Below are 68,962 nucleotides of genomic sequence, written 5' to 3' on the forward strand. Positions count from 1 at the left end.
CTCTGTCCCTGGAACCGCGTGGCACTGAAGAGGCCGCCTCCTCCCCACTTGCAGGTTTGGGACTCACGAGCCACAGCGAGAGATCCCGGCTGGAGGAGGTGGTGACGGCGCTCCCGGGCCAGGCTGCTGGCGATGTGACCATGTCCTGGAGGCTGGAGGAGGCCGAGGCCCGGCCGGGGGTGCCCCGGGGGCGGGCAGCGGGGGCGCGGCGGGGGCGGCCACCCACGCACCGGCGGCAGTTCCGGGACCTGGCGGCCGAGAAGCCGCACAGCTGCGGCCAGTGTGGCAAGCGCTTCCGCTGGGGCTCCGACCTGGCGCGCCACCAGCGCACGCACACGGGCGAGAAGCCGCACAAGTGCCAGGAGTGCGACAAGAGCTTCCGCAGCTCCTCAGACCTGGTGCGCCACCAGGGCGTGCACACGGGCCAGAAGCCCTTCTCCTGCTCCGAGTGCGGCAAGAGCTTCAGCCGCAGTGCCTACCTGGCCGACCACCAGCGCATCCACACGGGCGAGAAGCCTTTCGGCTGCAGTGACTGCGGCAAAAGCTTCTCACTGCGCTCCTACCTGCTGGACCACCGGCGTGTGCACACGGGCGAGCGGCCCTTCGGCTGCGGCGAGTGCGACAAGAGCTTCAAGCAGCGCGCCCACCTCATCGCCCACCAGAGCCTGCACGCCAAGATGGCCCAGCCTGTGGGGTGAGGGCCGGAAGGGCAGCCCAGGCAGGGTCCCCACCTGGCCCAGTCCACCATCTCCACTGCCGGCAGGACTGCAGGGTCCCCCACGTGTAGAACCCATCAGCCCTGCCCTCCTGGGGACCTGGCCAACGCCCACCAGGCATGGAATCCCTTGTGACCTCGTGGCCATGCCCCTAACTGCTCTGGGGTTTTTCTTGCCCCCTGGTTTCCTGGAGCCCCGGCACATTCCAGGCTGGTGGCGTGAGCACAGGGGAGAAGCTGGGGCACAGGGACGTATGAGGACTCGGGCAGGCCTGGGGTCTCCATCCCAGAACCCCCTAAGCCTTGCTTGGCCCCGTCGCTCTCTGTTCCCAGCCTTCTCGGCTGGGTCTATGAGCTAGGCCTCCTGTCCTGCCATCCTGTGCCTTCCCACGGGGGTGAAGGCTAAGCCTTAGGGTACTGCTGGGCTCTGGGAGGGTCAGTCAGCCCACACCCATGAGGACCTGGGTCCTGGGTGCAGCCACAGGGGCTTTCTGGCCTCCACCCCTTCCCATTTCCAGACCTTGACCGCTCTGCGCTGTCCCAGCAGCATGCAAGCTGCCTGCCTCTGCCCTCAGCCAGCTTGCCCCCAGCTGAGTTCCCAAGAGTCACCCTCTACCAGTCTGGGGAGGGTGGTGGTGGCTCCAGGGACAGAGGCCAACTGTGCAGACCAAGAACAGGGCCAGCGGAGGCCTGCTGCCCCCGCTGCTCCCCAGTCTCCTGGAGTCTCGGGGTTTATGGTACTTAACACTAGCACTCCATCAGCACCTTGTCACTAACTCCTGAGGCGCTGTATTCCCTGCAGAAGGGCATTCACAGGGACAGACCACAGGCCCTCCCAAGGAGCTGGCCCAGCTGGCCTCAAAGGGCAGCAGAAAGGTTGAATAAACATGAAAACTTTCTCCAGGCTATTCTTGTTCTTTAGGTGGCTGCTGGGGGTTGGGGGGACCTGGAATTCGTACCCCTGGGCCTCCTGGCCTGGTGGTCATAGTGGCACGTGATGCTGGATGGTCATCAGGTGGAGCCACATTCTTGGCTTCCAGGTCACCTGGGCCCCAAGGGCTGCCATGAGCCTTGGGTCCTTCCTCCTGTCAGCTAGTGCCTGTCCTAGTCTGAGGACAGCTCAGGATGGGACAGCTGGTGGCACGCCTCCCTACTCAGCAAGAGAGTGAGGGAGCTGACTGGGAGTGGGGTCTTTATGAGGCCACTCCCTCTCTCCCTTTGATGAAATGAGGAACCAGGCTCAGAGTCCGTGACTGGTCAGGGTGGTGGCTCATGCTGCCCGTAGAGGATCTGGAGCACTAAGCTGGACCCTGTGCTCAAATCCCTTAGGGAGAGAGTGCTGCTGAGTCAAAATGGGCCATGCCCCATCCCCACCCAGCCCTTCACATCTGACCCCCCTGCCCCCGCCATCCCCAGGCTGGGCCCTGTGGAGCTGGTAGGCACGTGCTGAGAGCACCTTCTACCCCACCGAGTCCTTTCTGATTCACCAGGTGGTGGCTTCAGGGGCCACCTGAGAGGCAGTGGGGGCGGGCTGAGACAAGATGTTTTGTCCCGCAGTGTGTGTGTGCCAGCCTCTCTGCGCCCCCATTTAACCTGGGCTTCATCCTGAGGTCACTGGACAGACCCCATTTCCCAGATGAAGCTGCCGGGGTCTCACTGGACAGCTGAGTCCAGCCCGGGGTTTCTACCTCTGGGATGATGCCCTTCACTGCTCCCCATGCCCTCAGGCTGGCAGTTGCTCTGTGTTTGTGTGTGTGTGTGTGCGTGTGTGTGTGTGTGTGTGTGTGTGTGTGTGTGCGTGCGTGCACGCGTGTGGGTGCCCTGAATGAGTGAGTAGGGGTGATGGGTGGCGGGAGCAGTGCACAGATTTTTTTGGTGCTGGTGGCTGGCTCAGAAGGGAGACACTGGGGTGTAACGAGATCAGGTAGCAGGTGGGCCAGGAGCTAAGAATAGGATTGGATACAGGCTCCTGGTGCAGGTGGGGGCGTGTTAGTGCCAGCCAGGAAGCAGCCCGCTGGAGCCAGGGAACAGAGCAGGGCCTGGGGTCGTAGGGCCCAGAACGCAGGGTTCCAGGGCAGGGGACAGGGTCCAGCTCAGCTCATAAACAGAGCTGATAGGATGGGACTCAGGGAGAGGCCAAGGGTTGGGACCAAGAGCATTGGCACTGGGCCCGGGAGGTGAACTCTGTGCTCGGAGGAAACCCCCACATAGCCCCATGGCTTTCCTGGTGTCTGGGACCCTGCAGGTGGCCTCGCAGATGGCAGATGCTCGGGACAGCCTGGGAAGAAAGGTAGTCGGAGGCACGCCCTGACCCAGCCCAGCTGGCTCCCAGCTGAGCCCTACCCTGGCCCGACTCTGGCCTTGCCTCCCCAAGGTAAGTACAGTGGGCAGGGTCCAAGGGTGACCCTGTCACTCAGCAGTCCTGAGGTGTCAGCCTCTACACTCGCTGTCCTGGAGGGTGTGTTCTGGACGCTGGGCTTTGAGAGCTGCAAGAGGTGGGAGGCCTTGGTCCAGGTGAGCCCTCGCCTGCCTCTTCCCACCTCCGCCCCCAGTCCCACCTGGGGCCTCCCTGGACTCAGGCCCAGCACTTGCTCTTGCCCTAGGGTTTCCATGGGGAACTGGTTAGGTTCCGGGAGCAGCTGGATGCCCACGGGGGCCCTGTGGGCTGTGCTCTACTGGCCTTGGTGGCCCCCAGTGAGCAGCTGAGGCAGCCGCAGCAGCTGTCCAGGAGCTGAGCCGCTGTGAGGCTGGTGGGGCTGCCCCAAGTCTTCCTGCTGCTCTCCACTTCCCCGCGGGGGTGAGTGGGCTGGCCAGGGACCCCCAGTTGCGGGGCAGGGCAAAGCGGGTCTGGGGGGTGGGCAGGAGGGCTGAGACCCTCCCTCCAGGCCTGTGTGCTGCTTCCCCACCCAGCTACCCCCAAGCCTGGAGCGTTCCTCACTGGCCTGGGCGAGCTCTGTGGCCGTCGTCTTCACTGGTCGCTGCTGCAGCTGCTGACCAGGTGAAGGCCCAGAAGGGGCGTCCAGGAGGGGGGCTGTGGCTCTGCTGTGTTGTCCTGAACCCATTACCTCCACCCATTCATTCATTCCACAACATAAGGCCGTGTTGCCTGCAATGGGTGTCAGCTTCAAAGCCTCGCCTCCCACCCCCACCCACGCCCGTCTTCACAACCCACTCAGGGTCCCCCACACGTTGCAGTATCTTCTCAGCTCCGTGCCTTTGCCCAAGCTGCTCCCTCTGCTTGGCATCCCTCCCTCTCGACCTAGCCTCACACAGACCCTTCCAGGCGTCAACCATGCCCCTTACAATCCCTGGGTTGACACTTGTATTCCCATCCACCCCTGTTCACACTTACCTGGCAGTGACTGTCTCGTCAGACTGTGGGTCCCTGGGGTCCAGGGTTGGGGATGATTCAGGTCTGGTCCCGAGGCCCAAAGGTCTCAGTGGGCAGTTGGGTGGTCACTGGAGGTGAGAATGGGCCCCAGCTCTGCTCCACAGTTCTCCCCGGCCTCCCCAGGCAGTGCCCACCCTGCGAGCCTTCCCAGACAGGCCCTGACCCGCTCTGGGAGCGCCCCATCTCTGTGCACGCTGATCCCTGGACCCCGGGGAACAGCATGGCTAATGGTGCAGCCAGTGTCTACCTGAGGCCATCCATGTCCTGGGAATCCTGTGATTCAGCCTGAACTAAGACCCCCCTTGGGCCCTCCCTTTCTTTTGTCTGTCTCCTCCTCCCTCCATTCTGGCAGGGTTAGTGTCTGGCAGGGTTAGGGTCTGGTTAGGGTCTCTAACACGCCGCCACCTGCACCAAACTAGTCCTTACCAAAGAGACTGTGGTAGCCAGGAGCCTGGCCAAGCTGTTCCCTGGAGCCAGGGTCCTGCTCCCCCATAACTGCACCCGCACGGAGCGGCTGCCTGAGGAGTCCTCCGGCCCTAACCCCCACCAGGTCTTCTGCTGGACAGCTGAAGAGTCCTCAGAGGCTACCTACTGCCCAGTCTTTGGGAGCTCCTTGAGGGGGGGCACTGTGCCTAGGGGACGTGGAGCTCTGGGGGCTCGAGATGAGCGGGACAGGGCTGGGGTCCAACCATGTGGCAGCAGTTTCTTTTTTTTTGACATTTATCTTGGTTTATTTTATTTTTTAATACATGTTTGCTTTTCTGTGGCAACAGTTTCGACTGGGAGAGAGGCTCGGGAAACCTGAGGCAGGGAGGCGAGGAGCTGGGAGGTCCTCAGACCACTTTGAATCCACCTTAATCCTGTCTGTAGCCAAAACCCAGCCCCAGCGCTCAGTGTGACCTGTCTGGGGCCAGGGCCGCCCTCCTCCTGGCCATGACCCAGGACCGGCCTGGGGCCCAGCCCGATGTGGAGGCACTGGGGACCTGTGCCAGGCCCTGGGCTTCGAGACCACCCTGAAGACAGACCCTACAGCCCAGGTGAGGGGAAGCCCAGAACTTCTGGTGGTGCTCTGAGGAAGGCACCCCCCACCAGGACCCTGGGCACTCTCTCCTTAGCCTCTTACCAATCGTGGGCAGGAAGTGCACCCCCAAGTTTAGCCTCCAACCTCCCTGCTGCACGCATCCAGAACCCACTTCCCTGACTCTGGAAGCACAGTCTCCAGGGACCCTGAAGCCCCCCACACTGGCCATTTCTCCTCTCCCCTGCTCAAGGCCCTGGCTGGACCCTCAGGCTTTTCCTGGGAGGGTCTCAGGTTCCTTCCCAGACACCTGTCAGCTCACTGCCCTCCCCTCACAGCTCTTAACTTTTTGGTGCAGCTTCTCCAGGGGGGCCAGAGAACCAGCTGCAGGAGGCTGGACCCACGTCACTTCAATGAGGCCATGCAACCAGAGGGTTAGAAAAAGAACTTGTGGGACTTCCCTGGTGGTCCAGTGGTTAAGAATCTGCCTGCTAATACAGGTGGCACAGGTTTGATACCTGGTCGGGGAACTACGATCCTACATGCCACACGGCACCGCCAGAAAATTTTTTTTTTAATTTTTAAAAAAAGAAAGTAAAAGGACTTGCTCCCTGGGCCTGAGGCTGGAAGGAGGTGGGAGGTAGTGTGGCAGCGGGTTAGAGAAACCACCCAGAGAGAGGGCCACCAGATGCTAGGGAGGCCGTGACTGTGGCCCAGGCCTGATCTCATCCCCACCCCCAGACTTTCCAGGAGGAGATGGTCCATTTCTGGGAGTGGCTGGATGCCTGCAGGGGCCCTGTGAGCTGTGCCCTTGTGGCCCTGATGGCCCACGGGGGGCCTCAGGGGCAGCTACTGGGTACTGATAGGTAAGAGGTGCAGCCAGAGGCGCTGGTGCAGGAGCTGAGTTGCTGTAGGGCCCTGTGGGGCTGCCCCAAGATCTTCCTGCTTCAGGCTTGCCGTGGGGTGAGCAGGGCCTGGAGCCCGCCCTGGAGGCTTGGCCGGGTCCTTCCCTCCAGCCAGCCTCCTGCAGCCCTGGCTCTCCTCACCCAGCCCTCAGCCTCCCAGGACTTGCTGTCCACCTCCTCCAAGAAGCCTGAGTGAGCCCTGACCTTTCCCCACCCCCTCTCCCAGCCTCTCCTAGGGGTCATGTCCATGAACTTGAGCACTTCACCCTCAGCATCTGTCATTCGGTGCTCTGAATGTTTCCAGCCTGGCAGCCTGCCCAGGAGCTCTGGGGGCTAGAGCCCTGGAAGCACCCCCAGGTGTCTCCTGAGTGAAAGGACGTGACTGTTCCCTCCTTCCCCAGGGCACAGGGACGCACACTGGTGTGGGACGCACACTCTCCCCTGGTTGTGGTGCTGGCTGCAGGCACCACCAGCCACCCCCTCCCCGGCCGGCCGATGTCCTCCACATCTATGCTGATGTGCAAGGTGGGTCTACCTACCTCAGGGAGCCTGGGCTTGGGCGAGGCTGATGGGGGGAGCTGTCTGGAGAGCACTTCCAGGGCTCTGAGCTGGGATCCTGCTGCCACCTCCTTCCTCTCTTCGCCAAGAAGATGGGAAGGAAAACCTTAAATGGCAAAGGCCTTTGAAAATGGAGAGTTTCTTCCCCTACTTGAGCCTGAAACAAGTGAAGGTGAAATAGCTTTTCCGAGGTCACACAGCTGGTAAGAAGCAGCAGGGCTGAGATTTGAAACTTGATCTGGCTTTCCTGCTCTGCACTCTTTCTACTGCCCTGTGTGCCCTTGAGCAAGACTGGAGGAGACCCTTGGGGCTGGTGGAGTCCCAGGACGCTGGGTAAAAGGCATTGGTCCCTCTTGCAGGCAGCTTCTCCAGGGGCCCCACTCCAGGGAGCCCTAACCAAGCAGACATCTTGATGGTCTATGCAGCCACTGAAGGTAAGGGGATGGGTCTCCACAAAGCCCATTACACAGGGCCTAGCCTCCTGGCCAGAGATCTGAAGTGGCTTTAGGGGCATCTGGCGCTTGGCTGTTGGGGTGCAGGGGTACCAGCCTCGTCGCAGTTAAGCTGTCTTCCTTCCATGTATATTATTTATGATAATAGTAACGATGGTGAGCACATATTGAAGGCTGGCTCTGCTAAGCACTATACCTACATCCTTTCCTCTAGGCTGTAAGTTCCATGAGGGCAGGACAGTTCTGTCTGCCTCAGGGCCCTGGCCAGTGCCTGGCACATAGTAGGTTCACAGTAAATGTTTCTTCGATATTGAATCCATTGTATATTCACTGCACAAACATTGAGCAACAACTTGATCCGGAAGCGAGAAGTTCCTGCTCCCTGCCCCATTGTCTTGCCTGACTGCTGGGGTCCTGTGTGCTTGCCCCCACTTCCACCAACAATAGGCCCCTGGGGATTGGAAGGCAGCTGGCAGGGGCCTGAGTCTGACACTCTGGCCCTGGTCCCCTGGCCTGGGCTGTGCAGCCTTTCAGGATGAGAAGGGCTGAGACTTTATCCAGATGCTGGTGGAGGTCCTCAGAGCTGACCCCAGGGAAGACCTCCTGGAGCTGATGACTGAGGTGAGTTGGGGGTGGGGGGGTCTCCTGGGGAAAGGAGCTGGATTCATCCTTCTTCTCAGCCCTGGTGTTCTGGTCACCTCCTATTCACCCCATTGCAGAGGGAGGGATACCCCGCCCTCAATAGTATGAGATGGTTGAACACACAACACCCGGCCCTGGACAGTGAGACGGACAGCAGTTATTAACCACATATACTCACAGCTGGGGGAGGAGGACACCTCAGGCCATTCCGGCCACTCAGTGTTTCCCTGGGGAGCACAGGGAACCAGCAGGGGTTGTAGATGCAGACTTTGTAGTAACGGGGTGGGGTACTAGTTTGAATAATTTCACAGGCTGGCAGGGAACTGGGGTGGAGTGTGGCTGATCTGGCTGGTGGGGGAACTAGCGGGATGGGGGGGCCTTCCCTGCTGGGTCGGGGGGTACAGCTGACAAGAGCAGGGGAAACCAACGGGGCCTGTGAGACCCAAAGATGTGAAGGCAACACTTGAAACTTTAGGCCTTACAATACACTGGATGCCAGGCTGGGCGCTGGGGGACCTGGCAGTCCTGGGCACAGGCTGGGTGTGGTCGGCACAGGTCAATTAGCAGGTGTGCAAGCTAGACGTGCTGGGTCCCGACTGTGATGAGCACCGCAAGGCCTGTCTGGAGATCCGCAGCTCGTTGAGGTGCTGGCTCTGCCTGCAGGCCTGACTGAGCCCGCGGCTACCAAGGGGATGCTGACTGTGGGTGGCCACACACCAACGCCATCCCTGACCCCATCCGCTCCTCGGTTTCCTCATCTAAAAGCAGCGCGATAGCACGGGAGGCTCAGCCGCCATGGAATAAACATGATGATCGCTGTACACGTGAATAGCGCCTGCACGCAGGGAGCTGTGACACTAAGTGAGATAATGTATGCAGAGTGCCTGGCACTTCAGAGGCTGGGCCCACCGGGTGAGGAGGGGGAGCAGGGGAGGCGCCAGGGCAGCCTCCGGCTCTAAGAAACTCAACATGGGCTAGGCTGAGCTGGATGTCCTGGGAAAGGGCAGCGCGGGGTCCACACCATCCTCCCAGCACGCGCACCCCACCTGCACACCACGCTGGGGCCACGGACAGGGCCTCTGCCTATACAGCAGTCAGAGTCCATTCTGGGGCCATAAGACTGGAACAGAGCATGGCAGGTTTAGCAGTGCTGTGATAGGGGAAGCAAAGGGGCTGGGGGAGCAGAGGGCAACTCCTGACCCACTGCGGGCCGGGGGCACGTGGGAGAAGAGATCAGGAGCCTCTCGGGACAGGAGGGGCTTGGGCAGCCTCACCCAGGCTCGAACCCTCACTTGGGCTGTGCTCAGTAGCGCTCAGTTGTACAGCTTGGAGCCCCGCTCACACCGAGCCCGAGGGGCGGGGCTCCTTGCCAGTGTGAGCATGCGTATTAGGGCATATTGAACAGGCGCCTGAGAAAGCTTTATGAGAAAAGCTGCAACAGAAATAGCGGCAAGGCCGCGTGGCCTAATGGATAAGGCGTCTGATTCCGGATCAGAAGATTGAGGGTTCGAGTCCCTTCGTGGTCGTTGCGGAGATTGCTTTTTCTACTCCGGGTAAAAAACAAACACACACTTTTCCCTCTCTCCAGACTGCTCCCTACGCGGGCCTAGGATCCTCGGGCTATGTCCACCCCTCGGACGTAGCCCTGCACCTGCAGCTGCGTAGCTCGGGACGCCTGGGAGGCCCCGAGGGCGCTGTGAGGACCTATAGTGCTCAGATCCAGACGGAATGCTGACTCTGAAGTCCACCGGCCGTGAGTGCCGGGAGCCCACACGGGACTGGCTGCATGAATATAGTTCAGACGACGAGAACTGTGACAGATGAGGGGTTGAATTTTTGCATGGATAGGTCATCCCCAAGGGGTCAGTGGACAGGGGCATTTAAAAATATAATAGATTATTGTGATGAAGAAGTTTTGGAAATAGATAGTAATGATGCTTGCACAATATTGTAAATGTAACTGATGCCAGTAAATTGTACAGTTAAAAATGGTTAAAATGGCAAATTTAACCTTAAGCGTATATTTTACCACAATAAAAAATGTGAAAAGAAATTAATAGATTATTTCGATTTCTTGCAGTGAGAGTATACCCTTAAATGATTAGTGTGAATGTTTTTTTAAAAATTTAAATGTAAAGAATATGCCCAGGATTGAGTCATCATTTTACCTGGAAAAAACGACTCTACCTGCGGAACCGAGTTCTTACCAAGGGATTCTGGCTAAGCGGAATGACCAAAGTGATGGGCCCTCCTCCCACCAGGGAAAACGCTGGGGGAATGGCAGCTGAGCGTGTACCCCTACAGTGGGCGCAGGTGACCTTGGAGTCATGAGGAGTGTCACCATCTCCTTTATCGTTTTTGTGATGTCTCAGTGGTTTACTAAGGGCTTATAAATAAAAAGACAAACTTCATTAAGATAAACATTTTTATTATTTTCCCTACTTTTATTGAGATATAATTGACATACAGCACTGTATAAGTTTAAGGTGTACAGCATAATGATTTGACTTACATACATCATGAAATGCTTATCACAGGTTTAGTGACCATTCATCAACCTGTGATGAGAACTCATAGGATTTTCTGTCTTAACTCTTAGGATTAACTCTTCTTATAACGTACAGCAATGTTAATTCTCTTTATCACGTTGAATACTACACCTCTAGTACTTACTTATAACTGGAAGTTTGTACCTTTTGACTACCTTCATCTAATTCCCCCCACGCCTCCCTCCACCCCACCTCTGGTAGCCACAGTAAGACAAATACTTTAGAGATGGCAAAGAATACCCATCTTCTGGTGGGAAAGTAAACGCTGGGTCCTCTGATACTAGTTTCACGCTCTACCAACTGAGCTGGCCGGGCAGACACAGAGCCATTACAGAGCATCCTTAGGACAAAGACCTAAGGCCATTGGGCTCTGCTAAAAACTGCACAGACTTGGAACCAGAAAACACTTTTGGTCTAAGGGGCAATGTAGGGAGGAGGATGAAGATAGGGACCGACACTTTTCCCAAGCTCCCGGCTGTTGCCTCTCTCCCTTCTGCTCCCACATTTTGCATAACGAACACCTTCTTTTTTTTTTTTAAGTACTTAAAGACTTTATTATATTAGACTAACTGAAATCTATGGAAACACAGTTCCATTGAACACATTCTTTATGCACTATACTTAAAAATATAAAATACAAAACGAATTTAAAGTACTTATATTAAACCAAGTTTTCCTTTTGTTTTTTTGTTTAGCTTTCTTTGACACCATAAAAGAAAGAAAAAAAAAGAACAGAAAGTATATTAAAAGAAAACTATTAGGTATAATTTTTTTAAACTTTTACTTTACCTATCATATTTAATATTTCCAAGACTATTTGGCCATGGAGAATCATACACATCGCACTCAAAGTTGTGTGATCACCAGTCCCCTGAGAGCTAGAGGACCAAACAGAGCACGTCAGGGAGAAGGGGCAGCTGGTGGCACAGCCCCGTACGCCCTCCAGGCCCTGCCGTCCCCAGAGGCCAACGACGAGGACAAGGTGGCGGGAGGATGGGCCCAGGAAACAGCGTTGGTGCCGCTCAGTCAAGGCTGCCTGAAGGTCACGGCCACTTGTGCAGGGCTAGGAGGATCTTCAGACAGACGGAGGAGGGAGTTAGGAAGGAGGATGGTCTTCCCCCCGGATGCTCCGGTACTTAGCCATGTCCTCAGGAAATACTTTAGAAAGTTCTTTAATCAACAGGCTTTTAAATTTCTTCATTGTGTCAATCTTGCCTTTAACTTGTTCATTTTTAGCCAGAGCCCTCTCCAGGCACTCTTTGTTATAGAGTTGGGGATTTCGACCTTGATCTATGTATTCAAAAACTTCTAAAGGGACAGTAATACCATGAAGTTGCTGTCTGCACTTATCGATATCCTGTAAGCCAGTAACAATAAAATTCAGCTTCTGGTTGAGCCCGGCCTGGCTGCTGGGCTGGAAGTCGCTGACGATGATGCCGAGCTGCCGGATGTTCTCCACGAACTTCTCCAGGTGCTCCTCCAGGTGGTCGAACTTCTCGGCCATGGCCCGGCCGTCCGCACCTCCGCGGGCGCGCTCCTGCCCCCTCGAACGCCTTCTTGATGTTAATTATCCCAGGACTCGGATTCTCCTAAAAAGATGGGGAAAGGGCTCCTCCGGGACTTGATCCGCAGACTTCCTACATCCTAAGCGAGGATCGTACCTCAGCTCCATCCGCGCGTGCGCGATCTCTCCCGAGCCCCAGGATGCTCGGGAACCGGCGGGCTCTAAGAGGATGCACCCGCCGAATACGGACGTCAAGGGGACCAAGGACCCGCCGAGCTGGAGCCGGGAGGCTGTGCGTAATGTGCAGGAACCACGGGGAGGTGACAGAAAGACTGGTTTAGGACTGTTGTAAAACGTTTCTCATGAGCCCCGGTGGCCTAATGGATAAGGCATTGGCCTCCTAAGCCAGGGATTGTGGGTTCGAGTCCCACCCGGGGTACGGGAGGTAGTATTTTAAACTTTCTGCCAGAGGAAAAATGAAATGAAGCTAGCTGTCTACTTACCCTAGTGGGAAATTAAGTGGCCCTGGGGTTTAGCTAGATGCCACCCTATAGCGAAGTTGGACAAGGTTTACTTTTCTGATAAAGATGTGCACGTTTTCAGATTTTGCCCATAATAAAGTTTTCTCTCTTTTTAATCCATGCCTTCATCCTCAAGGTAAAAATCTCCCAAACTGCAGGACGTGGTGGAGTAAAATCAGAAGCCTCCTTTACCACATGCCCAAAGAGGAGGTGGCCGCTGAGGCTTTGTCATATATACACATAGTTCTCTTTTATTTTTAAAAACCATGGATGGGACTCTTCTGTTCCTCCAGCTCTGGCCTTACTTCTGCTTTCCCAAGCACCTGAGGTCCCATCATCCCTACTCAAACCAGGGACCTCATCTCAATGCAGCATCTCCCACCATCACATGTGGCCTGCAGAGAACAGCGACCACAGAGCTATCCAAGGCTGCTGGTGCTTCCCTCACCAACGTTTCTCAATGCCTTGTTGAAGGGAATGTCCCTGGGGCCCTCTCAGTGGGGTGGTGGGTGTGCTTTTCGTGTATGATAGACCTGTTCCAGCATTTCTGTCTCACAGAGTCTTTGGATTCCTTTCTCTACATGATGCCAGGAACATTCTTGAATCTTAATCTCCTTAAACATAGGCCACCATTGAGTTCCATGCTTAGCCAACCGACTAAGAAAACTGGCAGAGCCACATTCAGCTGCACAAGATAACACATTAGATACAGGCTTGCTGGGAAGTGCACCCAGAGAAATAACGTCACCAGTTGCAAAAATCCCATCCTCCTTATTCTAACATCCTTGGGTCCATTCCCACGCACATTCCCTAGTTCTCTGCTGGCATAAATGAACAAAATTTGCAATTCTTTTGGCATATGAATGATTTCCTCCCAGGCCAGCCTTTGTCCTTCTCCTACAGCGTGCTGATCTGATTGTAGTTTATAGGGCAACCAGTGTTAGGGGGTAACAAGGCTGGCTGGTGTGGGCTTTGAGGAGAACCGTCATCCCGTGTCTCACCTGCCATGCTCCAGGTGAGATTATTATAGGATATTCAAACACAGGAAGGCTACTCTTCTCAGATATCAGAGGACAGGCTGCTTTCACTGGCAAGGGAGGCTCCAAATGACTCAGGGGTTCAAGATTCTCAACTAGGTCTGAGCCTACCTAGATGTCCCCAGGCTTCAGCTCCACTCCTTCATAATCAATGCCGTTTCTTCCACATGGAAGATCTCCCAAGTCTATGAACTCAACTTACATTGTCATTCCACAACATACTTCATTCAGTTATGTGTTTGATTTTCAGCAATGTCAGCCCTGCAGCTATACGATTATTTTACGGCTGCCAGAAAACGTCCCTGGATCTCTGAACATGACTTAGGCTGAAAATTTAAAGGCCTGATCTTGTCATTTTCTTTCTTTAAGCAAACGGATGCACCCAGGAGAATCCTTTCCATGCCACAGTCCTTGTAGTCACCTTTACTGCCATAAGAGTCAAGTGCAGCAGCCAAGTGGTCTCCCAGGGCACTTGTTTCAGTCGGCACTTCATCATAATCAACCAGGTGATAGGCGGCTTGATAACAATGCCCTTGCATGCCACGAGTCACCAGTATCCCATTTCCCACTGGCAAGGAGCTCAAGCCCAAATTCATTACCAAACCAGGGTCCACGCAGCAGTCAAAAAACCCATCCGTTGGCGAGTGGGGGTAATGGGGAGAGGTTGGTACAAGGATACAAGCTTTTAATTATAAGACGAATAAGTTGTGGGGATCTAATGTACAGTATGGTGATTATAGTTAATAATACCGTATTGTTAACTTCAAATTGCCATGAGTAGATCTTAAGTATTCTCAACACACACACGCACACACAGAAGGTAACTTTGTGAAGTGATGAATGTGTTAATTAGCTTGATTGTAGTAATCATTTCACGAGGTATAGATATATCAAATCCTCACGTTATACACCTTCAATATATATCATTTTTATTTGTCAATTATACCTCAATAAAGCTGGGGGAGGGTAAGAAAACCTATTTGTTATTGTAAGACTAATGAAAACTGGTAACTATGTAAAAAGCATTGTTAAGGAGGCAGTTGAGAAGGCAGAAGGGAACCGTGAGAAAGCAGCTACCACCCATGGGGCTGGAGGACCACGGGAAGAGGTTGGGATTATTAAAAGTTAGAAGCTTGGAGAGAAATTGTGGAGCTTAAAAACCAATCTCTGGGGCTTCCCTGGTGGCTCAGTGGTTGAGAGTCCGCCTGCCGTTGCAGGGGACACAGGTTTGTGCCCCGGTCCGGGAAGATCCCACATGCCACGGAGCGGCTGGGCCCGTGAGCCATGGCCGCTGAGCCTGCGCGTCCGGAGCCTGTGCTCTGCAACAGGAGAGGCCACAACGGTGAGGGGCCCGTGTAACGCAAAAATAAAAACAAAAAAAAACACCAATCTCTGGAAAAGAGGAGCAGCTCAGCTGACTGAGCTCAGAGGAGGGTCCCCTGGGACTGGCATCCCCAAACGCCTGAGGGGGGGGGGCCTCCGTCAGCTTGCGCAGGTGTCTCTCATGAGCCATGATGAGGGTGGTTCTGTGAGCGCTGGGAAAACAAACTGGATTCAGCTGCCATTTCTGGAAAGAACTATTGCAGGAATAAAAAAGTGAGGCTGGGTGGGGTGGGTGGCAGTGGGAACGGGAAGCAAACAGGAAGTAGAGTCCCTTCTTCCTCCGCCAGCCTTTCAGCCTCTCGAGTGTCTCCTATCGGCAAAATATGACACAGATCCTCTGGCAAAGCGCAGTACAGTCAGTCCCCCACATACGAACCTTCAAGTTGCGTACTTTCAAAGATGCGAATGTGTGTTCGCATGTCTAATCACGTAAGTTAGTTCACGTGTCTGGCGTATATTGTCACATGCGTGCATCCTATACAAGTGGTTATGCTTTTGTGTACTTTACTGTACAGTACTGTATAGAGGACAGTAGTACAGTGTCTTTATTTCAAGCCCAGGATGTCCGGAAGCAAGCATAAAAACAGCAATGATGTAGCTGGTACTACTGTACTTTTCAAGGTACTGTACTGTAAGATTAAAAATGTTTTCATTTTGTGTTTTTTATGTATTATTTGTGCGAAAAGTATTATAAACCTATTACAGTACAGTACTACATAGCCGATTGTATTAGTTGGGTACCTAGGCTAACTTTGTTGGACTTAGGAACAAATTGGACTTATGAACGTGCTCTCGGAATGGAACTCGTTCGTATGTAGAGGACTTACTGTGTCACTAAGCGGGGTCTACAGGGTGAGTTTGAAGCTGAGGGATAAAAGTTTAAATACTGGCCCACGGGTCTATCCTGCTTCCCCCGCTTCCTTACAGATGCCTCCTCAGAGTGTTCCCTTCATGAACTGATTACACAAAAATCCCTGGAAACTTGTCCTAAAATAGTTGGAAACAGACTCTAAGAATGAGAATGTTACCGAACCAAACTTGGGTCTGCTCAGCTTTGTGCAATAAAGCCAATCTACTGACACCGGGTGGTGGTGAAGGAAAGTGCAGCGTTTATTGCAGGCATCGCGCAAGGAGCCCAGTAAGCTAGCGTTCAAAAGGCCTAAACTCCCCAGATGGCTTTCAGGGAAAGGTTTTTAAAGACAAGGTGAGGAATGGGGGTTGTGGGGGTGTGTGATCAGCTCATGGACATTCTTCTGATTGGTTGGTGGTGAGGTAATTGGGAGTCAACATCATCAACCTTCTGGTTCCAACCGGTCTGGGGTCTACATAGGTGCTTTTGGGCAATCTACAGTTAACTTCTACCACCTGGAGAGGGTTTCAGGCTCTGCAAAACAGCTCAGAATATTATCTACAGCCCTTGAGGAGGAGCTAAAGGTGCTTGACTTTGTTTAATGGCTAAACCACTGTCTTGCTTGACTGTTTTCCTTTCTTTCTGCATTTTCTCACTTCTCTGATTAAATTTATTCTTTGGAACTTGGGGAAGGCCTAGAAGGCTAATGTTTTCTACAGATGAGGGCAGGCGGAGGACATGGGGGGATCTGTCCCTGGAAGGCCCCACAGGGTCCTACTCGGTTACAAGATTCCAAGGTTGAATCACCTGGCTGCCTGGCACCAAGGAGGACATCACTGGTGGTAGGTAGACTTCTGAGAGACCCTGGTATGCTGGAGCCATGCAATTATTAAGCCTTTTGTCCCCGTTGAACTGGGATGGCTGTATGGGAGGGAGCTCACCCCATGTCTCTGGCATTTTGGAGATACAGTGGAAATGTGATCATTGTAAGCATTGTGGAATTATGTGTTGACGCATTGAAACCAAAATGTTTCAATGTCCTTAATGCATTGAAACCCGAGAATGACAGCCTCCTGTGGACTAATCACCAATTCAAAGCAGTGTGAACATCAGAGGCTGCTCTGGCAGCATTGAAAGCAACCTACATCTTCTACAGCTGAAGGGCCGATAAAGCTGAAGGCCAGGCTCAAGAGCAGGCCTTGAGGCAGACTTGAATTCTCAGTCTCAGCAAATTTCCTGGACCAATGTCAGGGTGCTGATAGGGAAGAAATGGGACCCTCAAACTTGCAATGGGGATATCTGAGTAGCTGCATTGAGAACCTTGAACGCTCGGGGCCATCAAACTTGGAATGGATATATCTGGGTAGCTGCATTGAGAGCCTTGAACTCTCGGGGCCTGCTGTGGGGGCCCAGGCCTCCACCCCCTTGCCTGGAGACTAGGAGGAACCTCAAATGAGGCAGGTATTTTACAAAACATTTGGTCACTTCAGACCTGCTCCAACTTCCCCTCCAGGCCACCATACCAAATACTAGGGTCACATCCCAGCATGACTCAACTGGGAAAGTACTGGGACTGCTTCTGTAGGATCTGGATGACGTGTCAGCGGTGACCTGGAGAGTCTGCCCGGAGTGGATCCTGACGGTCCTGGATCTGGGTGAGGAGAATAAAAAGCTGGAAAAAGGAGAGATTATCATATGGGACACTCTTTCATGACACAGAACTTAACGCCTGGCATGGTCCCTCAAGCTGGTTGTGATACTCAGCTGGCATGGCTCTTGGAAGGATGGAAAAAGCAATGGCCTACATTAAATGAAGTAGAATTGCCAGAAATGCCATGGCAAACTGTGAAAGAAGGAATCAGAAGGGACAGAGATACTGGTTCGCCAGCATGGCTCTACAGCATGCTACAATGGAACAGACTAGGGATCTTGGCAGTGCCTGCAGGAAATGCTATTCACGGAGGCAATAAGACTTGCACGGTTGAGGAGACGCACCAGCACCTCTGAGAAGCTTGGGAGGTACTGTTTTCTGGTCTGGTGCCTACTGGGACACATCCAAAGTAGAAGGTAAGCTTTTGTACCTTGTCTCTCCTATTATTAAGAAGGAAGCTCAGCACTTTTTAAAAAATTGAAGTATAGTTGATTTACAATGTTGTGTTAGTTTCTGCTGTACAGCAAAGCAATTCAGTTATACATATATATATTCTTTTAAAAATTCTTTTCCATTATGGTTTATCATAGACTATTGAATATAGTTCCCTGTGCTACACAGTAGGACCTTGTTTATCCAGTCTATATATAATAGTTTGCATTGGCTAACCTCTAACTCCCAATCGATCCCTTCCCTACTCTCCTCCCCCTTGGCAACCACAAGTCTGGAAGGAAGCCCAGCACTTTGACAGGACCCTGTGATGGGTAATTTTGTGTGTGAATTTGGCCAGGCTATGGTGCCCAGATGTTTGGTCAAACACCAGTCTAGATGTTGCTGTGAAGGTATTTTTTAGATGTGACTAACATTTAAATCAGTAGAGTTGAGTAAATCAAATGATCTTCCCATAATGTGGGTGGGCTTCTCCCAATCAATTGAAGGTCTTAAGAGAGAAGACTAAGATTACCCCCAAGAGGATAGAATTTTGCCTTGGACTGCCTTCTGACTCCAGTCTGCAACATGGACTCTTGATGGAATTCCCACCCCGCACATTTCACTTTGGGATTCCCCACAATCATGTGAGCCAATTTTTACAATCAATCACAATCTCTCCCTCACTTTCCCCTTCCTCTCTCTCTCTTTCTCTCTCTCTCTCTCTCTGAGTTCTCCAGAAAAATAGACTACAACAGAACTCTGATGAATATAGTCTCTCTCTCTTTTGGACGAGTAGGGTGCCCCAATCCAGGCACCAAGAGGGACACAACCTGGCAGGCACCTCCCCACTGCCAAGCCCTCTCCTGCCCCCCGTTGGCCCCCACCTTGGAAACCTGGATACCCAAATGAACCTACATCATGAGAGCCTCAGGGCCGGTGTTGCTAACCCTTCTGGTTCCCCTACCCCACCCCAAGAAAGGAACTCACATTTCCCTCACTGCTGCCTCTCGAGGAGAGGGACACCCAACCTCTACTTGGAGTAGCCCACAATTTCCAACTTTCTTTCTACTTTAGAAAGGGGAGAGGGGCTGGGACAGGAATAACGGCCAGATGAGGGGCTCCCTTCCCTGCTGCATCTCTGTCTCAGGAGGGAGGAAAACTGAAGCAAATGCACGTGGGGACACACAGGGTTGGGGGAGGCGAGGGTCCTGGGTGGGGAACACCCCCGGATGGAGCATCACGTAGGTCCCTGCTTAGGGCCAGAGTTAGCTGAAAATCCATTTCCAAGTCTCCTGTTGTAGCTCTCGTTCCGCATGTAGAACTGAGACTGAATGGGTTCAAGTCCTACTTTGGGCGATAATTCTTGGCCTGATAAGCGCTTGCCCCGATCGCGGGAATTTCAAGAAAGTTCTTAGAAAAGGAACCTCTCAGAGGGGCTCCTGACCCACTCTGTGTGCTGTATCTGGAACTGTGGAGTAAGTTTCAACTTTTAAATTCCAAAACGTATATAATAAAATATTAATGAGACAAAAGCAAGTTGCTCCATTGAGATTCGAGGTTGGTGGCCACATGCCGGCCTCCCTGGGCCAGCAACAGATCCTCCTTTGGAAGAGGCTTAGTTTATATGGATCTGGTCACTTCCGTAATATCATCTCTGCTTACCTGTGAAGCCAAGCCCTGAGGGCAAAAGTCATGTCTAACGTGGGGCTCCAACCCACGACCCTGAGATTAAGAGTCTCATGTGCTACCAATTGAGCTAGCCAGGCAAGGTTAGAAAAGGATACTCCTCACAAACTAGTTGTATTTCTTCAGAACTTTACTGTCCTAAAAATGGTAGGGACAAACCCTGGATCCTGTGCACACTGCATCTCGGGCACTGGAGTGCTGAATTCTCGGGTCCTTTCAGCAGAGGACGAGAGCCCCAACAAGTTCCTGTCTGCTGTCCGGCCGTGGGTCTGTGTAGTCCCAGCAGCTCCAGGGAGCTGGAAAGTCGGGGGCAAGGGCACGTGGTTGGGTATCACTAGAGACTAGTAAGGATCGCGGTGTGATCCTCGCTTAGGTTGTGGGAGGTGTCGGGTTCCAATAAGGGACGATTTCTCATCATCAAATTCTCAGCTCTCTTTTGGACGAGTAGCCTGAAGCAAATCAGGAAGGCTCCATGGCCTCGCCTCGGGAACAAGCCAGGGAGGCCTTCCTTTCCAGGTGGATGCTGGACTCCTTGCTAGCGGGGCAGCGCCGTTCAGGAAGAAGCGCGCACCAACCCCAGTTCTGACCCCTACATCAGGGTTCCAGAACTGTGAGGGTTTTCTGGGGCCGAGCTCAGGCCAAGAGGGACCCCGAGATGCTCGAGGCTCACCCGGACTGGCCGGTTGGGAGGTGGCAGAGTCTCATTCTCGAGGTCTTGGATTTGTGTCCCATATTGGGTGAAATTTCTGGCCTGGGAGACTTTCACACTCACCTGGGCCACAGGGACTCCCTCCTCCTCCTGGTCGCCCGTCCCCTCCTCTAGCTGTTGGAGACTGGGTGGCCCTCGTGGCCTGGGGGAGTCTGGCTCTGCGGCTCTAGGGCCCTAGTGTGCCGGAGCTCCCTCTCCGTTAGGTTCCGGCAGCGCTGCAACTCTCCTCCTTCTGGAATCGAAACCGAAACCTCCTCCGGCGCAAGTTCCTGCGGAGCCCGGCCGCCAGAACTCGGCCCAGGATCGGAGGGCAGAGACGCGGTCTCAGGCTTCCAAAGACAGACGTCAGGAGCTATTCAGGCGTCGGCTGGTTGGTCTAGGGGTATGGTTCTCGTTTTGGCATGCGAGAAGTCGCGGGTTCAAATTCTGGTTGAGCCCCACTTTCTTTTATTCAGACATCCCCAGTTTTCGGGCTGAAGACTCCGGAGCTCTACGGAGTCCTAAGCGAGAGGATCTTGGTCCCCGCCTGCCGCGATCCGATCGGGCTGCGCCCAGTTCCGTGCTGCCAAGTGGCCATCGCTCCGCTTGGGGCGGGTGTTTCCAGGCCGGAGGCTTCGTCCTTGGGGCTCCGGGACTGGCCTGGAGGCCTGGCGCTGGGGGAAGGAGCCCGAACGGGGCGGGGGCAAACACTTCTGTCTCCGCTCGCTGGAGACCAGGTCAGTGTGCCAGACGGTGCCTGGACCTGGAGAACGATGTAACTTGGTCTGGGCATGCATTTTTGCTTTGGGTCATAAATTCAAATTCCGGACAAGCCCACGTTTCAACGTCTTTTTCCTACTTGAGGGGCTGCCAAAGGGCCTTCCACGACCAAGGGAAGGAAGGAAACCGCATTGGAGACTGAGCATGGGGACCGCGAAGGACCTGGGGTCTCCACAGGTGTCCAGAGGGCGGTGCTCTAGACACGGGGTCTCTTCTCCAAGTTGGAAGAACGGCAATGTTTACATAGGTTTTATTATTATTCTCTGAGGCCAACAGATCCAGCCATTGAGAAGATGGCTTGTTACTCAGTTTCCAAGAGGAGGGGGCACGCCTCCACGTTGGGGGAGGGGGGCACAGGGGAAGCACCAGAGTCAGTCAGGAGGCGGAAGGAATGAGAAGAAAGTGTGGGCAAAAGAGGCTTTATTGTGGTTTCACGAAAGGTGAAACAGGTGAGGCAGGGAAAACAGGTTTAAATGGGTTAGTTTGAATAATTTCACTGGGCTCTGGGGCATAGGTGCTGTCCCTAGTTGTCTGTTTCCCAGCCTTGAGGTGATTCTGGCAGATGGGTTGTGGCCCAGAGTGTAAGAGTCTGATAAAACAGGTGGTTGTGGACTCTGGATTGGTTGGTTTGTATCTGAAATGCCTGCTGGCAGAGGAATTGTTTACTATCTCCTAGAATTGGCCAACCTTGGGAGGGGCATTCCCTCGAGAGTCAGCAAGGCTCCAGACATCAAAGAATCAGAATACAGAAAAGAAAAGACATGTGTGACACGGGCAGGGACTGAGGCTTTGGTTGAAATTTCAGGTCCCCCAATCTGGGAAGAGCTTCCTGATCCCAGGCCCAGGGGATTATGGCACACAGCCCCTGCCAGGCGAGCTGCCGAAGAGCCAGATCTTCCCAGAACATGCAGAGGGGGCAGGGGGCTGGTGGGCCTCTTCTCTGACCTAAACGCTTGGGTTTCTCCAGTTAAGCCCAGGGTCGTGCATGCTGGGTGCCCCTTTCATGCCTCCTGACTCTCAAGTCCCCGAGCAAGTGGGTTTCCTGCACAGAACCCCGGGCCCCACTTGGATGTCCAGGGAGGCCTCTCCCACCCCTGAGGCCTGGTGGGGGTCAACCGGGGTAACCAGGCTCCCTGGCCAGCACTTTCTTCTCTTATAGCCAGAGCCTTTTAAGACTCCCCTTTTCTTGAGGGGAAAGCACTACTGCCTCCACCAGCAGGTTATTTCCTCTGCAAAGTCCTCTTCTGTGTCAGTGGTGTCCCTCCCTCAGGCCTGCCTTAACCCCCTTTGGCACCCGGTGTCTGCTGCCCTCTACCCATGCCCTCAGTCGAGGGCCTGCCTCCAGTTGGGCATTTGTCCAATGAACAGGAAGTGCGAACTGCAGAGGAAGGTCCCTGGGGAGGAGTTCTTACCCTCACTTTGGCTTCAAATCCCCGAGGAGCCCAGTTTGCTTTTTCTGGTCATTTTATGGCAGAAACGGAATCCCTGGCAGGGCTGGTGTGGGGTCAGGGCCTGTGAGGATGGATCATGTGGCAGGCCCAGGGGGTGGTGGACCCAGATCCCAGTTGGACTTGAGTGGCCAGATCGGGCCTGGACACTGAAGTCTGGTGTCTGGGTGTGCTCAGCGGACATGGAGGGGCCGTGACCCAGGTCACAGCAGTGGCAACGGCAACGGCAACGCGGGGCGGGGAGTGTCCCCTGAGGGCTCCCTGAGTTTCCTCAACTTCCTCCTTCATCCTTTTGCTCCCTACCTAAACCCCCTCGCCGGGGTCCCTTCCCAGCTGCTGTCTGCACTGGGACGCGAGTCTGGGGCTCCGGGAGGCAGTTCTCTGATCTGGACGGGGTGTGAGACTCGGGACCCCGCGGCGGGTCTTTCCAGTGAGTGGCGTGGGGGTGGGGGTGGCGGTCCCGGAGGCGTCCGGGGAGCCCGCCACGCCAGGGGCGGGGGGCCAAACCCGGCTCTCAGCTTCACTCCGCTGCCCAGCCCTTAGCCCGGTGACGGAAGAGGGACCTGGGGACGTTCTCCTGAGCTGATCGTCTCAGTTTTCCACAGGCGGAGAGGAGAGCAGAGGAGCGGGACCCTCCAAAACTCGCATCGGGACTTGCCGACTTGGGAGTCTCAGAGTGTGGCAATGCTGAGCCTTCCCATCCCCCTCCTGTCCATGGAATCAAATCCTTCCCTGACATTCGTGGGGAAAAGGGAAACGATCCATGGATGAGAAAACCGAGACAGTCCAGACCAGTGAGGACAGAACCACGTTGAACTCAAGAGGAGAACAAATGACCCCCAGGAGGTGGCTCGTTGGTCTAGTGGTATGATTCTCGCTTAGGGTGTGAGAGGTCCCGGGTTCAAATCCCGGACGAGCCCCTCTTTTAAAGAGTAGTTGGGGGCTTTCCTGGTGGCACAGTGGTTGAGAGCCTGCCTGCCAATGCAGGGGCGCGGGTTCGTGCCCCGGTGCGGGAAGATCCCACATGTCACGGAGCGGCTAGGCCCGTGAGCCATGGCCGTTGAAACTGCGCGTCCGGAGCCTGTGCTCCGCAACGGGAGAGGCCACAACGGTGAGAGGCCCACATACCGCAAAAAAAAAGAGTAGTTGGGATGTGGGACACACCGCTGTCGCATTCACCAGATATGGACATGCCCACCCTGGTTTTCACCCTCGTCCTTCCTCACAGTGGTCTGGGCTCCTCTGCCCTGTAGGGTCACTCCTGTTTGAGAAACGATTGTGACTTGGAATCCAGTACACCCCTCACTCCCAAAGGAATATCATAGTATAAGTTGAGCTTTTTACACCACGCTGTCTTGCAGATGCACAGATAATAGTAGCAGCTCGCTCCATCGACTAAATAAACCAAAGGAGGAACTGGTGGGTGGCTTTTGTCTGGTAGCCAGGTTCAAATCTTTGATGGACCCATTTCTAAGGTTCCTTTGGTTAAAGAAGTTGAGGAATCAAGTGGGTTCGCGGACCCAATGTAAGGAGGAGACTCCAGGCCTGTGAGAGCTTGGGCGGGGTGACTCATTGCGAACTGACAGGCTGCAGATGTGGCAGCGTCTGGACCCAGTTCATCAGACTAGCCTTTGGTGCATTTTGTACCTAAACCGAATGCCAGGAATTGCTTAGAGATTCTGTCAAAAGAACGCCCAACGTGGGGCTCAAACTAAGGACCCTGAGATTAAGGGTCTCACGCTTTACCGACGAAGCTAGCCGAGCACCCATGCTTGGTAGACTACGACCATGTTTGGAAAGTTGACTGGCTGTGGATAACCCAAAATGACTGGGCTGGGTAGGCCCCGGGGTCAGCGGGGACGTGGAGCACCATCGGGCGACCTGCGTGTTGAGAATGCCCGGAATTTGCCGTGTCCCCAGCCGGAGAGCAGCTGGGGGGGGGGGAGAGGTAAGGCTCCACACTGACCGATGGACGGAAGGACAGACAGCGGCTCTGCTGCCCCCGGGAGCCCTGAGGCACGGATAGAACTCGGGGCGGGCCAGCCCGAGATGATCCCGCAATGCGCGGACACGCGGCCCGAAATGGGGCAATGATAAGGGACCCCCCACTATATTTACGCAAACAAGCCCGTGAACCCAAAATAATTGTTAGACTTAACTGGATTCCACTTGTTCGCATAACTCCATCTATACTTCCTTTGAATTAGCTAAAAGAAATTTATTTTTATTTAAAAACTTATTTTGCCCCAACATTTCTTGGTCCGTCCTTTGGACGATCTTGAGTTGCTGGAACCAGCGACCTGGTGGTGGATTGCTGGAGGGGAATGGAGACCCCGTGGAGCCTGCCGCGACACCTACCCTGCTCACGCCCTCTGCTTTAGGATCCAGTCTCCCGGGATTCAGGGTCAGAAATGAGACGTCACTGGAGGGAGCAAGCGGATCCTTGCATGCCAGGAGTGAGACCCAGGAAGGTCGGGGCTGGGGCAACCCCGCCCCAGCCCCCTCCCGGCTTGGCTCTCCAGAACAGAAAGGAACTTCAGATACATGATGGACTGGGAGTGGGACCTAGGGGTTTCCTGCTCCTTCCCTACCCCAAATTCTGGAGACGGGGCACCTCGGAGAATCTGCTGAGGACTCAATGAGATTTCAGATTCCACCAACCTCGATGTGCGGACCTGGCTTGAATCCTGAATCTAACCAGCCAAATGCGGAGTGGAGGTTAGGAGGCAGCGGAAACCTGCATGCGTACTGAGCACGAGAGAACACTGCAGCATCACCGTTAATGTTGTTGGATGTGCACATGGCATTGCGAGTATTTTAGAACAAAGGACTTTATTTGTAGAGATATTTGGTGAAAAAAAAGGCAAAAAGCTTTTACGGGTGAAGCAATGCTATATGTGCTTTAAAATACGTCAGAAAAAAAGTAGAGGGAGATAGATTTCAAAAATACACGGGAATGGGTCGTGTCTCGCGCGCGCCGCCGTCATGGGAGCGGGCGGCGGGAGCGCGGAGCGGCCGGCGGTCCCTGCTCCTAAGGCGCAGGGTTGCGGCCTCGGGGCCTGCCCGCCGCCTACTCCCCGACGGTGGGGACCTTGAGGCCGCGCCCCCGGGCGCCGGGAAGAGCTCAGTCAGGTTGGCCGCTGTCTTACGGGCGGTTCCAGATGAGACCGCGTCCGCCGCCTTCCCGTCGGGGGGTCCCGCCCTCTGGGCCTCGTAACCCCGCAGGCCTGTCCCCAAGTACCGTCACGGTGGGGTCAGACCTCAACCTAGGGGTTTGGGGCGGACACCAGCGTTCGGCCCGTAACAAGATGGGAGCCGCATTTCCCAGAAATTCCTCTGGAAGTTCGAGTTTGCCGAGGAGAAATCCGGAGGCAGCCAGAAGTGTGGCCTTGAATTTCAGGGCTGCTCTCCAGGGAGCCTTCATGAAGCACCTGCTTCCCTGCTGCAGACGAGAGACAGGCGAGGGTTCTCCAGGGCTGGGGATGGCAGTGGACCCCCGCGAGCTCCAGACCATCCGCCTCGGTGCTTGGGCTGAGGTCGTGGCAACAGTTTCCCTGACTTTCCTCCCCCACCTCATTCGGTGCAAGCCCCTGATTTCCCGTGACCCCAGACACCTATGGTCGCTTTACGTCTTCCTGATGGACCGTTGCTTGATTTGGTTGTGGGTTCTGGAAGGGCGGTAGATTCTATTTTTCCCAGTTATTGGCTTTCTTCCTTGATGTTGAACTTGGCCATGTGACTTCAAAGGTATCTGTAAAGTAATCAGAGCTGACTTTCAGGAAGAAACTTTAAAAGCTGTTGTGAGGGTCACCCCTCCCCTTCCTGCCCACAGTGTGAGAACAGCATGTGCACAATTAGGGCTACTTTTTCACCCTGGACCCTGGAATGAACACACAGCCACAGCCAAGCTACAGCCACTGCAGCTGATAGGTAGCACCAGCATGAAATAAACAGTTGTGATACTGAGAAAAACAACAACAACATGGGAATGGAGGAGGCTGTGGTGTTTGGGGGCAGGGGGTTATGTAATTCTGCTCGATTTTGTTGTTGTTGTTTTTTGAGAACTCTAACAATAAGGATTATTTTGAAAACTTTATTCTTTCATCAAAGAATGGAGAGGTGTGAGTACACCCTCTCCTAAAGTTTATTTTTTTTAAAAACCCACTGGAAATTTTCAGCTACTATTTCTTCTAAAACTATTTAGCCCCATTTTTCTCCTCTCTTGGGTCTTCAGTGACTCCAATATTATATATTTTGTTAAAGCCCTACAGATCCTTGAGGCTCTGTTATTTGGTTTATTTTATTTTTTAAGTTTATTTTCTCAGTTCTTCAGATTGGGCAACTTCTATTGTTCTGTCTTCAAGTTTACTGATTCTTCTGTCTTGTTCATTCTGCTGTTGCCCATCAATTAAGCTTTTTATTTTGGTTATTGTATTTTTCAGTTCTAAGTTTTCCATTTGGCTATTCTTTATATCTTCCATTTATTTGAGACTTTCACTTTTTAAATTTGTTCAAGTAGCTTGTAATTGCTACTTGAAGCATTTTTACCACAGCTGCTTCACCCACCTTTACCCTCCTTGGCAGATGGTTCCAACATTTGAGTCGGTGTCTCTTGTCATTTCTCCTTCAAGTTGAAATTGTCCTGGTTCTTAGTTTGACCAGTGATTTTCAATTGCATCTTGGACATTTTCGGTATTACGTTACGAGATTCTAGATCTCATTTAAATCTTCTGGTTTGCAGCCTTCTCTGACTAGATGCCCCTGTGGTAGGGAAAGTGGGGCTGCCCTGTTGCTGTCTGGTGCGGGCAATTCACACAGGGTGGGACCTCCTCACTGCTGGGCTGGAGTAGGTGTTCGTGGTCTCCACTAGGCCTCGGCTGATGCCCCCTGTCTGGGGGGAGAAGGGGCGCCTCTTACTGCTCCCCATGTGGACAAAGAGAAGGTTGGGGCAACATGGATGTCCATCATTAGAGGCTGGATTAATGCAGCGCGAGGGTGCTGTTACTAGGTTCTGGGCCACCGGCTGAGGTGGCTCTGAGGTTTCTGTTCAGATCCCAGGAAGGGAAAGGGGAAGTGAGAAGAAACTGCGGCCGAAGTTAAGGGGTCCCCTTCGTGAGGTGCACGCTCAGGGCAGTCCTACCCAGCCTCCCAACTCTCCCGTTTCGCCTCGTGGGAGTGGGGGGGGGGTCTCTGGAGGCTCCCCTATCCTCCACTGGTCATTAACAACAGAAGAAGTGCAGCCTGGCGGCCAGAGCCTAGCTCACCTGGAACACAGTTGGGGGCTTTCCCGGACCGGGGCCCAGGTGGAAGTTCCCCAATTCCCAGCCCAGCAGCGTCGGCTCGGCGCTCCCTCTGGCGGCCAGAGGGGAAAACCACCTGGGAGTGTTGAGCCTCAGCGGGATGGGCGGAGGGCGAGGTGTCCCAAGCTGAGGCTGTGGCCTCCGGCTGTGCGTGCAGATCTCTCTCCTTACCTCCCACTCCCTAAACTAATATGGAGCCCAAATTCAGGACTCAGATTCAGGGCTTCTGGCCCTTCCGATCAGGCTGGCGGGCTGGATGTGGGCGGTGGAGGTCGATGGGCCCTCAGAGCCATATTTTGTTCCCGCAGGAGTCCCTGGGCTGGGTACCCTGGGAGTTCTTGGGTTAAAAAGAAAAGAGAATGGGCTCGTCCGGGATTTGAACCCGGGACCTCTCGCACCCTAAGCGAGAATCATACCCCTAGACCAACGAGCCACAGTAGACCTAAACTTCTGACTGCCTATTCCAGCTTATCTTCACACCATTTCCCTGTGCAGCCTCAGGTCCCCGTTTTCCCCATTCCGAGCGGCCCCTGTATTGAGCTCGGATAAGTTCAGCTCTCAGCCCTCGAGAAGAGGATAGCGCAGTGTCGCCGCCCCTGTGAGCACCAGGTCTCGGAGGCTGACGCTCTGCGGGTCCGGGACTCCCTTGTGTCTTTCCTAGTCCTGGGCTCGGCTGGCGTCTCCACGCCCAGAAGACTGATGCCTCCACAGCAGGGAAACTTGAGGGTCCTTTCTTCTCTCTACAGCCCAAGGCTCGGGACAGAGATAGAGTCATGGTGCCTGGATTCCTCCGTCCTGACGAACCCACATGCGACGCAGCTGTCGCTCTCCTCCACTGGAAGCGAATTGGGATTCAGAGAAATGTGCGTCTCGTGAGGCTTAGGGACCAGGCACACCGGTCACCCCAGAGGACCAGTTAGTGTGGCCGGGGCCTTTCCCGGGGCCCTCCCGTAGGAGCCTCCATCCCTGAGCTGGTGGCCTTGTCCACAGCCCCCACCTCTCCCAGCCCCGGAGGATCTGTCCTCTCCAGAGCTCTGCAGAGGGTCCCCAGCCCGCTCTTCCCTGTGCATCCCAGCGCCAGCACTAAAATGTTCAGAAGAGCTCATGCCTAGATCCCGATGGGCTTTCTCACACCTGAGATACTACCCTCGCGTGTCCCTCTTGCTCCTGCGACCTCGGTGACCCTGCTCTCCACCGAGCATTCTGGCTCCATTCTGCATTCATCCCACAAACCCCCTGCGCCGGATCCTTAGCCAGGCCCCGCGCTGAGAACTCTGCAGGGACAAGATTTGTGGGGACCAGCCCCACCTGGAGAGGCCGTGATCTTTGAGCACGGAGAGGCACACACCTGGAAGGGAGGGGTCACGGGCTGGGGCAGGGAGGCTGGTTCAAGTCCTGACACAGGGGCAGAGTGAGGAGGGGGAGATGGGGGAAGGGCAGAGTGGGTGGGGTTGACTGGAGTGCACGTTGGAAGAGGGGCTGCTGCAGGGTCGGAGGGTGGAAGGAGGGGAACCACACAGCCTTGTTGTGGGGGGAAGGCCCATGGCCAAATGGGGTCTCGCAGGCCTTTTAAGCCAGAGATTGTGAGCCCCAGCTCCACCCGGAGCAGGGACTGCGTGTTGGGTCTTGGAGAAGGTTTCTGTTGCCCGGGTTTGGGGCAAATGGAGCTCCAGCTTTGGACATTGGCATAACTTAGCTCCTCCTACAGATCCCCGAGGCTGGGATGAGGGTGTTCTGGTTAATTTGCTAAGGCTGGGCTGTCATCCTTGGCACTGTGGGGGGGCTGGGAGGGGGTAAGAGGCTCCTCATTCAGTCTAGCTCTTCTGACTTTTCAGTAGCGGCAGCTTTTCTAGAGTCTGAGACTTTGTGGGGAAGTAGTGGGAGGTCAGGAAGAGAATCCCACCCAGGATCGGTTTTCCTAGCTGAGCAGGAATGGTAAACGATGGGCCCCTGCCCCAGGGACCTTCTGGACAGATGAACCATTGTGGGTGGGACCCAGGAGAGGTTCGGATTTTTCCATTATATTCCCAAGACATTGGTGGTCTTGGGCAGGCTGTGGCTCCGTGGAGTCACAGAGGCGAGGACTCTACAACGGGGCAAACAGAACTGGCCAACGAGCCCTCCCCTCTGGGACTTCGTGGGCCTCTCTGTGGCCCTGCACATAGATCCGCAGAGGAGTGGGAGGGGGCTGATTCTCTGGGTCATTTTAAAAGAATTGGAGCCATAAATAGGCAGGGGCTCAGTACTGAGTTAGGATCTGGGTTTATGCAAGCAGAGGGAGTGTCAACCCAGGCTCCCCTGATCCTCGAGAGAGGCTGTTCCTTGCCCCCATCCTCACCCCCCAAGGACCACCCTGAATGACCCCGACCCAGGGCTGTGGCTAATGGCCCCACGCCAAAAATTCCACTTTAACACCAGGTGAAAGATTCCCTGTCCGCTGACAGCTGGCTGAGAATGGGGGGCAGGGTGGGGGCGTGGTGCCAGGTTTGGATGTCCAGAGTCCCAGTCAAGGACTGTGTCCAGCCTCCAGAAGGTCGACTCCGGGGGCGGCTGCACCTTTGCCATTTTTTGCAGGACCTGCCTTTGGGACTCTGAGAAGCTGGGCGTCAAAGATTGTTCTTGTCTTTGCTCGGCTAGCTCAGTCGGTAGAGCATGAGACTCTTAATCTTAGGGTTGTAGGTTCAAGCCCCACGCTGGGCCCAACTTTTGCCAAGCTGGAGTGAGGGAGTTCAGATTCTCTCCTGTAAAGCAAGCATTCACGGAATCCTAGCCAGACCAATCACAAGACCCTTGGACAAATTCCAGGACCTCGACACACCATTGCCTGAGCTAGGGTTACAGACCATCGTGGAGCTCCAGAGAAGGCATAGGACCTTTGCTTGGTAAAGGAAGGATAGACAGGGTGAAGTGGGTGAAGACACCTGTGTGGTCTTTTTTTTTTTTTTTTTAAATGATTTGACCTCTTGGAGGGGCCTGCTGGCTAGGAAGAGACTGCCAACCCCAGGGTCAGCTAATTCTAGAGAAAGTAAACAGTTTGCAAACCAACCAATTTCCAGTCCACACCCTGACCCAACTCCTTATCTAACTTTCACACACCAGGCCAATATTTCCCCTTCCCCAAATCACCCAGGGCCAGATATTAGACCCCTAGGGACAGCCCCTACACCCTAAAACCCACTGAATTATTCAAACGAGCCAGCCACTGTTTACCACACTCTGCCTTACTTTTTCCGCGGAAAGGATTTGCCCGAACCGCAGGAGGCTCCCAAGGTGGTCGTCGTCCACCCTGCGGCGCTTTGGGGATCAACAGGGAGAGCCAGAATCCTCTATCATCGGAGCTCTCTTCTCCCAGCCGCAGGCTGGCAGCCCTGGAGCCCGGCGCAAAAAGCGGAACCTTCCCCTCCTTCCCCCCTGTTCCTCCTCCCCTAGAGATTCTAGGGCAGGGGCCCCACCGTAGGACCAGGGCCTACTTGGTGCCGGTCCCCTGCCTCCTGCCTGCTCCCCAGCCACAATCCACAGCTCCACGGCTGTCAGCCTGAGGCTCGGGTTCCCCTGGAGAGTAAGGTGCTCTCCGGTTCACCCAAGCCTCCCGTCCCCGCCCTTCCCCCACCCCCACATTTCTGCTCTTCACTCCCCTGGGGCAAGAATATATCCCCTGTTGTGGTCCAGGAATCAATCTCCTCGGCCCTGTCCGGGCTTAGTGGACCCCTCTTTCTGCCCCTGCCGGTCTGGGTTTCCTGGGTCTCCCCGCTGTGATTCCAGTGCTCCTCCCAGTCCACTTCGGGATTAACCCTAGTCGCGGGGCGATGGGAATAGTTGTGAAGGAAGCACTGGAAGATGATTCACTAGGGAGGCTCGTTGGTCTAGGGGTATGATTCTCGCTTCGGGTGCGAGAGGTCCCGGGTTCAAATCCCGGACGAGCTCAAGTTGTGTGTCCCGGTTTTTCACTGTTTTAAAGCTCGGGGATGAGAGACCGAGCCTAGAGACTCATCCGGCCATGCGTATTGCGCTCTGCTCCAGGCCCACCCCTGCTGACCCGGGCCCCCGCGCCCCCGCGTCCCTCCCCTCCTCCCCAGCCCGGGGAACCTAACCGCAGAGGTCCAGGCAGCCCTTGAACTCCCCAGTCCCCAAAAGCAGCTTCGTTGTGTTCTTCGATCAGGGCAGCTCTTCCCCGGCTGGGCACTGGTTTCCTTGGGCTGGTCCGACTGAGATTGCTGCTTTAAGTGTAAAAATACGCATTGGCTTTTGAAGGCTTTGTTCAAAAAAAGTAAGAAGTCTGAGTATGTGTTGAAATGATACTTTGGATATATTGGGTTAATTAAAATACATTACACTTAATTTTACCTTTTTACTTATATTTTTTAAATCTGTGGGAATTCCCTGGCAGTCCAGTGGTTAGGACTCCGCGCTCTCAATGCCGGAGCCCCTGGTTCGATCCCTGATCCGAGAATTAAGATCCTGCAAGCTGTGTGGTGAGGCCAAAGAAATAAAATTAAATTAAACTTAAAGACTTAAAAAAAGATCTGCTGGTGGTTGGGAGTCCGCCTGTCGATGCAGGGGACACGGGTTCATGCCCCGGTCCGGGAGGATCCCACGTGCCGCAGAGCGGCTGGGCCCGTGGGCCGTGGCCGCTGAGCCTGCGCATCCGGAGCCTGTGCTCCGCAACGGGAGAGGCCGCAACGGTGAGAGGCCCGCGTACTGCAAAAAAAAAAAAAAAAGATCTGCTGCTAGATGAGTTTAAATGACCGATGTGGCTCGTTTTTGTGGCCCTCAACAATGGACTGCGCTGGGCTAGAGACATGACTTTTGTTGTTGGGGACAGAGGTCCCAGGTCCAAATGCTGACCGAATCCGTAGTTGTAAAAACATTCCCTTCTGTTTTAGACCCTGTATCACAAGTGCAAGGAGTTAGTAGGTAGAAACTATTATGTACAAAATAAGCCACAAGGCTATATTGTACATCACAGGGAATATAGCCAATTTTTATAGTAACTATGAATGGAGTATAACCTTTAAAATTTTTTTTAAATTTATTTTTGGGTCTTCGTTGCTGCACATAGGCTTTCTCTAGTTGCAGCTAGTCGGGGGCTACTCTATGTTGTGGTGCGCGGGCTTCTCATTGCGGTGGCTTCTCTTGTTGTGGAGCATGGGCTCTAGGTGTGCTGGCTCAGTAGTTGTGGCTCGTGGGCTCTAGAGCGCAGGCTCAGTAGTTGTGGCCCACGGGCTTAGTTGCTCTGCGGCATTAAAATTGTGAATCACTATATTGTACACCTGTAACTTATATAATATTGTACATCAATTATACTTCAATTTTTTAAAGTTTTGATATATAATAAATTGTATACATTTAAAGTGCACAATTTTATATGTTTTGACATTTGTGTACACCCAAACCGTCACCACAGTCAAGATAATGAACATATTCATCATCCTCAAAAGTTTTCTCATAGCTCCTCACTCTCTCTCCTACCCCTCAACATCAGTTTGCTGAGAGTTTTTTTAAAATCAGGAATGGAGGTTGGAGTTATCAAATGCCTTTACTGCATGTACTGAGGTGATCATATGGTCGTTTCTTAGTCTATAAGATGTACATTGATTTTTAAATGTAAACATTCTAGATAGATAGTTTAAAAATACATATCAGAACTTTAAAGATATTGCACCTCTGTGAGATGCCCCTCACCCCCCAGCTAGCCTCAGTGGGTTCAGCCCCAGGTGGCCCCAGCTCCCTTCTTTCCTCACCTTCAAGGGTATAAAGAAACACCCGTCCCCTAACCTCGGGGGTCCTAGAAGGTGCAGCTCTCAGAGACGTGGCTGACAACAGTTTTTGCCAACAGAAGCCACCCCAGCATAGCAATGCCAAAATTGTGAGTGAGTACCCCGGGTGGGACTTGAACCCACAATCCCTGGCTTAGGAGGCCAGTGCCTTCTCCATTAGGCCACCGGGGCGCACTACCTGGTAGCTGGCTTCCCGTCCAGGACCCGCCCCCTTCCACTCTTCCGGCGCCCGATGTCTGTTCCAGCATTTTGCTGTGCTGGTTGCTTTATTTAGGGCCCATCTTGGACACCCCCGGGCCCGGCCCCTTTGGGTCGTGGGGCCTCCCCAGCTCATCGGCCGCTCAAGTCCCCGCCGCGCCTGGTGGGGATGGAGGAGGGAGCCGGGCCGTTGGTGGAAGCCGCCCTGCGTGTGCATCTCCAGGACTGGACCCCGGACCCCAGAACACCGAGCCTAACTTCACCCTCCCTTTGGAGGTATCAGGACCGAAACTTCCCCCAGGTTCCCTCCCCCGGAGCGGAGAATCCCGCCTCTGCCCCAGATGGGGGAGTCAGGGTGACCGAGTACCGGGAGCCCGCATCTTCGTTCTGGCTTTTTGGTTTAAGGGTATGGTGCTAGCCTTGGGGGAGTTTTCAGACCCTGTCTGTTTCAGGTGGGGCAAACCGGGAAGGCTCCGAAGCCCCCTCCAGGAGGAGGAGCTCCACCAGGTCTCCCCTTTTTAGTGCCCAGCACAGGGGAGGCGGTCGCTTCGGATTTTTCCAGCTGGAGTAAGTGTCCCTCACCCTCCGCTCGTCTCACCTGGAGGCGAGGCAAGGGGGGACCACGGGACCCTGTTGGGAAGGACACTGGGACTTGTGGACAAGGACCGAGGTGGGGGTGCGGGGAGAGCTCGGAACCTCTGCACTCGTCCTCGGACCGGCGTGGCACCTTGTCCCACGACGACGCCCTTGAGGCTCGGACCCAGGACCTGGCTCCGGGATCATGCTCAGGAAGAGAGAGGAGGTTGCAGCTCCTCGGATTCCGGGCATCCAGACTGTGGACTCAGCGACCTCAGACCTCAAACCACTCCACCAGAGCACGCGACAAAGGGGACCCGGTTTGTCTGCGGCGGAGGCTCCGGTGAGTGGGCCACTGTCCGGGGATGGGACCCCGACATTCCTCTGCGGCGCTGGAACTTGGGCCACGAGTGGGAGTCTGAGCTCCAGGATTCGGTGCCTGTACTCGCCTGTGGGACTTAAAGGATGGGAAGAAAAAGGGTAGGAGTAGCCAGTCACCTGGGCCCCACCTGCACTTGCACTGCCCTCTACTGCTCTACTTGCATCTGCTCCTCTACTGCCTGGGGTCTCCCTGCCTCACTCATACCCTTGAGTTGGCTTTGTGTGGGTCGATAAGGCCCCCTACATCTTCACACTAAAGGAGACTCACATTCTACTCCTCTCTATGGGTGGGTGGTAGGGTTGTCTTACCGCAGGGAATGCTCCAAGTGAGGGTGCTGGAGGGGAAAGCATCCAAACCTGGGGATCAGGAGGAAAAGAGGCCAGGTCGACGGGGACACCCATCCAAGAGGCAGGGTCCTAACATCCCATTGCCCTTTGACTGAGGATCTGTGGTCACACTCCTGCTCCTAGCAGAGGAACAGGCTTGGATTTCAAACCACCCTCAGCCTCCTCCACTGCTGCCTCTGTCTCTGCAAGCAAAGGGCCTCAGAGCAGCCCTGACCCCAGAGCCCAAGGAACTCAGCCAGTCTGCTCCTCCCAACCACCCTGGGCCAGAGCCTGAAGCCTGGTAGGGACCCACACCTGTATCCTGGTCTCTGGAGGCTCCCAAGGCATGGGAATTAGGTGGAAGGAGCTGAGGACCCTCCCTGGTCTACCTGCCTCCAGGGCACCAGGCTCTGCCTTCCTCTTAAAACACCCCCTTACCCCCCTAAGGCTGCTGCCACTGTGCATGCAGGGTGGGTTGCTGAACTGAGGCTCTTATCTCAGGGATGTGGTCTGTACCACACCTTGGACCTGCCTTTTACGGCTCTGGACTTTTGGGTTTAACTGAGGCCTGCACCCAGATACTCTTGGGCTCCCAGCATGAGTAAATATTACTATCTCATTGTGGAGACCAGAACAACCTGGAATCCACAAAATAAAATAACCCATAGGACACCCCAAGATGTGGCCTCCTGGCCTTTTCCAGACATGCTCTGTTCAGACCCACAGGAGAGAGCTGGGCCCCCCTGGGGAGCCCTGTGCAACACCCTGGCCCCTGCACGGGTGGACAGAGGAGGCTGGGAGCCCAGGTGACAGAGAGGATAGTATAGGAATAAGGAATAGACATGTTTAAAATTAAACCTGACCCCAGCATCAGGGCCCAGATTCTCTCTTATTTTAGGGGCCAATTTCTACCCTCCCCTCTCAAATGCAGGCAGCCCCACACCTGCTGCACCCACCTTCCCTGCCCCAGCCCTGAGATGCTTCTCTCCAGGGATTCCTCCCAGCATCCAGGAGACCCTGTTGCCATTCACAGTCCTACCGTCACTGGTTCTGTGGGCAAGTTGGTACTCAGTGTATCCCCAGCCTCAGTTCAAGGCCTGGCTCAGCCAATGGTTGTCAGAAGAATGGACAATACAGTCCCCACCTAACAGGGAGCAACACCACTTCCAAGGAAGGAAGAGAGGCAGGGGAAGTAACTGACCTTGATGGATTTCTAGGGGTATATGTCTAGCTTTAGGAGTGAGAAGCCCTGGATTCAAATCCTGGACAAGCCCTTCCCTTGCACTCAGGACACTTTTGTGGTGTGGATGGAATGGTGGGCCCTGATTCTAGGTGCCTTACGTTATGATGGAGAGCAAAGGGGTTGAGACAGGAGAAAGTGAAGAGAGGGGTTTCTGGAGCCGGAGCCCTGCCCTCTCCCCTCGTTGTCCAGGTCTCACTTTGGGATACTGTGGGCTGACCCATGCATCCATACTTCCGTGCACAGACTCCATCCCTGAACCTCAGTTTCAGGAGAATTCTGTGCTTCCTGGAGAGATCCTGAACTGGGAAATCTCCACGGCCAAGTGGCTTGTGGTCTGGGGTCTTGAGCCTCCGCATAAGTGTGGAAGGTCAAGGACACAAATCCTGGGCAGTTCTTTTAGGGTTGAAGGAGGGTTGCAGGACCAAGCTCCTCTATTCCTCATCTGGACTTCACAGATCTGGACCCACCAAGCCTGGGCTCTCAAGGGCCTCAGTTTACCCATCTGTAAAGTGGGGATAGTAGCAGCTCATGTCTCAAAGATTTGGTTGGGATCTTAAGTTACTTAATTTTTTGGTAAAGCATTTAGAACAGTGCCTCAAGACTCCTGCCTGAGTTTCCGGCCTGTCTGCCCACCCCAGGCCACCCCAGGCCACCCCAGCCACCTCCCTGAGCAGGGCAACTCTGGGCTGGCGGAAGCCCAGGTTTTCTCCCTGAGGCCCCTCCCAGTTCCCGGGGCCCCTCTTGCCTCCCCACCTCACACTCCTCCCCACCCCTTTGGGCAGGAACCTGAACAGTCTTGTCTTAGATCGGCAACCCCTAGCTCTGGATCCTAAGGGCTTGCTCCCATCAGGTGATCCAGCTGGACTCAGAGTCAGGGTTCAGCAAAATATTTCAAGGGCAGGAGGAATCCACGGGTCAGGCCTGCTTTCCGTTGCTCTGAGGAAGAGGCCGGGTTCCCACATCCCTGGAGCCACCTCAAGCTGGCGCACCCACCTCCCCTGGCCTCAGGATGGTGCAGGGACCCTGGCCTCAACAGGTGGGCCTCAGGCGGTGTCAAGGCCCAGAGAAAGACCGGATTCAACTCGGCGACCGGCACCATCCAGGATCTCAGACTAACTTTTGGGGTTGGGGTTGAGGGCAATGCGTGCAGCTGAAAACGTCCATGATCTGGAACAGACCCTGACATCTTCCTGAGCCAAGACGCGACTTTAACCTAGATATTCAGCAACAGCATCTATGTGGGCCCCTTGTCATTTTCGGGCCGTGGGGCCACGAGTCCCAGGATCAGCTCGGGCGCGTCAGCCCTGAGTTTTGTCCACGCTGCAGGGCTTCCAGCGGCTGCTGAGCCGCCGGCCGTTCGTCCGTCCGTTGGTCAGTGAGGCGCCTCACCCCCAACCCGGCACAGCTGCTCCTGGCCTGTAGACGCCGAGGATTCCAGGCAGTCTAGACCCACAGAATGCCCTGAGGGGATCCATGTCCCCGCTGACCCCGGGACCTGCCCCATCCAGTCATTTGGGAATGGTCCACAGCCAGTCAAGTTTGAAAACTTGGCCGTAGTCAACTGGTCACAGTTGCCCGGCTAGCTCAGTTGGTAGAGCATGAGACTCTTAATCTCAGGGTCGTGGGTTCGAGCCCCATGTTGGGCGGGCTTTTTGGCGCCTATTGTGGATTCCGGTCCCACGTGGGTTGGTTTTCTGCTCCCAGCTGTCCACTCCTGACTAAAATGTGCCCTGTTAGAGGCACAGTGAGCTGAAACACAGAAATTCCTGCTCACCGGAGGAATCCGGGCTGGGTCCTGCCCTCGGAGTTGTCTGCTCCTTTGTAGAGGGTGGGGCCTCTCATGGCAGCTTCTAGACTCTCAGGACAAGGCAAGAACCAATGCTCTTTAAGGCTGACAAGGGTTTTCCTCCTCGGGAAAAACTGTCCCCAATTAAAATACAAGAAAGTGTGAAAACCTGGGCTTCTCCAGGAATTTGACCCTCTTGTACCTAATCGAGAATCATACCCCTGGACCAATGAACCATTCCACCTAACCTCCTCCTCCTCTCGCTCAGAGACACTGCTCCGTTGAGGGAGAATTTGATCCAGGTGTCTATCAGGTAGGTGTCGATCAAGTAGAGGAATATAGGGCTGTTCAGTAGTTCCAGTGTCTGTTTTGCCTCCCTCCCTGACGAGGCCCAGGAGTAGATACCCGCGATTGGTCCCGTGTGGGGCCGCTTGCGGGCGAGCTGTTCACCCTGGAACAGGGCTACGAGTCTCCTGCCTCCATGTGTAATAGGAAAGCCGTGGTTTCAGGGGCCTCCCGAGAACGGAGAGCCGCAGCTGCGCGGTCTTCCTCTGGCTCCCGCCGCACTTGGAGCAGATAATCTAACCCTTGATCTGAAATCTGACAGCGGCTGCGAACACGCGAACCCACTGAGTCGGATTCACAGGTGCGCAAGCTAACAACTGAGCTATCGGGGCGAGCTTCACATAAGTCACCTGTAGAAGGGCTGAGAGAGAAAAGAAAAAAACCGATGTGGCGGCTCGTTGGTCTAGGGGTATGATTCTCGCTTTGGGTGCGAGAGGTCCTGGGTTCAAATCCCGGACGAGCCCTACTCGTTTCCCGAGTTCAAATCCCAGCAGCGCCGTCTCTTTTTCTTTTTCCTTTCAGCGTTTTCAGCGGAGGACGGAAGATCGACCAGTGGAGGCGTCAGGGAGATGCAGACGGCTTCCTCTGATAGTGGGATCGGAGCGCAAAGGAGATGACTCCGGCAAACAGCGAAGGAAAGTGCATTATTGGTTGCTCTAGAGGTACACGTCTTATGGCTCGGGATGGTCTCTGCTCAAGTCGCAAGTGAGCCCTACTCTTACTTAAAGTTGCGTTTTAGTGGTGGGGAGAGGGAGGGAGAGAGAGAGAGACAGACTCCCGGGCTTCCGTGGGCAGAACTTCAGTGTTGGGTCCTGCGCTCGGCCCCGGGGCTTCCCAGAGAGCGAAGAAATGGCGCCACGTATCCAGAGGGGTGGGGGAATGGTTGAACATCTGGGAAGGACATATCGACTGCAGAGCGTGCCCCAGAGCCCGACCCCCGACTCCTGGACGCGGCTCTCGCTGTTCTGAGGGCAGCGTCCTCTTGCTGCCCAACAGGACCGGAGGAACCTCCTCCTCCTCCCCTTGGTGAGCTGGGAGGGGCATCGTGACCCGCCCAGGTGTGGGGTCTGGTTGGTGAGCTAACCCGCCTCCCTCTAGGGGGCCAAGCCCCCACCCCCCCCACACACCAGGCCATCCTAGGACATCCGAGGCCAGGACCGTAGCTGGCCGGCTGATTCAGTCGGTAGAACAAAGCGACTCTCAAAGTCAGCCTCTCAGGTTGGAGGCCCCACGTGCTCGCTTTCTTGGTTTTGATCTCACCGTGGCGGGAGCTGGGAGCGGAGCCGGTAGAAGCGGGAGCAGCGAGGGGAGGTAGAGGCGGTGGTGGCCGTTTCCTCCGTGCACTCCGCAGGGGTTTGGTGAGCAATTACTGGGTGCCAATACTTGGGGGTTCGACTTTTTCCAAAGCGAGCGTCCCGGCGATCGCGGCCCAAGGACCCTTCGCGCGCCCCCGCCGGCTCTTGAGCAGTCCGCCTGCCCCGCGCGGCCAGGAGCTCCTCTCCGGCTTTGGCCTCGCGGGTCCCCAGCGCGCTCGCGGCTGAGAGAAGGCCAGCAAAGGAACCGAAGAGCGGCGCGGGGACTTAAGGCCTGCCGCCCTTCCTGGCCGGGGGCTCTTTGTCGTCCGAGCGCGGAGGAGAGGCGGCGGGGACCACCGCATTGGGGAGAGCGCAAGATCTGCTGCCTACTTTGTCGGCACAGGGAGCGCTGGGTTTTCTCCCTGCCCATGGGTCCTGGAACTCTACACTTCCCGGTGGGTCTGAAATTGGAATCTCTTCTTCGAGCCATTTCATTGGCCTTGTCTGTCCCACCCCCGGGGTGTCACAGCGTCACAGGGGAGAGCCAAAGAATGCAGGTCGAGTGGCTCGTTGGTCTAGGGGTATGGTTCTTGCTTAGGGTGCGACAGATTCTGCGTTCAAGTTCCGCACGAGCCCTACTTTTTCCCCAGTTGCGTGTCTCAGCCCCACTCAATGCCACCCACTGTGGTTTAGAAAATTTCATTGAGGACCAGTAGCCAAAGCATCTCCACAAGTCTCACAACAAGCTACTTTTGTCAGTCCAGGTTCGAGGCACCAAAGGCTGGAGAGGTCTTTCCTTCCTCTGTGCATCAGGAGCCCCGTCTTCACCAACTGGAGGCCTCTGAAACGTCAAGCCTGGGCCCACACTGCCCGGTCAGGAGGCCAAGGCATTAGCCTGGGGAGAAACGATGTGTTGCTGGCGTTTGCAGCCGGCGTCCCGAGCCTGCCCCCACCCCAAATCCAGTTGTTCTACCTGGCGTGGCCTGCTGCATCTCTCCTCCTTCCCTGCCCGAGGTCAGTAGGAGTACCGTGGCCCTGGACCCCAGCGCCCACCAGGAGCCGTGTCCCCTCTGCTCTGTTCTGCAGCTCAGGGGGTCGCCTTCGCGAGGCGCAAGAGGTGGACACCAGGAGCCCAGACACCAAGCACCAGGACCTGCTATCAAGGGAAAGTTCAAAATCTAAGCATCTGAAGAACAATAGTGGGTGCGTTGTTGGTCTAAGGCTATTATCCCACGTGGTTACACCCCCACCCCACGTCCTGCCAGCTCAATAACGTCAAGCAACAGATTCAGGACAACACACACCTTACCACTATCAGAGAATATCTCAGACCTGTGAGTAAGCCTAACAAAACATGTTCAAGAACTCTACAGAGGTGGACGTCTGTTGTGCAGAACCCTGAGGTGGGGATGGCTCCAGGCTCCAAATTCCTACAAAACAGTTGCTCAGTGGGAAGTCACCTTTCCTCAAAGTACCCGGGAGTGAGAGGAAATCGGGAGGGAGGTTAACTCCTCCAGCCTTTCCCACTTCCCTGGGCACACTGGCCCAGGAAAAGTCCCCCCTGCCCCACCGTGGGGTCTCAAGTGCTTGCTGGCCGATGCCTTCAGCTTGTGCTGGAAAGAAGAGTGCCATGGGGTGCCAAGAGAATTTGCCTCTCATAGAACGTTAAGGATGGTTACGCTGGAGAGGAGGAAGCAGAGAAATGGGTGGCAGAGGGTCTTCCTTTTTGTTTGGGATGGTGAGTTTGTGTGCCTTGAACCAAGGATCATGAATAATCCAATGCTGGGAACTTGAGGACCAACTGGGGTGGGGGGAAATCAAGTAGAAAATTTAGTTTAAAGTGACCCATGACTGGTAAGTAGTAAACAATTTTCTGTAGAGAAATACACTTTTATTCTAGATCTCACAGGATTCCCCACACAAGGAAAATGGGCTACTCACAATGAAAAATAGCAAGGAAACGAGGCACCATGAGCAACAACCAATGAACAATAGACAATGGAAATAAAACTGGAAAGATTTCAGATGCTAAGATTATCAGACACAGACTATAACGCAACTATCTCTACCATGTATAAAGACATGAAAGACAATAATGAAAATATATTTGAGAACAGGAGCTCTGTAAAATGCTTTAGAAGAATGAAACAGGACTAAATTTTTCTAAAATTAAAAGTATGCAAAAAATGAAACAAAACTCAATAGATGTATTAACAGTTGGTTTAAAAAGATGAGAGAAATGGTAAACTAAAAATAGGTCAAAATAATACAAAAACAAAAAACCCCTAAAATATCTCACATGATTACAAATTAAGCAATACACTTCTAAATATTCCATAGGTTAAGGAAGAAATTACAATGGGATTTAGAAAATACTTAGAAATAAATGATGATAAAAATACTACATACCAAAACCTTTAAGACATGGATAAAGCAGTAGTTAGAGGGAAATTGATAGCCTTAGATGTGTGTAATAGAGAAGACAGGTTGAAAGCTAATGACAAGAAGTTAGAAAAAGTACAGCAAAAATAAACTCAGATAAATTAGAACAAGGGAAGAAATGATGAAGAGATGAACGTAATGAAGTTGAAAACAGGCATACAACAGAGATTAATGACAAATCTTGGAAGGCAGGTATTGGAAAAAGCTAATGTTATTGATAAAACTCTGCAAAAGCTGGTTAAGAAATAATGACAGAAGACACACATAACCTATATCAAGGAATGACTTTACACTTATTGCATAATTTAAGAAGATAATAAAAGCATATTCTAAACAACTTTGTAAAAATTTAGAAATAAATATATAATTTTTTGAAATATAAAACATGCCTTAATTGAATCAAACTGGAATAAAAAGGTAAATGATCTTAAAACTAATAAAGTGAATCAATAGTCAAGTATTACCCTCCAACAAAAATTCTTGACCCAGATGGCATCAGTGGAGCATGCTAACAAACATTGAAGAAATAAAATTTTAGTCCCACACAAAATGTTGCATAGAAGAGGGAACCTCTGAACACATTTTATGAGGCTAGCGCTATTCTGATAACAAACTAACCATGGACAGCACGAAAAAGACATTTAAAAGCACATAATCTTGCTCATGAAAATAAATATAAAATCTTAAAATATTAGCCAACAAAATCTTACGAGAGGTAAAAAGAATAATATGTCACAGCCAAGCTGAATTTATCCTAGGGAATGCAAAGTTGATTTGACATGAGAAAATTGGTAAATGTATTCAATAAATTCAGGGGAAAGTATCTGATACAATCCAACTTTCATTCATGATTTTTAAAATTCTTAGTAAATTAGTCAAAGAAGGAAATACCCACAACTTCTCAAATTATCTACAAAATACTGCAGCAAATTTCATATTTGTGGTGAAACCTTGAAAACATTCTCTTTGAGGTTAGAAATGCAACAAGGATGCTGACACTCTTTACTTCTATTGAACATTTTATTGGAGACAGTGGGTCACCACACATGTGGGGCTTCCCTGGTGGCGCAGTGGTTAAGAATCTGCCTGCCAATGCAAGGGACATAGGTGTGAACCCTGGTCCGGGAAGATCCCACATGCCGCGGAGCAACTAAGCCTATGCGCCACAACTACTAAGCCCGCGTGCCACAACTACTGAAGCCTGCGTGCCTAGAGCCTGTGCTCCGCAACAAAAGAAGCCACCGCAGTAAGAAGCCACGCACCGCAACGAAGAGTAGCCCCCGCTCTCCTCAACTAGAGAAAGCCCGTGTGCAGTAACGAATACCCAACGCAGCCAAAGAAAACTACCTAAACATGTAACTACCATATGACCCAGCAATTTGGGTATTTATCTCAGAAAAATGAAGACTATGTTCACACAAAAACCTGTACACGAGTGTTTATAGCTGTTGTACTTGTAACAGCCCAAAAAACTGGAAATAATCCAGAGGTCCCTCAAGGGGTCAATCGTTAAACTAACTGTGGTACATCTCGCCCTAGGTTTTCACCCTTGGCGCCGCTCCCTCCATCCACCTACGCCCAGCTGCTTCTCCCTACACCCGACGTCAGGTGGGCCGGGTGGGCATAGGGGCCAGACCGGGTTCCCTAGCTACTGGGTGGTGAGGGAAGTCCTGGACTAGAAGCACCCTTGTTGCAGCAGGGAGCGTCGGTGGGGAGTGGAACCTGTGGCGGGGAACCTCCTGTGAAGCCCAGGAAGCTTTGGCCTCTGACCCGCCCCTGGTGCCCTCGTCTAAGTCATTAACTATTCTAGATTCCATCACCTTCGCGCTACTCCCCATCAACATGTACAACGATAACAACACTTCCCGGGTGCCCGGCTAGCTCAGTCGGTAGAGCATGAGACTCTTAATCTCAGGGTCGTGGGTTCGAGCCCCACGTTGGGCGAGCTCTTTTTCTAGTTTGGACCTTTTGTTTGGAGTCCTGAGAAACTCAGCAGGTAGTGACTAGTAACCAGGATACCACACCTGGGGGAGTGGCTTTTCCAAGCAAGGCGTTCCTGTGACCTGCCGTCAAAAGGCACTCAACGCAGGGCAGAAATAGAGACACAGATGTAGAGAACAAACGTATGGACACCAAGGGGGGAAAGTGGCCAGGGGTAGGATGAATTCGGAGATTGGGATTGACATATATACACTAATATGTATAAAATAGATAACTAATAAGAACCTGCTGTATAAAAAATAAATAAAATAAAATTTAAATGATTAAAAAATAATTTTTTTTAAAAAAAAAGGCACTCAACGCTGCCCTGTAGGACCCGGAGTTCCTTGCTGGCTTTTACCCCAGCGCGGCCACAAGCGCGCTCCCGGCTGCAAGGAGTGTTTGCTAAGTGACATAAGAGCCGGGCGGGGACGCACGGATCGCTGGCCCTTCCGGGCCTGTGGGATCCGCTGGATCCACCAGATTTGGGTCAGGGGGTAGGGTGCAGGGGCCGCTCCCCTCTTTGTGGGCATGGGGAGCTCTGGGGTCCTTGCCTTGCTCACTGGTCTTTGAGCTCAACACTTCCCGGCGGGTCTGAAGTTGGAACCTCCTCCCCACACCACTTCACTGGCCTCCCTGTTCCACATCCGGGACGCCAAGAAGTCTTAGAAGAGAGCCAAAGGGTGTGCTTTGTGTGGCTCGTTGGTTTAGGGGTATGGTTCCTGCCTCGCGTGTGAAAGGTCCTGTGTTCAAATCCCGGATGTGCTCACTTCTTTTTACACAAAAACAGTTCCTCTGTAGAGATTTGGGAACTACCTGAGGCCCCAAACCTTGGGCGTCGAACCCAACACTGCAAGAGAGAATTAGAGAAAATATTTCAAAGCCTCAATGTGTCTCCAGGTGCTTTTAAAATTTTAGTAGGAGTCTTGGCGGGGGTCCAGTGGTGCGGACATCCCGGTTCAGGGCGCTGCGCCTTGGGCTTCGATTAGGTTAATGCCGGTAGGGGAGAAAATCCATGAGAGGCAACAGTCTCCCAAAGTCACATAGCTTTCAGGGTTCAAGTCCAGCAATTACTCCAGCGAGACTCAAACATCCCTGCTAAGTGTCCAGTAACGTATCCACCGTGACTACCCAGCTGGGAGGATGGATGAGGCACTTAGAGACGGCGCCCCAGGCCTTCCTCCCCTTTCTTTATTCTCTTTTCTTCCTCCTCCTCTTCTCTCTATTTCCTTGTTACCCCTCACCTGGGCGCTCCCAGGTCTGCCCTGGTCCCGCTGTCCCAGATTGGGAAAGGGTTCCTGGAGTCCGAGCGGCGTAGTCCTGGGGTCCACGCCATCAGGACAGGTATCCTGTGCCCCGCTCTGGACGTCAGGCTGTGATAGTCCCCTTTTTTGGCGGCTGGGGGTCCCAGTGGGGTTTGACTTTGACCCTTAAGGAATTCCAATCCCAGGGAGCTGCTTTCCGTAAAGGGCGAAGGTTCCCCGCTTTTGGGGCAACCGTGGGCCGGGGTCACCCCTCAGGCCAAATCTCTTTCTTCCAGAGTCTACCGCAGAACTCCAAGGCTGACTCTTGAATTAGATTTCCTGGGTGAGGGGGCGGGGTGGGGGCGGAACTGGACTTCCCTGGTAGTGCAGTGGTTAAGAATCCGCCTGCCAATTCAGTGCACACGGGTTCGATCCCTGGTCCGGGAAGATCCCACATGCCGGGGAGCAACTAAGCTGTGTGCCACAACTACTGAAGCCCGCGCGCCTAGATCCCGTTCTCCGCAACAAGAGAAGCCACCGCAATGAGAAGCCCGAACACCGCAAAGAAGAGTAGCCCCTGCCCGAGGCAACTAGAGTAAGCCCGCGCGCAGCAACGAAGACCCAACGCGACCAAAAATAAATAAAATAAAAACATTTTTTTAAACTTTAATTTATTGGTTAAAAAATTATTAACAGCTTGAAGGAAATTACAAAGAAAAATACTCCAGCAGAGTTGAGGTTTCCAGTAACACGAATGTGCAGGGTTTTGGGGACCAGTCCTCTCGCTAAAAACAACTGAAAATGTTGGATATTAAAAACAAACAAACCTCAAAGCAGTGAAGAGCTTGTTTTGGGGAAAGTAAAGAAATTCCGGGCCCAGTTCAAACGGATGTGGAAAACCAGAGGGATGCTGGAGTCCCAAAGCTGCGGTCGAACCAAGGACACTTGCCAATACCGGCAAACGCGACCGCTCCTAGACCAAGGCAGATTCCTCCTTGAATCTGTCACCCTCAAAGATGAGTATGTACAGAAACACACCCGTCCGGTCCCAACGGGCCGCCAACTGCTTCTGGAAAGCGTGTTGCCCGGGGTCTGCTCCTCCTCCCGCCTTCTGCTAGAATGCAATCGATTTAAGAGGAGAGCCTGTGCCGAGACCTCGCGCACCCAGAAGACGAAGCACATCCCCGGAGCAAGGGGGATGTCTACAGCGTCCTAGCTCCTCTCAGTGAAGGCCGCGTTCCTCCAAATTGGTTCCTGTGCAGTCTTGGGGGTGGCGGCTCCAGCAGCCCTCCCGCCGCTTCATCCGGGCCTGTGGCCAGACTGCCAGGACCAGCCAGACAAAGGAGATTAGAAGACTGAATCAAAGTGTGTTCTCTGATTCTGTCCTGGATTTTTTTTTTTTAAAGCCATAAAGGATGTTATTGGAGGAAACTCGAAAATGGACTGTGCGTTAGACAATCTTGTTGCTCCAAAGATAAAAGATACATTTGGGGTGGGGAGGTGGCGAGAGGAGTCTCTGAGGTACCGGGAGCTCTCCTGGGAGGAGGGCTTTTACATTTGGATAAATTACAAGCCTTAGTGAATAAAGAAGGGTGAGTTGCGAGGAAAATTGCAGGGGTGTGTCCAGATACCCGGGACTTCGGCTTTGTATAGCTCCATGGGGAGGGGTTTGTTCTGGCTCTGGGCCTGGAAGAGCGACGTCCGGTGTAGAACATTCCGCGCGCCCCCAGTCTCCTGTACGTAGGCCAAGCTCTGAGTGACAGCGCCCTGCGCAGGAGGCTGCGGAAGAGGCTCTGACTTCCGCCTGCGGGTGAGCCTCGGAGGATGTGGAGGGGTCTCCTCCCCTTGCACACGGTGTTGGTCCCGCACCATCTTCCTCCAGCCCTTAGCTCTCCCGGGTCTTCTGTCCAGCCGGGGCCCGGGAGGACCGAACATTTATCACACACACTGCAGTCGGTGGTCCGACCCAACACACCACTGATCCAGCCAGGGTCCCTCACTGCTCGCTGAATCTGTCATCCGGAGGAGAATCCAGGGCGTTCCGGAGCTTGGGACTCCTGGAGGAACCCGACAAGCCAGACTTGGCGGGGCCAGCGCTGGAGGAGCCACAAAAAGGCAGAAGAGCGCGGCGGGCGGCGAGTGCGCGGTCTGCACAGGAGCTCCGCCAGGATCGGCAGTTTCTGTTTTGTTCACGACTGCGCTCCTGGAGACTTGGATAGAGGTTGGGACGTTGCAGGGATTCAGCCAAATTTTGAGTACTCAAGCCAATTCCTGGAGCATTTTCTAGCCAGTGCTGACGAATTATTCCTTCTTCTCACATTCTCAGGAAAGCTTTTAGCAGCCACCCCAGTGGCCTAATGGCTAAGGCACTGGCTTCCTAAACCAGGGGCTGTGGGTTCGAGTCCCACCTGGGGTAGTATGAGGAAGCACTCTATCTTTAGGTGGAGGGGCGAGTTTTGGGTTACAGACACAGAGGAAAATGGGTCCTTATAAAATTCGAAGATACGCCACTGACTATAAGGGAATGTGAGTTAAATTTACAGATGTTTACTTCGAAAAGACGGGAAGGAGAAAGACTGTGTACCCATACATCTTAATGGAAAAAATGTGTGGTTTCACCCTGTGTTTTGGAAAGCAGTCTGGTATACACACCTCTTTGATCCTCTAATTCCACTTCTGTAACAGACAAAACTACCGATGTAGGAAGTTTTATTGCAGCAGTTTGGTAAACAATAAATAAAAGGCAGAGGGAAATGACCATGGAATACATTTTGCTTCATTAATAGTGTTCAACCTCAGAAAAGAACGTTCAGTCTATCCCGGTTGACTTGGAAGATCCCGCTATGAAAGCTGTATATGAGCCAGTTCTTATAAAACAAACGGTAACTCCCAAACTGCAGTTGTCCCTGCATGACTGCCCAAGAAAGAATCGGGTGTGGAAAGGCCGAGGAGGGAAGGGGAGAAAAAAAAAGAGAGACTAGCAAAATGCAAAAATATGCCGGTCAAAAGGTAAACAGAATATGTGGAGAGCAGACGTTGCACATTTGATATGTGAATGTAAGAATTGAATGGGCGCTTATGGAAGAGTTGGAAGTAACGTGGGCCAAAGATAACGTTGACTTTATCTAGGTTAGGACTGTGGGTGATTTTCTGCCTGGATTTCTGTTATTTCAGTATAGCTACTTTTGTGACTTTTTATAGTTCCTCCGGGGTGAGAAATGGCCCTGTGTCCTCGGAAACATCATGCTTCTTTTCTTTACTTTACTTTTCTTTTCCTTCCTTCCTTCTTTCCTTCCTTCATTCCTTCGTTCCGTCCTTCGTTCCTTCCTTAATATCTAAAGAGGGCAGGGCAAGTATCCGTAGAAGGGAGAGAGAATCGCCCCTAAAAAGACACCTACCGCGGTTCATATTTGTCTGCTCCGTTAAACTGCAGGCGTCGAGCCTGGTGAGGAAGGAAACAAAAATGAAAAGCAGCAACTTCATCTGATCCGGAATCCGGCCCCCTTTCTTCCTCTTTGTTAAAAATCCAATTTGTTAACTGCTGTACCCTTAGTGCCTGGTATACATTAGGCGCTCAATAAACACTTGAGTGAATGGATGACTCTATTAGGCGAGTGGTCTCTGGTATGTTGGGGCGCCTTTGGGGCCCAGAGCTTACAAGAAGACGGGAAGACGAACGGTCCCAGCTGGAAGGAGCAGCCCGGCCCGGTGCGTTTCGTCGACTCCAGGCCCGCGGAGTCCCGGCTCCACCCGCTGACCAGGAGACCTGGGTAAATCCCACTGGGCTGCCGTGAGCTTCTCCTCCCACAGGAGGTGTCAATGGTGTTCCCGCTTCATCCTCAGGGTCATGCCAAGTAGTATGTACATACTCCTCTCCGAAAATATGCATTGCCCTGGTGTATCCGGGTAGCTCAGTTGGTAGAGCATGAGATGAGACTCTTAATCTAAGGGTCGTGGGTTCGAGCTCTACGTTGGCGTGTGCCTTTTTTCCTTTGCACCGTAGGCGGCAGGGAAGGGTGACAAAGCCAGGATTCCCCTTAAATATATGCCCAGTAGGTGTCTTTGAATGAAAAGTTTTAAGTTTAGCAAGACTTAGAAAGATGATATCTATAATACTATATCAATAAAAAGGACAACCAAGAAAACAACAATAACAGAAAAAAGAATACAAAAGGACAACCAGATAGAATGTGCCTCCTGAGGGGATCCTAGAGGCAGCAAATGTCACATTTGTAATTTAAAAATTTCTAGTAGCCCCATTAAATTTTTAAAATGAAATTAATTTTAATAATATATTTTATTTTAACCAGTTTATTATTATTTCCCATGTAATAATATACAAATTATCAATGAGGTGTATTATAGTCTCAACCTTAGTACTTTTGAAATCTTGATTCAGATGGTTCTCTTTGGTGGAGGGCTGTCTGTGCACTGCAGGGTGTTTAGCAGCATCCTTGGCCTCTATCTGCTAGATGTCAGTAGCCTCCCCATAGTTGTGACAACCAAAAATGTCTCCATACACCGTCCAAAGTCCTCTGGGAGGTAAATTTGTTTCTGGTTGTGAGCCACTTGTCTAGAGAATTGAGGGCATAAACATTGGCGCAAACAGTTCACATGTGGGATCGACAGGAGGGCTGGCTTGGCACAGGGCCAGGCATCAGGGCCAACTGGAAACTCATCCTGAGATGGCCAACCCAGAAGGCAGCCCGGTGGGGTCAGGAAATAGGCTACGTACAGTGGACTGCACAAATAAGTTAATCTATTGAGATTAATGTGAGCCAGATTTCTCACTGGTGGAGCTGGAAAGAGAGAGGGCTTCAATAAATCCTATGGTGTTGCGTGGAATTGGAGGTATTAGTGATGTTATTTGATAACTTTGTAAATGCTGTGTTGCTGGTAAAGATGGTTGGTGGTAGTGACTTTATAAAAGCAGTTCTTATATTGGTATATTTTCCTGCCTGCAATTAGTATTTCCTAGTTGTATAATTTTTCTATATTTCTTAACTGGCATTATTCTGTAAAGAAGAGATTTTCTCCATGAACACATGATGAACTTCAGATCATTTTAAAAAGACAGAGTAAATGCTAAATTCATTCCCTTAATTGTTAAATTTTCACCTTCAGTTATGGCAAATTACCTTAAAAATTCTCTCTTTTAAAGATAGTATTAATATTGATTCACAGATTGTAATATATTTAATATTTTATAATTACTTACAATTATTATTATTTTGATTTGTTTTGTTTTGGTTTTGGTTTTGGCCATGCCACGCAGCTTGTGGGAGCTTATTTCCCCAACCAGGGATTGAACCTGCGCCCTTGGCAGTGAAAGCACGGAGTCCTAATCACTGGACCACCAGGGAATTCCCTATTATTCTCTTTAATGCTCAAATTATTCCAAATTTAGCCAGTGGGAGAGCCCTTTCAAGCTAGCATCTTTGTTCCTTTTTAAAAATCTGTTTATTCACAAATCTTTAATTTGAAAAATTTCGAGCCTGAAGAAAAGTTGAAAGAATAGTACTTTAAACACCATATATGGATATGATGATACATATGAAAGTCATTTGCATGTTCACATTGGACTTTGAGCATTTCCTTATTTTCTGGCACACACATAATGTCCTAGACTCACTTTGGTTTTTTTCTGCCCAGATCTGGAATCAGCCCTTTCTCTAAGGAATCCAATTTCCTTTTAGTAGGGAATGGCATTTGGAAACCAAGATCTGGGTGCTAGGTGTGCTCAATGATACCGGGTTGTCATTAATTACAGTTTTTGTTTTTGTTTAGTTCACCTTAACTTTTAAAATAGCTTACTAATTTATTCTTGTGTCTTAAGTGTTCCTTCTCCAATCCTTTGCTCAACTCAGGTCAGTTGATGGATTGACTCTGGTGGATCATGGTAACTCGATTTTTTAAAAATTAATTAATTTATTTATTTTTGGCTGCATCGGGTCTTCATTGCTGCGTGCAGGCTTTCTCTAGTTGAGGTGAGCGGGGGCTACTCTTCGTTGCGGTGTGCAGGCTGCTCATTGCGGTGGCTTCTCTTGTTGCGGAGCACGGGCTGTAGGCTCGCGGGCTTCAGTAGTTGTGGTTTGCGGGCTTTAGAGCACAGGCTCAGTAGTTGTGGTGCATGAGCTTAGTGGATCCGCCGCATGTGGGATCTTCCCGGACCAGGGCTCGAACCCAAGTCCCCTGCATTGGCAGGCAGATTCTTAACCACTGCACCACCAGAGAAGTCCGATAACTCGAATTTTTTAGTTCCAGGGCATTCCTTCCCATTTCCATTTTTTTGGATCTGTTTGGGCAACTCCTCCCCTCCTCCACTTAGTCTTCGTGATAAATGTCCATCACTGAATTCCCACATGGAATGGACTGGGGTTATGACCCCAGATAACCAGGATACCCCACTTTCCCATCAGGATTGTTGGTTCCGATTCGGGTATATGATCCAAATAGGGATGATGACAGTCTTGCCTTACAACAGTGCCAATAAGCAGTGGTAGAGAGAAGTTCTATGTGCCCTGTGATTGCTAGTCTGGGAGGATGTGAGTTCAGAGATACTGGTGGCTGCCTTCTTGCCACATGGAGAGTCAGTCTGTAGAATGAAGTCGAACAGAAGCAAACAGAGTAGAGAGATAGAGAAATACTGGTCCGGATGTCATTACTTGGGTCCCTGAATCTAGCCCTGCCTGAAACACACAGGCTTTGCATGAAGAACTTTGGACTTTGCAATTACATCAACCAGTAGATTCTATTTCTCCTTAAGCTGATATGAGTTGGTTTTCTATCACTTGTAAACAATGGCTTTACTAATCCAGTCACTATTCTCCCCTTCCTCCCCAGATCTTTGATAATTTTGTGTGTGGGTCGGTTGGCCTATTTTTGGAGATGGAATGGAGAGAACTTGATCTCATAACACATGTCTGATGGAGACATGAAGTCTCATTACAGCCCTGAGATTCTTATTTTGAGTTACTGGGAGGAGGTTAAAGATATTTATTAAGATGCTATAGTCAGCATGAGGAATATATTGTTTATAAATAACCCAAAGTGGAAGAATTAGCTAGAGGAACACTCTGGTTTCCGGAGGAGATATTTTTTAGGAATTCAATTGCCACTTCTGACCCACATGTATGGTTTTTATGAGTAACTCTTTAATATTATCAACTCAGGAAAGTAAACTTTGCAATGCATAAGATCAAGACCTTTATGGGCACCTTAAAGCCAGATCTTGCCTTCAGAACAACTAGAGTGATACCTAATGGACTCAGGAATTCTCGGTTCCTCATTGGCACCCATGTTCTACCAGCTTATAACTGAACTCAGCAATGGTTCCTATTTCTACCTCATTTACCCCCAAATTAAAATATAGAATAAAAGACTTGTCAACTGGTCCTTTATAAAAATGACTATTGAGGGCTTCCCTGGTGGCGCAGTGGTTGAGAGTCCGCCTGCCGATTCAGGGGACACGGGTTCGTGCCCCGGTGCGGGAGAATCCCACGTGCCACGGAGCGGCTGGGCCCGTTAGCCATGGCCGCTGAGCCTGCGCATCCAGAGCCTGTGCTCCGCAACGGGAGAGGCCACAACAGTGAGAGGCCCACGTACCGAAAAAAAAAAAAAGACTATTGACATATGAAGATAAACATGTGACACTATTTCCAAATTATATTTATGCAGAATACAGATGATTGAGCAGAGAGCAAAGGATATAAATATCACTTAATACCTTTTTAAAGAAAATATTTATTCATTTAGGCCGTGTCGGGTCTTAGTTGCAGCACACGGGATCTTCCTTGCAGCATGCGGGATGTTTTAGTTATGGCATGTGAACTTTTAGTTGTGGCTAACTTCTAATTTGGACATTCTTGCTTGAGAAGAGGTTTTTAAAACTTTCTCATTAAAAAAAATCACTTTTGTTATTTGACAGGTAATACCTAATTATGGAACATAAAAATCATAAAGAAGAAAATTAAAACAACCTGTAAATTTGCTGCTCCAAGATAACCACGGTAATACACAAATTTTAGAAAGGTTGGCTGCAATTTTTCCAAATAACTTTGTGTTCCGATTTTCCACCTCCTTCTTCCCATGTCAATAAAGGTCTTAGACATGTGATTTTAATGGCTGCATAATATTTTATCCATTCATGGGTGTAGTATAATTTACCCATTCCTTGATTCTGGACGATTTCAAGTGTTTCTGTACTATAAATAATGCTGCTGCACACTTCCTGGTGTATAAATCTTTGTGTTCCTTACTGTCATAGGTAGCCTACATGACCTATTTCCCCAGCTTGGAGTAAAAATTAAGGTCATCATTCCTTTATTTCTTCCTTGTTTCTGTCCCACCCCACCTGTTAATACTAGCAGGGGGTCCAGTGTCACTCTCTTGGTGTCAAAGCATCCCAGAAGCTCATTCAAAGAGTCAGCCCTTCTCGCTTTCCACTGCCAAGTGTAGAGAGAGAACCAGAAGTTGGACCTGCCCACTGGCATGATTGTGTGAGTTGCTAGCACCCAGTGTAGCTCCCAAACCTTGGTCTTGTTTGATCTCTTGAGGCCTGTTTTGCTGCAGAATTGATGCCTGTGGCTAACATCCTTTTCGGGCCCGCCTATGGTCTCAGGTTGCAGCTATCGGAGCTCAAGTTTACTTTATTCTCCATTAAATTCTGACCCTGCGCCATGGTGGCTACACACAGCAGGACTTCTAGCTCCACTGTGTCAAACCAGCTCTGCCCATGAACACTCAGCTCAGATTTACCCTCCTACCTTTGAGATTCCTGCTGCATCCTTGAGATCTTTTTTATATGGAGTGGACTTCAGGTTTCTTCTATATCATAGCTATATCTGTGAAATAGAATTGAAATAAGTATATATGAAGATCATAATATTTGGATAATTAATGTTTCTTTGATTGATTGATCTGTAAGGTAATGAACATTTCAACTATGTTCTTTCTGTATATTAATAGCTTTTACTTTAAAAAATTTATTTATTTTATTTATTTATTTTTGGCCGTGTTGGGTCTTTGTTGCTGTGTGCAGGCTTTCTCTAGTTGCGGCGAGCGTGGGCTACTCTTCGCTGCGGTGCGTGGGCTTCTCATTGTGGTGGCTTCTTTTGTTGTGGAGCACCGGCTCTAGGCGCGTGGGCTTCAGTAGTTGTGGCACGTGGGCTCTAGAGCACAGGCTCAGTAGTTGTGGCAAACGGGCTTAGTTGCTCCGCGGCATGTAGGAGCTTCCGGAACCCGGTTCCCTGCATTGGCAGGCGGATTCTTAACCACTGAGCCACCAGAGAAGCCTAGTTTACCTTTCGATTTGATTTTGGGTTATGGAGGGAATAGAGGTTCATGAATGCTACACGTTCATTATGGATTGTATCTTTTAGTAACTGAAAGATCTTCATCCTCTTTAATCCTTTCTTCATCTTAAAGCATACTTTAGTTAATATTAATATCACATCTCTACTTCCTTTCAGCTTGTGTTGACTCATTCTCTCAGACTCTCTAAAATAGTTGACTTGGGACTTCCCTGGTGGTGCAGTGGTTAAGAATCCACCTGCTAATTCAGGGGACATGGGTGCGAGACCTGGTCCGGGAAGATCCCACTTGCCAGAGAACAACAAAGCTCATGTGCCACAACTACTGAGCCCACACTCTAGAGCCCGCAAGCCACAACTACTGAAGCCTGTGCACCTAGAGCCCATGATCCACAACAAGAAAAGCCACCACAATGAGAAGCCCGAGCACCCCAAAGAAGAGTAGCCCCCGCTTGCCACAAGTAGAGAAAGCCTGCGCACAGCAACAAAGACCCAATGCAGCCAAAAATAAATAAAATTTAAAAATAAATACAATAGTTGACTTGCTGAAGGGTTCTTTTCCTACTGTCAGTATCTTTTTTTTTAAAGCTTCCAGTACATGAGATAAAAAGAGAGTATAATTCTGTACCTAGAAAGAATAGTCAACAATGAATGCCTCCATCTCCCATACACTGTTAAAAACAAATGAAACTTTATGAGTAGAGAATGAATACATGCTTTGTAAGACACAGTTCTCCATGTGTCTCTTGCTTTTCTGCATATTCTATGAGCATAGACATTCACTTTTTTGTTCTAGACCACTTTTCCAAGGATGTCTATATAATGAACAGCATTGGAAGATAGAATGGTGTGTCTTTCCAGAGCAAAGGGAAGATTTTTCACTGTCCGGTATAATAAATATAATGTATCCTTCTGGGGCAAAGTTCAGGCAGGCTTATTCTCAATGATAAAAGATTTGATTTCCTAAGCTTAGGCTCCTGTAACACATCCCTTGTGTATGCAGGTGATGTTTGGCCTTATTCACATCATCCTGTGAGAATCAAGGCTTAGGGAACTGTTGTAAATGCTGGTACTCTGGCTCCTGCTACTGCTGTGAGTAATACAAGCATGCCCTGTTTTATTGTGCTTCACAGTTATTACACTTTTTTACAGATTGAAAGTTAGTGGCAACCCTGTGTCAAACAAATCCCTTGGTGCCATCTTCCCAACAGCATTTACTCACTTTGTGTCTTATTTTTGTAATTCTTGCAATATTTCAAGCTTTTTCATTATTATTATATTTTTAAAGTGACCTGTGATCAGTAATCTTTAATGTTACTATTGCAAAAATATTATGACTCTCTGAAGGCTCAGATAAGGTTAGCATTTATTAGCAAAAACATATTTTTAAAGTAAGGTACGTAATTTTTTTTTATTGATTCTTCCAATCCAAGAACATGGTATATCTCTCCATCTGTTGGTATCATCTTTAATTTCTTTCATCAGTGTCTTATAGTTTTCTGCATACAGGACTGTTGTCTCCCTAGGTGGGTTTTTTCCTAGGCATTTTATTCTTTTTGTTGCAGTGGTAAATGGCAGTGTTTCCTTAATTTCTCTTTCAGATTTTTCATCATTAGTGTATAGGAATGCAAGAGATTTCTGTGCATTAATTTTGTATCCTGCACCTTTACCATATTCATTGATTAGCTCCAGTAGTTTTCTGGTGGCATATATAGGATACTCTATGTATAGTATCATGTCATCTGCAAACAGTGACAGTTTTACTTCTTCTTTTCCAATTTGTATTCCTTTTATTTCTTTTTCTTCTCTGATTGCCGTGGCTAGGACTTCCAAAACTATGTTGAATAATAGTGGTGAGAGTGGACATCCTTGTCTTGTTCCTGATCTTAGAGGAAATGCTTTCAGTTTTTCACCATTGAGAATGATTTTGCTGTGGGTTTGTTATATATGGCCTTTATTATGTTGAGGTAGGTTCCCTCTATGCCCACTTTCTGGAGAGTTTTTATCATAAATAGGTGTTGAATTTTGTCAAAAGCTTTTTCTGCATCTATTGAGGTGATCATATGGTTTTTATTCTTCAGTTTGTTAATATGGTGTATCACATTGATTGATTTGCATATATTGAAGAATCCTTGCATCCCTGGAATAAATCCTACTTGATCATGGTGTATGATCTTTTAAATGTGTTGTTACATTCTGTTTGCTAGTATTTTGTTGAGGATTTTTGCATCTATATTCATCAGTGATATTGGTCTGTAATTTTCTTTTTTTTGTAGTATTTTTGTCTGGTTTTGGTATCAGGGTGATGGTGACCTCATCGAATGAGTTTGGGAGTGTTCCTCTGTAATTTTTTGGAGGAGTTGAAAAGGATGGGTGTTAGCTCTTCTCTAAATGTTTGATAGAATTCACCTGTGAAGCCATCTGGTCCTGGACTTCTGTGTGTTGGAAGATTTTTAATCACAGTTTCAATTTCATTACTTGTGATTGGTCTGTTCATATTTTCTATTTCTTCCTGGTTCAGTCTTGGAAGATTATACCTTTCTAAGAATTTGTCCATTTCTTCCAGGTTGTCTATTTTATTGGCATAGAGTTGCTTGTAGTAGTCTCTTAGGATGCTCTGTATTTCTGTGGTGTCTGTTGTAACTTCTCCTTTTTCATATCTAATTTTATTGATTTGAGTCCTCTCCCTGTTTTTCTTCTCTTTTTTTTCTTTTTTTAAATAAATTTATTTTATTTTATTTATTTATATTTGGCCGCGTTGGGTCTTCATTGCTGCTCGCGGGCTTTCTCTAGTTGCGGCGAGCAGGGGCTACTCTTCGTTGAGGTGCACGGGCTTCTCATCGCGGTGGCTTCTCTTGTGGCAGAGCACAGGCTCCAGGCACGCGGGCCTCAGTAGCTGTGGCACGTGGGCTCAGTAGTTGTGGCTCGTGGGCTCCAGAGCACAGGCTCAGTAGTTGTGGTGCACGGGCTTAGCCGCTCTGCGGCATGTGGGATCTTCCCCGCCCAGGACTCGAACCCGTGTCCCCTGCATCGGCAGGTGGACTCCCAACCACTGCACCACCAGGGAAGTCCTCCCTCTTTTTCTTGATGAGTCTGGCTAATGGCTTATCAATTTTGTTTATCCTCTCAAAGAACCAGCTTTTAGTTTTATTGATCTTTGCTATTGCTTTCTTTGTTTGTATTTCATTTATTTCTGCTCTGATCTTTATGATTTCTTTCCTTCTGCTAACTTTGGGTTTTGTTGTTGGGTTTTGTTTGTTCTCCTTTCTCTAGTTCCTTTAGGTGTAAGGTTAGATTGTTTATTTGAGATTTTTCTTGTTTCTCGAGGTAGGCTTGTATAGCTATAAACTTCCCTCTTAGAACTGCTTTTGCTGCATCCCAAAGGTTTTTTTTTTTTCATCCCATAGGTTTTGATCGTCGTGTTTTCATTGTCATTTGTCTCTAGGTATTTTTTGATTTCCTCTTTGATTTCTTCAGTGATCTCTTGGTTATTTAATAATGTATTGTTCAGCCTCCATGTGTTTGTGTTTTTTATGTTTTTTTCCCTGTAATTGATTCTAATTTCATAGCGTTGTTGTCAGAAAAGATGCTTGATATGATTTCAATTTTCTTAAGTTTACTGAGGCTTGATTTGTGACCCAAGATATGATCTATCCTGGAGCATGTTCCGTGCACACTTGAGAAGAAAGTGTAATCTGCTGTTTTTGGATGGAATGTCCTATAAATATCAATTAAATCTATCTGGTGTATTGTGTCATTTAAAGCTTCTTTTCCATATTTATTTTCATTTTGGATGATCTGTCCATTGGTGTAAGTGAGGTGTTAAAGTCCCCCACTATTATTGTGTTACTGTCGATTTCCTCTTTTATAGCTGTTAGTAGTTGCCTTATGTATTGAGGTGCTCCTATGTTTGGTGCATATATATTTATAATTGTTATATCTTCTTGGATTGATGTCTTGATCATTATGTAGTGTCCTTCCTTGTCTCTTGTAACATTCTTTATTTTAAAGTCTATTTTATCAGATATTAGTATTGCTACTCCAGCTTTCTTTTGATTTCCATTTGCATAGAATATCTTTTTCCATCCCCTCACTTTCAGTCTGTATGTGTCCCTAGGTCTGGAGTGGGTCTCTTGTAGACAGCATATATATGGGTCTTGTTTTTGTATCCATTCATCAAGCCTGTGTCTTTTGGTTGGAGGATTTAATCCATACATGTTTAAGGTAATTATCGATATGTATGTTCCTATGACCATTTTCTTAATTGTTTTGGTTTGATTTTGTAGGTCCTTTTCTTCTCTTGTGTTTCCCACTTAGAGAAGTTTCTTTAGCATTTGTTGTAGAGCTGGTTGGTGGTGCTGAATTCCCTTAGCTTTTGCTTGTCTGTAAAGCTTTTGATTTCTCCATCGAATCTGAATGAGATACTTGCTGGGTAGAGTAATCTTGGTTGTAGGTTCTTCCCTTTCATCACTTTAAGTATATCATGCCATTCCCTTTTGGCTTGTAGAGTTTCTGCTGAGAAATCAGCTGTTAACCTTATGGGAGTTCCATTGTATGTTACTTGTCATTTTTCCCTTGCTGCTTTCAATAATTTTCCTGTGTCTTTAATTTTTGCCAGTTTGATTACTATGTGTCTCGGCATGTTTCTCCTTGGGTTTATCCTGCCTGGGACTCTCTGTGCCTCCTGGACTTGGGTGGCTATTTCCTTTCCCATGTTAGGGAAGTTTTCGACTATAATCTCTTCAAATATTTTCTCAGGTCCTTTCTCTCTCTCTGCTCCTTCTGGGACCTCTATAATGCGAATGTTGCTGCGTTTAATGTTGTCCCAGAGGTCTCTTAGGCTGTCTTCATTTCTTTTCATTCTTTTTTCTATATTCTGTTCCACAACAGTGAATTCCACCATTCTGTCTTCCAGGTCACTTATCCGTTCTTCTGCCTCAGTTATTCTGCTACTGATTCCTTCTAGGGTAGTTTTCATTTCAGTTATTGTATTGTTCATCTCTGTTTGTTTGTTCTTTAATTCTTCTAGATCTTTGTTAAACATTTCTTGCATTTTCTTGATCTTTGCCTTCATTCTTTTTCCAAGGTCCTGGATCATCTTCACTATCATTATTCTGAGTTCTTTTTCTGGAAGGTTGCCTATCTCCACTTCATTTAGTTGTTTGTTTGGTTGGTTTTTTTGTTTGTTTGTTTGCGGTACGTGGGCCTCTCACTGTTGTGGCCTCTCCCGTTGCAGAGCACCGGCTCCGGATGCGCAGGCTCAGTGGCCATGGCTCATGGGCCCAGCCGCTCCACGGCATGTGGGATCTTCCCGGACCAGGGCACGAACCCGTGACCCCTGCATCGGTAGGCGGACTCTCAACCAATGCGCCACCAGGGAAGCCCCATTTAGTTGTTTTTCTGGGGTTTTATCTTGTTCCTTCATCTTATACATAGCCGTCCGCCTTTTAATCTTGTCTATCTTTCTGTGAATGTGGTTTTTGTTCCACAGGCTGCAGGATTGTAGTTCTTCTTGCTTCTGCTCGGTACGTACATTTTTTTAAAGGCATAATGCTAGTGCACACAGTAGACTACAATACAGTGTAAACATAACTTTTATATGCACTGGAAACCAAAATATTCATGTGACATGGTTTATTTTGATATTTGCTTTATTTTGGTGGTCTGGAACTGAACCGCAATATCTCTGAGTTATGCCTTAAAGTTCTTTGTCTTTGACCTAACAGTCTTATGTCTTCTGCTACCATCCATGAACCTGAAAGACTAGACTAGTTAATAGGGAAAAATCTCAGACCCCTCACAGTTCTCACAATGCCTATTAAAGAAACTTTTGGAAAAAGCAGAGAGTTATTACGAAGAAAGAAAACTATCAAAAAACCCTGCATTCTGAATATTTTTCTATCTCACTTTTTCATTTAACATTTTAATTATAATGATATTCTAACAATAAGTACAACTAAGCCATGTTGGCTGACCAAAACACATATGCTTAACTACCAGGCTGGATTGCATTTACCGTATTATAAAATTATACTCTGAAAACATCACGTAGTGTTTTCTTTAAAAAATAATTTTACAAAATATAATTGATGTCATCTACTTCTTTGCTTAATTTATCTGTCTCATTGGCATTGTTTACCACTAGGTTTGTATGGTAGAATGAATGATGAAACTCAGTCTTTCACTTGCCTATAATACCATTATATATCCATGCCCTTTACATGGCCTCATGGCAGATGGAGTGCCCTTCCCTGACCCTTGACTTGGGTTTTGGCCAATGGGATATCAGTGCAGGTGACCTAAGGAGAGGCTTCAAATGGACTTGGGGTTGGGTTTGCCCACCCGCAGTCCATTGCTCCATCAGGAGACCATGCTCTGGGTCGCTGCTGTCCCTCCAGCCTGAGACCCAGGAGGACACAAGAAGAGAGGACGTGAGCCTGGCCCACAGCCTGTTGTCAAGCCCAGATGGCCCACAGTCTGAAGCTGAATTTGACCTTGAGACCAGTGAATAGGAGGTTATTGCTTTTCTATTCCATTGAGGTTGGGGAGTTTTGTCACATACTATTACTATGATAATACATTACTGATATGGTTTTTTTTTTTTGAAACTTAGCTCTTGGCTTCTGAGACACCACTTCCTTCTTGTACACTGATTGTTTCCTGATTTCTACCTTTACAGATCACATTTGCTGGCCTCTATTTCTGTCACCTCACTATATGTTATTACCCTCATGGGTTTTATTCTTGGATTTTTTTTTTCCTTCTCGTGTTACTCCCTTTCCGTGGACAATCACATTCACTCTCATGGCCTCAGATAAACTTATGTGCTGATGACTACTGAACCATGTGAAGCTGGACCCTTGCCTGAGTCACAGGTCCAAAACATCTGACTCTTGGGCCCCTCCACCCGGATGTCCTATCATACAGTATGTGACCTTTTGTGTCTGTCTTCTTTTACTTAGCATAATGATTTTGAGGTTCATACGGGTTGTAATATGTATCATGACTTCATTCCTTTTTATGGCTGAATAATATCCCATTGTATAAATAAAATTTATTTATTTATTTATACAATTTAAAATTTTTTAATTTTATATTGGAGTATAGTTGATCAACAATGATGTGTTAGTTGCAGGTGTACAGAAAAGTGATTCCGTTTTACCCATACAAGTATCCATTCTTTTCAAATTCTTTTCCCATTTAAGTTATTACAGAATATTTAGCCAAGTTCCCTGTGCTATACCGTAGGTCCTTGTTGGTTATCTATTTTAAATATAGTACTGTGTACATGTCAATCCCAAACTCCCAATCTATTCCTCCACCCAGCTACAATTTACTTATCCATTCATCCTTTGATGGACTCAATATTTTTTTAGAAGTTTTTTTTTTACTGTACACGGGCCTCTCACTGTTGTGGCCTCTCCCGTTGCAGAGCACAGGCTCCGGACGCGCAGGCTCAGCGGCCATGGCTCACGGGCCCAGCCGCTCTGCGGCATGTGGGATCTTCCCGGACCGGGGCACGAACCCACGTCCCCTGCATTGGCAGGCGGACTCTCAACCACTGCGCCACCAGGGAAGCCCAGAAGTTTTTTTTTAATTTTTTAAATCTTCTGCTCAGATTAGCCATATTGGTTTTTATTATTTGTGACTAAGAACCCTGAGTGAAACATTCTGGAATGTAACCAGTCATCAGGTAAAGACTCGAACCCAGAATTAGAAAACCATGAGGGTTTTCTCCAACTAATATCTTCTCCTCTCTCTGTGTTTGTTCCTTCAGCACTTCTCTGCTCCTCAGTCCATAGGATAGCAATGGGCAGGCAGAAGAGGGTTGGATTTACACATTCCAGCCAAGCCACATAGTGATATGGACTGGCTCTCCCTCAGCCTAGTTCCAAATACCCTGGTCTAACCAGCTATGATGAAGAGAGGGATGTGGTATAAATATGGTTGCTGGGGCCCCACGGTCACTACTATGTGAATTAGGGGTTCCATTCAGAAAAAAGGTAAATAATGTAAGCTGGACAGACAGTCCAAAAGGTATCTGCCTTGGGGCTTGGAGTCCGTAAATCACAGTATGCTGCATTCTCCTGGAGACAACTTCCCTTAGAATCAGGTTGTCCTTTAACCCAGGTGTGATCATAAATTAAGCTCAGCTCTGTAATGGGTTCTCAATATTCCCATCTGCACAATGGAGACGATTAGGCATCACTTATCTTCTCTGGATATAACCAGACATAAGAAAGCAAGAATTACACAGGAAACTCAAGAATAGCCCCAGGTCTGAACGCAGGAAGTGAGGAGAGCTAGGATTTAGTAACTGAATTTCCCCATCTATGGGCACAGGCCCAGATCAGCCAGGTCCCAGGTTTGAGGTCCCAGGGAATTTTGTCTGGGATTTATCTCCATAGCCCTGGCTTCATTTGTAATATCTTCAAGTTTTGACCCAAGAGTTACATCTAAACCTTAAACAATATTCTTTATCATCATCATTTGGTACAAAGGGACCAAGAAGTAGGCAAGACAATTATCCTTTTCTCTAATGAGTCTCTCAGGGAATCTGGTCCCAGTGGTTGTGAAGTTCTTGTAAACACAAGAGATTGGAGTGAGGCATGCATTTACAAGCATCACCTGGATTGCTGGCACTAAGCAACCTTAAATGATCCCAGGTGTTGCTGCAGCTACAGAAGGTAGAAAAGGTTCTCCCTCAGAACCTCCAGAAGGAATCAACTCTGCCAACACCTTGATTTTGGACTTCTAGCCTCCTGAACTGTGAGATAAATTTCTGTTGTTTATAGCCATCTAGTTTGTGGTACTTTGTAGCATTTAAATTTTTTTATTTATTTATTTTTGGCTGCGTTGGGTCTTTGTTGCCGTACACAGGCTTTCTCTAGTTGCAGTGAGTGGGGACTACTCTTCGTTGCGGTGAACAGGCTTCTCTTTGCGGTGGCTTCTCTTTGTTGTGGAGCACGGGCTCTAGGCGTGCAGGCTTCAGTAGTTGTGGCTTGCAGGTTCCAGAGTGCAGGCTCAGTAGTTGTGGCGCATGGGCTTAGTTGCTCCCCGGTATGTGGCATCTTCCTGGACCCGGCCTCGAACCCATGTCCCCTGCACTGGCAGGCAGATTCTTAACCACAGCACCACCAGGGAAGCCCCTAGTTTGTGCTACTTTGTTATGGCAGCCCTTGGAAATTAAATGTCATCCCAGTAGAATTGCTTGTCTTTTCCTGTACAATCTTCTCCTGCAGTTGTTTGCATTCATTCTTGGGTCTTCCATCCTTGTGATAAGAAATGGGTCATTATTCACGTTTGTACACTCAGTGTTGGGCGCTGGGTCTGGTTCACGTGAAGTGTGTAATGTTTCATGAAGAATGAGTAAATAGCAGAAATCAATACCCTGAAGAAATTATTTTGTTTTTTGTTTCTCTCCTCATGCCCCCTACCCTGACTAGGCTGTATCTCCATGACCGCAGGAACCCAGTTTTTTCAACAGTACCTGGGATGTAGTGGTTGCTCAACAATTATTATTTGCCTGAGTAAATGATTATATGACTGAATCAGTATGGGGAGAAGAGGAGAAAGTTTCCTGAAGGGGTTGATGGGCTTGTCTCAGCTCTCTACCACCTTTCAAGACATATTGAAGCCTATGTGCATGTTTTAATGTATTTTATTTTATTTTTAATAAATTCACTCATTCATTCACTTCCATTTCTGGCTGCGTTGGGTCTTCGCCGCTGCGCGCAGGCCATCTCCAGCTGCCGCGAGCGGGGGCCGCTCCTCGCCACGGTGCACGGGCCTCCCACTAGTTTTGCTGTTGCACCCCAAATTGCAAAAGTTACAGCCATGGAACTTCCCTGGTGGCTCCGTGGTTAAGAATCCGCCTGTCCGGGAAGATCCCACATGCCGTGAAGCCCATGCACCACAGCTACTGAGCTTGCACTCTAGAGCCCACGAGCCACAACTACTGAGCCCATGTGCCACAACTACTGAAGCCCGCACGCCTAGAGCCCTTGCTCTGCAAGAAGCCACCACAGTGAGAAGCCTGCACAACCGCAACGAAGAGCGGCCCCCGCTCGTTGCAACTAGAGGAAGGCTGCACCCATCAACAAAGACCCAACGCAGCCAAAAATAGATGAATAAATAAGTTTATATACATACATATTAGAAATGAATATGCCATTTATAAAAAATATGCCACAGTGTGTAATGAGTGCTTAGTTAAGATGGACGGGCACTAGACTTGTACAATAAGTTATTTTGAGAGAGAACCATAACAGATAACATTTATTACAGTATATTGTTATAATTGTTCTATTTTATTATTATTGTTAATCTCTTATTATGCCTAATTAATAAATTAAACTTTATCATAGGTATGTATGTGTATGAAAATATAGTATACATAGGGCTCAGTAGATCCATAGTTTCAGGCAGCCACTGGGGGTCTTGGACCCTACCCCCACCAAGGATAAATGGGGGAACTACTGTAATAAAATCGGTTTCACTGTTTTAACTAATGTCTGGCTAGTGTGTATATTTGACACTAGTTTTAGTGGAACCAAACATCAGTAATATATATATATTTTTAAACAAGTTTCTTTTCTTTTTTTAAAATTAAATTAATTAAATTAATTTTTGGCTGTGTTGGGTCTTTGTTCCTGTGCGAGGGCTTTCTCTAGTTGCGGCGAGTGGGGGCCACACTTCATCGCGGTGCGCTGGCCTCTCACTGTCGCGGCCTCTCTTGTTGCAGAGCACAAGCTCCAGACGCGCAGGCTCAGTAGTGTGGCTCACGGGCCTAGTTGCTCCGCGGCATGTGGGACCTTCCCAGACCAGGGCTCAGAACCCGTGTCCCCTGCATTGGCAGGCAGATTCTCAACCACTGCGTCACCAGGGAAGCCCAAACATCAGTAATATTTTTAAAATCTACTTCTTTGCCCAACTCGGTCTCAACAGAGAGAACTACCATTTTTGACAATTTCTCTCAATCAACCGAAGCTCTTTAAATACTATTAAATTAACATCCATCTTACTGATCTTGTCTTTAAATTTTTGATATTTTGTTCGAAGATTTCTTGCACTAATTTTGCTTTTAAAACCACTGCATTGAAATATGATTTATCTTGAATATTAAGCTTTTGGGGACCCCTGGAGCTTTGCACCTCCATTGCCATCCCCTCAGTGTCAAGAGTCTTCCGCACGTAAGAGGACTTCCCTATTCTGGCCCCTCACGCGCAGGCGCAGCGCGGGAGGCGCAGACTCGGCGGACCTCTTTCCCCGAAGCGCTGCACACGCCCTCGACTGGCCGGGACCAATCAGAGGCTGCGTTGTATGGCTCTCCTTGCCCCGACCCTTGCAGACCTTTCTTTAATTATCCAATAATAGCGGACCAGCGCCCCCACCCCCACACCCCACGTGCTCCTGCCCAATTAGAAAGGAGGGGGCGGGGCCTCAGCTCTGCACAATCTCTTTGGGAAAGCGCAACTGCGTCATTCACCGAAAGTACTGCGGGCTGGGAGCTCCAGTAAGGAGCGGGTGTTCTGCGTTGCAGTAAGTGGCTCTGACTCTTTACCCCGAAATGGTATAAGGAGAAACTCAGGGGTTGGTGCCCGCCAAACCTGGGCAACTGGCGGGTCCCATGAGCCTTCCACATTTCACCTGATCCCGGTCCTTTTGGTCTCTGCCCCTTCTGTCTGCCCTTCCCGGTTAGGATGGGTCACGAGGTGTTCAAGATTCTTGGCTCTTGCTTCCACAGGCTGGGACCGTCGGAAGTCAAGGTCTGACTTCCAATCCGGAAATCCTTTAAAAAAGCGAGGTTGGCTGGGAAGCCAGTATCGCAAAAACAGGTGTACCCATCTTAGATTAAAGGCTCCTTTTACTCCAGTGCTGAGCCCTTGCTACTACTCAGTGTGATCCGAGGACCAGGCATCATTGCCTGGCTGATTGTTAGAAATGCGTAATCTCAGGCTCCATTCCAGACTTCCTGAGTCAGAATCTTCACTTTAACAACATTGCAGGTGATTTCTGTGCACGTTAATGTTTGAGAATCGTTGATTTAAGCTTCCCAAGATTTCTAGTCTAGGAGGCAATGTTGATGTATGTAATTGGCTGGTTCTGCAGACGTAAAGGAGATGTTAAGATTTGAGCCTTGTGAGTCAGACTCGGGATATTTATGACATCCCAGGCATCACCTACTACTTAATCAAGATGATATAGGTAGAAAACCTATGGTGAGCATGGGTATCTTGGAATGTGCAGAAGTATTCAGGAAAGGAAAACCAACCGATGTACACAGGAAGTGCTTAATCAACCTGAGGTTGAAAGACTAATAGGACAGACACAAGAGGGAAGAGATATGGGAACATATGTATATGTATAGCTGATTCACTTTGTTATAAAGCAGAACCTAACACACCATTGTAAAGCAATTATACTGCAATAAAGATGTTAAAAAAAAGACTAATAGGATGTGTGTTAGGGATGAATGGATCTATTCATCAACTTGGCATCCCACCCACATCGTTTCTAACCAAGGAACTCACTTTATAATAAAAGGAATGTGGTAGACAGTTGTCAAGATGGTCCCCAGCGATCCTAGTCTTGTGTAATCCCTTCACATCCTGAATTGGGCTGACTTTGTGTCTTAATCCATTCGGGCTTCTGTAGCAAAATACCATGGACTGGGGGCTTCCCTGGTGGCACAGTGGTTAAGAATCTTCCTGCCAATGCAAGGGACATGGGTTTGAGCCCTGGCCTGGGAAGATCTCACATGCCACGGAGCAACTAAGCCCATGTGCCACAACTACTGAGCCTGAGCTCTAGGGCCTGCGAGACACAACTACTGAGCCCACATGCCACAACTACTGAAGCCTGCACACCTAGAGCCCATGCTCCGCAACAAGAGAAGCCACGACAATGAGAAGCCCGTGCACCACAACGAAGAGTAGCCCCCACTCAGCGCAACTAGATAAAATACCTGCACAGCAACGAAGACCCAGCACAGCCAAAACCATGGACTAGGTAGCTTATACATAACAGAAATTTATTTTTCACAGTTCTGGAGGCTGGAAAGTCCAAAATCAAGATGCTGGCACATTTGTTGTCTTGTGAGAGCCCACTTCCTGGTTCATAGATAGCGGTTCCATCTCACATGGTGGAAGGGACAAGGGAGCTTTCTCAGGCCTCTTTTATAAGGGTACTAATCCTGTTGGTGAGGGCTCTCCCCTCATGACCTAATCACTTCCCAAAGGCTTCAACTCCTAATACCATCACCCTGGGGGTTGGGATTTCAACATATGAATTTTGTGGGGACACATTCAATCCGTAGCACTGTGTGAACTATAGGATGTTGTGGAAATGTTGCTGTTTAACTTCTGGAGCTCCCTCATAAAAGATATTGTGGCTTGTATCTTGCTGTCTTGAATCACTTGCTCAGGGGGAAACCAGCTACTTTGTTACAAGGACCTATCAAGTTAGCTTTATGGAGAAGTCCACGAGAGGAACTGAGGCTTCCTGCCAATAGCAATGTGAAGGAGCCATCTTGGACACTCATCCTCCACCCACGGTCAAGCTTTCAGATGACTGAGCCCCTGCAGATAACTTAACTGCAATCTCATGAGAAGCCCTGATCCAGAACCATTCAGCTAAACCATTACCAGATTCCCGACCCATAGGAACTGTGTGAGATAAATGTTTACTGTTTTAAGTTGCAAAGTTTTGGTGTAACTTGTTACTTGACAATAGATGACTAATACAAGGGATAAGGCTAGTGTCCATAGGATTCTTTGGCATTTACTTTCTTTTTTTTAAAGGACTTTGGGGGGAAATTTAAAAAATACATTCATTTGGCTGCACAGGGTCTTAATTGTGACAGGCAGGGTCTTCGTTGTGGTGTGTGGGATCTTTAGTTGGGGCATGCTGGATCTTTAGTTGCAGCATGTGGGATCTAGTTCCCTGACCGGGGATCAAACCTGGGGCCCCTGCATTGGGAGCACGGAGTCTTAACTGCTGGACCACCAGGAAAGTCCGAGCATTTACTTTTACACCATCACCAGAAGCAGTTGACCTTATGGAACAGAGAAATGGTCTTTTAAAGACTCAACTTTGGTACCTCAATTTTTGATGTTACCCTGTAAGGTTAGGGTGCTGTTTTACAGGATACAGTATAAGTTTCATACCAGTGGACAATATGTGCTGAACTTTCTCCCAACCAGGAATTTATGGGGCAAGGAAACAAGAGGTAAAAGTGGGCACCTCTTTTTGTAATACCTAATGATCTACTTGCAAAATTTTGCTTTTTATCCCAGCAACACTGGGCTCTGAAGAGACTTCTTGCTGGCCAATTTGGGCTCCTTTTGCTACTTGGATAAACTGACCAAAAGGAGATTCTAATATTGTTATAACTTTGACTATCAGTAGAAAATAGTTTTTCTGCTACACAGTGGTAGCAGAGAGGATAATGGATGAAAAGATCTCCTTGAGAGGATTCTGGAATTGCCATGTCCAGTGATGGCAGTTAATGAAAGACTAGGACAATCTTATATGGGCAAGATCATA

General features: G+C 50.1%; 2 protein-coding genes, 1 long non-coding RNA gene and 12 other non-coding genes across 16 annotated transcripts in view; 10 read left to right on the forward strand and 5 right to left on the reverse strand.

Moving 5' to 3' along the window:
- The window catches only part of LOC132505927 (transcriptional repressor RHIT), a 20,675-nt gene extending 19,054 nt beyond the window's left edge, over positions 1–1,621 (forward strand). The window contains exon 8 of one of the 2 annotated variants that reach the window (XM_060124251.1): positions 264–1,621. In XM_060124251.1, coding sequence (XP_059980234.1) covers positions 264–698 — 435 coding nt within the window. In that variant the 3' untranslated portion in view covers positions 699–1,621. Of the gene's footprint in view, positions 1–54 lie in introns of both variants that reach the window. The other variant, XM_060124250.1, reaches the window with a different exon arrangement.
- A 7,513-nt stretch (positions 1,622–9,134) lies between these two features.
- TRNAR-CCG (transfer RNA arginine (anticodon CCG)) lies at positions 9,135–9,207 on the forward strand. The gene has a single exon. It is a non-coding gene; the product is annotated as a tRNA-Arg (tRNA).
- A 1,579-nt stretch (positions 9,208–10,786) lies between these two features.
- On the reverse strand, positions 10,787–11,768 carry LOC132505937 (mediator of RNA polymerase II transcription subunit 10-like). The gene has a single exon (XM_060124262.1). It carries the CDS (start codon positions 11,732–11,734, stop codon positions 11,327–11,329), a length of 408 nt encoding a protein of 135 aa, XP_059980245.1. The 5' UTR covers positions 11,735–11,768; the 3' UTR covers positions 10,787–11,326.
- A 332-nt stretch (positions 11,769–12,100) lies between these two features.
- On the forward strand, positions 12,101–12,173 carry TRNAR-CCU (transfer RNA arginine (anticodon CCU)). The gene has a single exon. It is a non-coding gene; the product is annotated as a tRNA-Arg (tRNA).
- A 7,128-nt stretch (positions 12,174–19,301) lies between these two features.
- TRNAK-CUU (transfer RNA lysine (anticodon CUU)) lies at positions 19,302–19,374 on the reverse strand. The gene has a single exon. It is a non-coding gene; the product is annotated as a tRNA-Lys (tRNA).
- Positions 19,375–19,406: 32 nt separating this feature from the next.
- Positions 19,407–20,665, reverse strand: LOC132505940 (uncharacterized). Its single transcript, XR_009535633.1, has 2 exons — positions 20,067–20,665; positions 19,407–19,590 (listed from the first exon to the last, which is right to left on the reverse strand). It is a non-coding gene; the product is annotated as an uncharacterized LOC132505940 (long non-coding RNA).
- Positions 20,666–23,058: 2,393 nt separating this feature from the next.
- TRNAP-AGG (transfer RNA proline (anticodon AGG)) lies at positions 23,059–23,130 on the forward strand. Its single transcript has one exon. It is a non-coding gene; the product is annotated as a tRNA-Pro (tRNA).
- Positions 23,131–27,871: 4,741 nt separating this feature from the next.
- Positions 27,872–27,943, reverse strand: TRNAP-AGG (transfer RNA proline (anticodon AGG)). Its single transcript has one exon. It is a non-coding gene; the product is annotated as a tRNA-Pro (tRNA).
- Positions 27,944–30,137: 2,194 nt separating this feature from the next.
- Positions 30,138–30,210, forward strand: TRNAK-CUU (transfer RNA lysine (anticodon CUU)). The gene has a single exon. It is a non-coding gene; the product is annotated as a tRNA-Lys (tRNA).
- A 1,152-nt stretch (positions 30,211–31,362) lies between these two features.
- TRNAP-CGG (transfer RNA proline (anticodon CGG)) lies at positions 31,363–31,435 on the forward strand. Its single transcript has one exon. It is a non-coding gene; the product is annotated as a tRNA-Pro (tRNA).
- A 1,950-nt stretch (positions 31,436–33,385) lies between these two features.
- Positions 33,386–33,458, reverse strand: TRNAR-CCU (transfer RNA arginine (anticodon CCU)). The gene has a single exon. It is a non-coding gene; the product is annotated as a tRNA-Arg (tRNA).
- A 4,127-nt stretch (positions 33,459–37,585) lies between these two features.
- On the forward strand, positions 37,586–37,658 carry TRNAK-CUU (transfer RNA lysine (anticodon CUU)). The gene has a single exon. It is a non-coding gene; the product is annotated as a tRNA-Lys (tRNA).
- Positions 37,659–38,535: 877 nt separating this feature from the next.
- Positions 38,536–38,607, forward strand: TRNAP-UGG (transfer RNA proline (anticodon UGG)). The gene has a single exon. It is a non-coding gene; the product is annotated as a tRNA-Pro (tRNA).
- A 5,144-nt stretch (positions 38,608–43,751) lies between these two features.
- On the forward strand, positions 43,752–43,824 carry TRNAK-CUU (transfer RNA lysine (anticodon CUU)). Its single transcript has one exon. It is a non-coding gene; the product is annotated as a tRNA-Lys (tRNA).
- Positions 43,825–47,447: 3,623 nt separating this feature from the next.
- Positions 47,448–47,520, forward strand: TRNAR-CCU (transfer RNA arginine (anticodon CCU)). The gene has a single exon. It is a non-coding gene; the product is annotated as a tRNA-Arg (tRNA).
- Positions 47,521–68,962: the final 21,442 nt, after the last annotated feature.

Source organism: Lagenorhynchus albirostris, chromosome 15 (assembly GCF_949774975.1).
Source record: "Lagenorhynchus albirostris chromosome 15, mLagAlb1.1, whole genome shotgun sequence".
NCBI classification, from domain to species: Eukaryota; Metazoa; Chordata; class Mammalia; order Artiodactyla; family Delphinidae; genus Lagenorhynchus; species Lagenorhynchus albirostris.

Excerpts from the sequence above, each read along its gene's own strand:
- LOC132505937 (XM_060124262.1), bottom strand. The coding sequence starts at position 11,734 with ATGGCCGAGAAGTTCGACCACCTGGAGGAGCACCTGGAGAAGTTCGTG.